Genomic DNA, 72,089 nt, shown 5'->3' with positions numbered 1-72,089 from the left:
CCTTTAAACCTTAATCTAAAAAAAAGATAATAAATCACATATTACAATTTACATTTTTGCATAATTTCTAAAAATATCAGGAAGTATTTTCCATTTTAAAACACAATGTTTTGTTAAAAACATAACACAAAAATTCATTCTCAATCATTTTTTTCTCTTAAACAACATAGTATGTATTCCATTTTTCTGGTTCTGCCTCTGTTGTTTTGTGCTATTACATGAAGATCCTTTCTGATTTCTTTGCGTTCCTCATACTTATCAGTCTTAATTGCATTATAATATTCTATTACATTAATTAGAGTGTTGTTGTTGAGTTGTTTTTCTGTCATGTCCAACTCCTCATGATCCCATTTGGGGTTTTCTTGAAAGAAATACCAGAGTGGTTTGCCATTTCTTTCTCCAGTCCATTTTATAGATAAGGAACTGAGGCCAATGGGGTTAAGTGATTTGCCCAGGGTCACACAACTTAGGAAGTATCTGCAGGCAAATTTGAACTCACAAAGATGAGTCTTCCTGATTCTAAGCCCAATGCTCCATCCACTGTACCAGTCACAATTGATTTAACCATTCCCCTAATGATGGGCATTTAAGTTTCTTTCGATCTTTGCAATTATGTTATAATGCTGCTATGAAAATCAATAAACAGGCAGGTCTTTTTGTTTGTTTATTTGTTTTTTATTTTAAGAGCATGTTACAAGGACTATTCTTCAATCACCCCCTAAAAATGGGAATTGTTCCAATAGTTATCCTTGAGGTGAAAAGGCAACTCTGATCTACACTTTTTATTACCTAATTTGATGAGCACTTAAGGATCCACAGGCTAACCAACTCTCCAGTGAAATGACAGCAGTCATTACTGATTTTTTTTGACTATATGAACTATAGGTGTACCAGCCAGCAACTCAGATCAATCGTGGACATAAGCACTAGGATGTCACCTCCTCTTGGAATTCTTCTCTGATGCCCCCCAGCTCTTGCTTGATCCTCATATATCTCATCACATTTTGCCTAACCTGCCTCCTGCAATTATCACAGTCTCCCTGTGTCATTTACATAGCAGAGTAGAATGAGTTTGAATGGGCCATCCTGGGGGAACAGGTTTGTAGCTACCATTTCTGGTTCCAATCCAAGGGTTCTCTATGGGTCAATTCATCATAAAGGGGCAGCTAGGTGGTAAAATGGATAGAGCACTGGGTTTGGAGTTAAGAAAGACCTGAGTTCAAATTCAGACTCACAAACTTACTCTGACATCGAGCAAGTTACTTAACCTCTATTTGCCTTCATCTCCTCAAGTATAAATTGAGGATAATAATAGCACCTACCTTTTTCAGGGCTGTTGTATTTTTTAAGCATTTGGCATGTAGTAGGTGCCATATAAATGTTAGCTATTATCACTATTATTAACCTCGCTATATTTCTATACATGTATTTACTTCCCCATAGCCTACAATGGACCATATCTTCACTCATGCATAGGTTAAGATAACAGAAAATTCTCTAATAGATATAATTTCAGGGCTAATCAGAGGATCCCTGAATAAAGTTGCCAGTATCAAGTGAAGCATAATTCAGGAGGATGCATGCATATAAGGGTTTTTTGTTTTTATTTTTTGTCCAGTAGAGTTTATTGGAAGAAAACAGGAACAGGAGAGTTGCAATAATAGCCTCAGCTGTGCAGCCTCTGTGGACTCTGGGGTTCACAGTAGGTTCGATCAAATGCCAAACCCTTGATGTCACTTAGGACAAAGACATAAAGCTGGTTGACCTACTCACCCTCTCCCCTTCCAGTTAAAGATTTTCTATTTATGGTGGAAAAGGGTGGAATTTTCTAGCTAGAGTGGGCCAGGACACTTTCAAATGTTTTAATCCTTCCTCTGCCCAAATACAATCCCACTATAGGAACTTGCTAGAAGGTAGGGAGAAAATGGAAACCGCAGACACATGGCACATACTTGCCACATGAACAGTCATGGAGTTAGCTAGCCCCCAAATGCCCAAAAAAAGGCTTGAGACAACACCAATAGCTACAAACCCACATGCTTACTTTCTCATCCTTATACAATTATAATGATTTACATGCATATTGAAGATATTTGCAATTAAAATGTAACAAACAGTCTTTCACAAAAAAATTCTCTACATTAGACAACATCCTTAGTTACACAACATAGTCAGGGAGGATGTCTAGCTCAAAGACCAAATGGAAGAAGGGAAATGCACTCTCCATGGAGAGATTTCTCCTATCTGAGGATTACATTGTGTCAGTTGCATCAAGCCCTAGATATTATGGAGATTCATGACCACTCAAAAGTCCCAGAAATCTTCTAAAGACAAGTCATATGTATAAAGGACCTGTTGCCCAGTCTGTGACATGAAGTTCATTTTGCTTTCAATTACTACACTGTCTTTTATCTCTTCAATGTGGTGCTCTTTTTGAGATAGCAAAAAAATCTATCTTTTCGAAATGAATGTTCTCCCAATCAATGATTCATGGCTATGCATCTTTGAATATTACAGACTACAAAGAATTAAATTTGGAGGTGACCCAAAGGTTTAAAGTAAATATAAGTCAGCTACAACATATTAAGAGTAGGGGCCTGCCCACAATGTCTGAGAGATAGTATTAGCAAGAAAAGGGAGTAGATGGTCTTGTCATGAGATGAAGACATAATAAATGTACTTCTTGAACTACCTGAACTGTACTGGTACACAGGGAATGTTAAAAACAAGAGAATGGCATCCGGTGCATTAAGTTGATGCACTTTTGAGGAGCTTTTTTTTTTACTTTTTTAATTTAAAAACAATTTTATTAATATCTTTGTTTTCATATCATCAACATTCCCCAACATCCTCTTCCCTTCTCCCTCAGAAAGACATAACATATAATAAAGAACTTTAAAATGGGAGAAAAAAATAGTCCAGCAAAACTAACCAAGACATTATTCAAGCTCAATGTTGTGGGAAGTGTTCTATTCCCATAGTCCCCCACCTCTACTAAGCAAGAAGGGCACGGCAGTCTCATGTCTCTTCTTTGGGGCCAAGTTTGCATAATTTTCATTTACTCACTCATTTTCAATTCATCATAATGCAAATGCTTCTGTTGTTCTGAATCATACACATAATTTGAATTACTTCCTACAACTTCCTTGTAAGATTTATGTTTTAGATCTCGTTCATCTTTTTGTGTTTCACTTGAATTTTGTGTTTGAAAGTCAAATTTTCTATTCAGCTCTGGTTTTTTCATCAGGAATGTTTGAAAATCCTCTATTTCATTAAATGTTCAGTTTTGCTGGGTAGATTAATCTTGGTTGTAATCCTAATTCTTTTGCCTTCTACAATATCATATTCCAAACCCTCCACCCTTTTAACATGGAAGAGCTAAGTCTTCTGTGATCCTGATTGTGCATTTGAGTTATTTATTTTTGGCTGCTTGAAGTACCTGGGAGCTCTGTAATTTGGCTGTAGTATTCCTGGAGTTTTCATTTGGGGGTGTCTTTCAGGAGGTGATCAGTAGGGTCTTTCAATTTCTATTTTACCATCAGGATCTAAGATATCAGGGCAATTTTCCTTGATAATTTCTTGAAATATGATTTCTAGGCTTTTTCTTTGATCATAGCTTTCAGATAGTCCAATAAGTCTTAAATTATCTCCTTGATCTATTTTCCAGGTCAATCATTTTTCTTTTCTTTTCTTTTTTTTTTTTTTGCCTTTTGGAGGGCAATTGGGGTTAAGTAACTTGCCCAAGGTTACGCAGCTAGTTTTTTTGTGTGGGTGTTAAGTGTCTCAGGCCGGAACCGAACTCGGGTCCTCCCGACTCGAGGGCCGGTGCTTTACTCACTGCGCCACCTAGCCGCCCCTCAATCATTTTTCCAATAAGATATTTCACATTTTTTATTTTTTCATTCTTTGTTTTATTGTTTCTTTATGTCTCATGGAGTACTTACCTTCCACTTGCCTGATTCTAGTTTTTAAGAAATTTTTCCTTCATTGATATTTTGTACTTCTTTTTCTCTTTAGACAATTCTTATTTTTTTTTTTTTGCATTTTGGAGGGGAGAAGGCAGGGCCATTGGGGTTAAGTGACTTGCCCAAGGTCACATGGCTAGTAAGTGTTAAGTGTCTGAGGCCGGATTTGAACTCAAGTCCTCCTGATTCCATGGCCAGTGCTCTATTCACTGTGCCAACTAGCCACCCCCAATTCTATTTTTTAAGTGTTATTTTCTTCAGTGTTTTTTGTGCCTCTTTTACCAAGCTTTTAATTCTATTTTCATAATTTTCTCATATCACTGTTATTTCTTTTCCCAATTTTTCCCCTACTACTCTTTATCTCTTTCTTTAACTCTTCCAGGAATTCTTGTTGGGCTTAGGTATAATTAGCATTTTTCTTTAAGACTTTGGTAATAACTGTTTTCACATTGTTGTCTTCTTCTGAGTTTATGTCTTAGTCTTCCCTGCCACCACAGTAACTTCTTATGATCAAAATCTATTTTTTTTATTTGCTCATTTTTCCAGACTATTTCTTGACTTTGAACTTTATGTTAAAGTTGGGCTCTGGTCACCAGGGAGTGGGGAGGCACTGTCCCAAGCTTTAGGTTTTTCATGCTGCTATTTTCAGAGCTAGTTCTGGAGGTCTGCAAGTTTTTGGTATTTCCAAGGAGATGTATGGTCACTGCTCTCCTGCTGTCCTCTGGGGTCTTTACCCAGGTAGGCTTTGTGTTCCTCATAACCACACATGATAGCATTCTCTTTGCCTTGGAATTGTAACCAGGGCCCCTGCTTGTGTCCAACTCCCAGTATTTCTCTCTGCCCTAGAACTACAACCCAGAATTGCATATGGGCAATAGAGTTGCCAATCAGTGCCAGGAGAACCCAGTGCCAAGAAAGGATCCCCTATAACCTCTTTTGGACTAGTGTCCAACCCTCTTGCCATCTGTGGGCTGAGAGTTTCTGAAGATGCTACTGCTACTCTGGATGTTATTGTTACCACCATGTGTGGCCTCCAGACCCACAGACCTCTTCTGCAGATCACCTAAATTTTGTTAGGCCAGTAAAATGTCTCACACTGACCTTGTGTTGGTTTGACTGCTCCAAAATTTGATTTGGGGTATTATTTTAAAGTTGTTTGGGGACAAATATTGATACAGTTCCACTGAGACGTCTCCAAATCTGCCATTTTGTCACCTTCTTTCATCTTCTAGGATCTTTTTTTTTTTGCTTTTTTTGGAGGGGGGCAGGTAGGGCAATTGGGGTTAAGTGACTTGCCCAGTCACACAGCTAGTTTTTGTATTAAGTGTCTGAGGCCGGATTTGAACTCAGGTCCTCCTGACTCCAGGGCTGCTACACTATTCACTGTACCACCTAGCTGCCCCATCTTCTAGGAACTTTAAGAAATCATGGCCAAAAGTTGAACAGGATGAGAAAGAATGTATAGTTTGTAATTTTTATCAATGGGAAACACCCACATCAATGACACACTGGAGGTGGAGTTCAGGTAGACCCTGGTTCAAATCCTACCTTAGCTGCTTGCTAATTGTGTGGCCCTCAGCAAGTCACATAGCATTTATATTCCACAGTTGCCTTATCTTTAAAATGAGGAAGTTGGATTTGATACCTTCTATGGGCCTCTCTAACCCTAAATCTGTAATCTCATGTTCTTATGAAGTATTAAGGACATTTTAATCATATTCAATTGTATACTCCTTGAAAACAGGGCCAGTATGCCAGATATCTGAATTATTTGGGCCTGGCACAGTGCCTTCCACATAGTAGGCATTTAATAAGTATTTGTTGAATTGAATTAAAGTCTCTTGAATCTTTAAAATGCCACATGTATTATTTCTCTTTATTTTAAAATTCACCCAAATTTTCCAGAAAAGTTAATGTGCTTCAACTTGTCATCTAATGGGAACTTGGTTGGGGCAGGGGAGATCCTCAATTATTAAAAAAATGTTTTTAGGGCTTGAGAAAATTGTTTTGACCTATACCACATGAGAAAATTTCCTCATAAGCTTAGCAATGTCATAATGATTATAAATCTGACACCCAGAGAAGTGCCTAAAGAATAGATCCAGTGCCATAAATTATAGTTTCAATATTTGTGTTTTGAAAAATTATTTTCCCAGAGCCCCACAGACCTACAGAAAATTTATAGGAATGAATCCTCTGCATTGTCTTCATCATTTTTGACATTATGTTAATAAATCATAATTTGTTCATCCGTTCCCCACCTAGTGAGCACCCACTTTGTTTCCAATTCTTTGCCATGATTCTGAAGTGGTGATAAAAACCAATTTGGTCATTAAAGCAACATAAGACTGAAAAATGGAAAGAAAAAAAGATCAACAACTATACATACATAATGGGGAATTCTGCAAGGACACATTCATAAAACTGCTATATGGACAGCTTCTTTGTATTAAGAACATCAGCTTAACAAGAAAATTAATGCAAACATGTCATGGTGAAAAGAATTCTGAATATGGAGTCAGGAGAGTCCTTGGTCCCCATATAACTTAAATACATTAAAATGCTTTGATATAGCTGGTGACCATATGTAATTTAGCAATTATGCCTGCTCTGTTCTTGCTGACCAGACAAATCCATTCACCCTCCTCATGATGTTGGTGGAATATTATAAATGTGCTAGACTCAGCTACACTCAGCATTCCCAGATCTGTGCAAAAGCATCAGAGATGCATGAAGACTAAATTCAAAGCAAATATTGGCAACAGTGTGAAAACAGTGAAAGCTTGTAAAAAAAAAAAAAAGAAACAAACTACATTGATGAAATCCTAGGCTTAGATGTAAAGCAACACAAAGTAAATGATAACCTGATAACTCTTGTACTTTTCATGTTTAAATTCAAATTTAAATAATCTTGAATCTTCATATCTTCAAAGTGAGATTTTGGGTTCCATGCAATAACAGATTAGAAATGGCCTCCATTTGTTTTGCTGTGGGCTGGAACTGCTTAGCTTCATGTGGCTAGCCAGACCAACAAACTGAGCTCCTCTTCAAAATGATTGGGAGGGGCAGGGCAGCTACGCAGAGAGCTGGACTTGGAGTCAGGAAAACCTTAGTTCCTATCCTGCTTTTCACACATACCAGCTGGGTGATCCTTGTCAAGGTATAGCTTCTCAGTGTCCCTGGCCACTTCCAAGGCTATAGATTGCCCATGTATACCAGTAGAAGAATTGTCATGCAGAGAGTTCCTGACACTGATGAAATCCCAGATCCAGCCTTAAAAAAAAAGTGTATGGAGGGGAGGCTAGGTAGTGCAGTGAATAGAGCACTGGCCCTGTAGTCAGGAGGGCCTGAGTTCAAATCCAGCCTCAGACACTTGACACTCACAAACTGTGTGACCTTGGGCAAGTCACTTAATCCCAACCGCCCTCCAAAAGAGCAATAAATAAATAAATAAATAAAGTATGGATAAGTATCACACTTATCTAGTATTTTAACATTCCAAAAGCACTTTATCATCACATGCCTTTAAGGTAGTGCAATTATCTTCTTCATTTTATATGCCAGGATTGAATACATGTGAAGTCATGTAAAACATGTTTCCACATTTAACTATGTTGCAAAAAAAATATACACACATTCACAAAATAAGAAAAATAAACTATGCTTCAATCTCCATTCAGAGTTCATTAGATTGCCCTCTGGAGATGGAGAGTATAGGTCCTTTGGAATTGTCTTGGATCATTGCCTTATCACAGTAGCTAAGTCTTTTACAATTGATGCCAGGATATGTATGGGGAGTTCAGGGAGGACACACTTCTGGTGTGAGGACTTGCCTAGCACTTTTCAGGGTTGGTCATCTACCTTTGGTGTCCATCTTCACCACAGCTCTCACCTATGGCTCTAAGATACGTAAACATGCACAACAGTCACACCTTGGCAAAACCATCTTCATAGATGGGCTAAACCAGGTTGAGGGTGACCAACAGGCACCAAACCTGTTGGTAAGTTAGGGAGATGTCTACCCCAAACATGTGAAGACATCCCCTAGCAGAATGGGCAGATGAGAACAATATGTTCCAAGGGCCGTGAAGGCAGCTAAAGCAGGCACTGTGGAGTGTGGAGCTTTGCTCAGACATTGAAAACACCAAGGTTGTCCGCTACATTCTGGGATATTACCAATTGTCTTGACTTTTGTCTTGCTGCTGGATTTCAGTTGACCCTGGAAAGAGAGTGAGGCCGATGACTTTATGCAACCCTGCCCCACTTAAATCCAATTTATGCACAAGTCAAGACAGACATCATCAACAATGTCATTGGTCCTTTTCAAAAATGAAGAATAAACAACAATATTTCAGGAAATCTGGACACAGAGTGGTAAAGTGAATTAGCAATGGTCATACAGTAAGTTTCAAAGCCAGGGTTTGAAACTGGATTTCCTAATGTCAAGTCTAGCTCTTTCTTGTACCTGCAGTTAATCAAGATGTGAACTTTCATTTGTTCATGCCACTGAAATGTGCTTCATTAAACCTGGCGAACCCATTTTTTATGATTTGGATCAATGGCTTCTCTTCCATTTGGATTCTATGAAATTTCTACATCAAACTCTTGTTGCTCATCTTTTGTTCTTGAAAAGGACCAATGACGTCAGGAGGTGATGTCTTGACTTGCAAATGAATTGTATTTAAGTGAGGCAGGGCTGTGCAGAATCACCAGCCTCACTCTCTCCTCCAGAGTCATTTTAGTCTAATGGCAAGACATAGGTCAAGATGACTGATGGCTCCAGATGCAGTGAGAGACCTTAGCTTTTCTAAGTTAAGGCCTTTTCCAAGTCTCAGTTTGTCTGAGGCAGTGGCCATTCAATAATCAAAGGCTAGGTAAGAATTGAGGCAAGAGATGGCCTGGTTTGCCCTCATAAAAGAATTAGTCTGGTAGGAGAAGACCCTCAGAATTTCCGGCCAGAACAGAAACAGTTACTATTTTACACTCATTCTTAGCCATCAAAACCCAAACAATGAGTAAGTGAGGCTTGGGTTGGGACATATTATTGGCCAATCAGTGAGAGCCAGAATGATTTGGGTTTAAAGACATAGTCAAGCAGCTCCATTTGAATCACAATGGGCTTTAACAAAGCCTAGTTTTTCAGAGTTATATTTCAAGAAATCATAAATTAAAACTACATGAAACAAGAGTTAATTGTCCCAGTTTGGGAGGGAACAACAATGACAGACTAAATAAATAGGGGAGAAAAAACCTAGCCCCCAAACCCCAAAATACCTTTCAAAGTATAATCAATCAAAATTTATATTCCTTTGACAGAGCACCCACATGTAAGGGTATGACTCCCCACATGGACAGAAAGAGAAGGGGGTAAGCAGTTAATGAATGAATGCTTTTTACATTTGGGGCAGTTTTTTTTTTCTTTTTATAGAGGGGAAGGCAGGACAATTGGGGTTAAGTGACTTGCCCAAGGTTACACAGTTAATACTTGTTAAGTGTCTGAGGCTGTATTTGAACTCAAGTCCTCCTGACTCCAGAGCTGGTGCTCTAATCACTGAGCCACCTCGATGCCCCCATTTTGGACATTTTACTTCCTATTTCTTGCACACAATGACTGGCTATTTGGAACGGTGAGACTTAATTTAGCCCATTTCAGTTTTTTTTTTTAAGTGTCATGGAGTCAGAGATGAATCAGAGCAAGGCAACAGGACTTTACTCTAGAGTACCTAAGTTCTGGGAAACATGACTCCAACCCTACAATTCTTCTACACTCCTCAGGCCTCCAAACATCCTGTATTATGGCCCTTCACATTCACAACACAACCATCTCACATGTTCACCTACCTCTGGGCTATCATCACCCCCATCTGTGGTCTCTCATATCCTTATGTTCCTCTCACAGGACCACTAACTAGCCTGCTATGCTTATTCTCTGTAAAGATATTCTTATAGCATCCCAAGGTTAAGGGAGTTGACCCCTGCCCCTTCTTCCTCCACCACTGTAGATCTCACCAATGACCATCAGCTAACTCCCCCTTCCTCCTGGAATTTTTGGAGAATGAAAGGGCTGCCCAGTGCTTTAGACCCTCTTAGACCCTCTGAGGACAGACCTTCTCCTTTCCCCACCCAGTGCAATTACACACAAACAGGGAAGATTGACCTCTAAGCCCTGACTACAATGAAAGTTCAAAAGGCCCTAGCTGACCCCAATCTTGGTCCCTCTAACTGGCTGAGAAATGACTGCTCAGAGATTAGCAATGACTCCAGGGTGTTCTGGGTGCTCTACTGAGCCCCACATACATAAGGACATGTTCCAGGGAATTTCCCTTCCAAGGTCTTATGTCCTAAGGCGTTCTCTCCTCTAATCTCTACACTTTCCCCAGAAATCAGAAATTCTAGTGATGATTTAATAAAGAAGGTGATTCAAACTACTGGTTAAAATCAGATTTTGATATCATCATTGAAAGTTTCAATTATCCATGATATAGGCAATCCCCACCAACTACAAATTGATTTCACCAAATCGCCACTCCACCCATTCCATACTGCCTAATTAAAACTCAAAGCTCATTTCTCATTACCTTCTTGCTATGAAAGACAAAGACAATAACGGATATACAGTTAGATTCAGTTGAAACCCAGTTTTAATAACTCACCTCAGTAAATGTTTATGAAGCAATTCCTATGTACCCAGCATTGTACTAGATACTGAGGACAGAGACAAAAAATGAACATGGAACCTGCCCTCGAGGACCTTACACATTCACAGGGATAAGTAGATTGAGATATAAATATATATATATATATATGCAAAGTAACTTTGGCTGAGAGAGATGGAAAAAGGCCTCCCATCAGAAGCTATACTTGAGCTAAGCCTTAACCATATCCAGGGATTCCTTGAGGCAAAGGTAAGGAGAAAGAACATTCCAGGCATGGGGGATAAACTTGGCAAAGACACAGATGTAAGAACAGAATGATGCGGTGAGGGGAATAATTTGTTACTGTTCTTAATCATCTTTTTTTTAATTCATGCTAATGAGCTGGTAGGGCAGCTAGGTTGACACAGATGATAAAATGCTGGGTCTAGAGTCAGAAAGACTCATCTTCATGAGTTCAAAACCAGCCTCAAACATTTATTAGCTATATGACCCTGGGCAAGTCACATAACCCTGTTGGCTTTAGTTTCTTCATCTGTAAAATGAGCTAGAGAAAGAAATGCAAACCTCTCCAGTATCTTTGCCAAGAAAACCACAACTGGAGTCACAAAGAGTCAGCCACAATTGGACAACAACAATGAGCTGGTAAGTGTTGTTTTGTTAAGAAGCTAGCACAAAATGGGTCCTTATTGAAGAGATAACTGTCCATCATCAAAGATAGCCCATCTAGGCTGAGACACCATTCAGTCCTGGGCCAGATAATCAAGAGAGGACTGATGGAGTTAAAGCAAATAGTGGCACCAAGCTAAGAAAAAAGAGGCCTTAAAATAATACAAGTATGGCTCAGTCCATTACTAGATGACTCTAATTGTTAGAAAGTTTTTGTTGTTGCTTTTTACATCCATGTAAAACCTACTTCTGTGCAGCTTCCAAACTCTTATCCTAGTTCAGCCCTCTGGGTATATATACACCACCTAATCCCTCTTGTACATCCCTTCGGATACATGAAAACAGGTTGTAAGGATGGCCTCTAGCATCCCTTCCAACTCTAAACCTACAGAAGGTCCTATGTCTACACTAAGTCTTCTCTTTTCCAGACCATACATCCCCACATCCTCTAGCCACAACTCCTCATATGGCATAGCCTCCAAGTCCTCTGCTGAGTTCACCCTCTTCTGAACACTCTCCAGCCTAATAGTCTACCTAAAATGTCACCCTCAGAACTAAACACAATGCTCCAGCATCTAACCAGAACAGAGGACAGAAGAGCTCTCACCATCTGTTTTGTGGACCCTATGCTTCTCCTCATGTATCCTCAAATAACGTTAACTCATTTTTTGGCTGCAAATGTTGCATATCAAGCTTGAAGTTCATGAAAAACATCTATATCGGGATGGCAGCACACTGGCCCTGGAGTCAGGAGGATCTGAGTTCAAATCTGACCTCAGAAACTTGACACACTTACTAGCAGTGTGACCTTGGGCAAGTCATCTAACCCCAATTGCCTGCCCTCCCCCCTCCAAAAAGAAAAAGAAAAACATCTATATCTTTTTCATATGAATTTTTGTCTAAACATGCCTCCCTGATACTGTAATTGTGAATCTGGGTCTTTTTTTTTCAAACTTAAGTATAGGGTTTTACATTTATCCCTGTTAGCTTTTATCTTGTGAGATTCAATTATGCCAATCTATCAAAATATAGATCCTATCATCCATTATGTTAGTTGTTCTTCCCAGCTTTATGTCATCTGCACATTTTATAAGCATGACATCTATCCCTTTGTCCAAATCATTAACAAAAATGTTGAACACAGGAACAAGGAGAGATCCCTGAGCACTCTAGAAGAGTTCTCTCTCCAAGTTGAAATAGATACATGATAACAACATTTATTGAATACATATTACTTTGAGTGAAATTCTAAAGTCAATGGAATATTTTTTAATATTTCAACTAGTTATGGAAAAGTCTACCCAAGAGTAAAAGAAGGCATCTTTTCAAACACCTCTGAACAACTGTTTAAAACCTGGGCTATCAATTCTAAGACAGTAAGCAAAATCATTGCCAATGAAGTTTACTTCTGCTTTACTATCTCCTCAAGTCAAATCTATGATATTATAGACTTGCATTTTATAATGTTAAATAACTTTTAAATATATCAGACCCCATCAAATAATCAATGTTAACTAAATTTATTTTTAAATCTATTTTATAAGACATAAATCATCACTGTACTATTTTCCATTATTATGTATACACACACGAGTTATTCGACACCGAGTCCTTGGTAAGTAATTCTACCTCCAATTATAACAATATTCCTAAGAGAAAATATGATATACCTTATAGCAATCTCCTTTACAACACAATTTTTGAGAAAGCACTGTGGGGAAAAAGCAGGAAAAGTGTAGATTCCTGTTTTCCATTACCACAGATGATTGAGTTGCCTGTATATGACTCATTATCAAGGTTTGGAAATTGCAGTGGCCAGGTCTCTACCAACACTATTCACTGGAGTATGCAATTACAGTGGAAGAATAGGGCGGGCACAGTGAAAGTGTATTCTACTTACTAGCATTCCAAGGACAGAGAAGAGGCCAGACAAAGGCAAGAGTACTCCCAGTTCAGGGATTCATTAAAAATGTTTTAAGTGTCTACTATGTACAGCACATTGTGCTATGTACTGCTAAGATGAAAAATTCTTACCTTAGAGCACCTAAGAGAAGATAAAGTTAGTATATAAATGACTATAATATTTTAAAAATGGGGGGGTGGTTCCTATGGATTTCTGATTTATCAATCATTATAATAGGTTGATAGTAATTGTAATCGTGAAAAAATTATTATCAGAATGGACCAGAAAAATCAGAATTAATCTGATTTTGTTGTTGAAAGGAACAAATAGGTAGAATCTTGATGAAGTCTGTGTGAATGCATTTGTATCTGTGTGTTGTATCATTTATACTTGTCAGTCTGTGGGAAACTGTCAAAATGACCCAAGAAAAGCCTTACTGAAGAGATAACAATCCATCATCAAAGATAGCCCATCTAGGCTGAGGCATCATTCAGTCCTGGGACAGATAATCATGAGGAGACTGATGGACTTAAGCCAAACTAAGGCACCAAGCTAAGACGAAAGAGGTCTTAAAATAATACAAGCATGGCTCATTGTATTGCACTTTGCAGATATTGCTTTTTTTTTTAACAAATTGAAGTTTTGTGGCAGCCTTACATCAAGCAAGTCTATTGGTACTATTTTTCCATGTTCTCATCATGTCTACATCACATTTTGGTAATTATTGTAATATTTCAAACTTTTTCATTGTTATTATTATTATTATAACTGCTATGGTGATCTGTGATAAGTGATCTTTGATGTTACTATTGTAATTTGTTCTGGGGTATCACAAACTGCGACCATGTAAGATGGCAAACTTAATTGATAAATTTTGTGTGTTCTGATTGCTCCACCAACCAACCATTCTGACTTGCTCTGTGTCCTCAGGCCTCTCTATTCCCTGAGACACAATAATATTGAAATTAAGCCAATTAATAACCCTTCAATGGTTTCTAAGTGTTCAAGTGAAAGGAAGAGTCAATTGATGCAGCAGACTTCATTGTTGTCTTATTTTAAGAAATTGCCATAGCCACCCCAACCTTCAGCAACCACTACCCTGTTCAGTCATCAGCTATCAACATCAAGAAAAGACCCTCCACCAGCACAAAGATGATAACTCACTGGCGGCTATATGCCATCACAATATTCACAGCACCTATGGTGGCTATGAATATGCCAGCATAATTCTGAATCACAAAATATAACAGACTCTCCACATGGAAGACAGAATCATAACATTTATTCAAACACCAAAAAGCCAAATCCCAACACCAGAAAGCCAAATCCATCATAGTAACAAAGAAATCTATACAATAACAATGCAGAGGGCACTGCCATCCCCAAGCCTTCCCCCTGATAGGGTCTTCCCACAAATGAATACACACAGCTCTGACTGCCTGCTTCCTCTCTCACCCTTAGCTTTAACTGCCTGACCAACTTCCTTTCAGCTCTCCTCCACCCTTCCTGTTCCACCCTTCCTGCTCCAACTGTTCAGCAAACTCGTCCCACCACAAACTCATGTAACTCAGGGTTCCATGTGACCTAAGCAGGTCACATGGGCCTATTAATGGATGGGAAAGATCTTCCCATTTACATTACCAGTACAAAGGCTCAGATAATGGTTAGATTTTTAGTAATAAAGTATTTTAAGAAAGATAAATAAATCATTTTCTTAGAGATAATATTATTATACACTTTATAGACTATAGTATAGTGTAAACGTAACTTTTATATGTACTGGGAAACCAAAAATTTCATGTGAATTGCTTTCTTGTGATACTCGCTTTATTCTTTTGGTCTGGAACTGAACTCACAATATCTCCAAGGTATGCCTGTATATAAAATGTTCAGCTCAAAGGGGCTATGCATATCCCTTTTGAATTTCTGTAAGAAAGCAAAGAAATAAGAGGCATTACATAAAAACTGCAATAACTCCTCTTCTTTGTGATGCTATCAGGAACTTGGCTACCCCCTGCATGTGTCAGCTAATTATAGGCAAATATGGATTGTGAGAGAATGTACAGAAACATGAGGAGAGAGAGAAGAGGAAGAGTGAATTGGGGAGTGAGAGACAGAGTATATATGTGTGAGTTTTAGGATAGATCAGATTTTATGATCAATAAATCTTTGAACAGCAGAACTCTGTGTTTGTTGTTTTGTCCTAAATCTGCTCTCCATGGTTGTCACACTCCATACTTGGTAGCATTACATGAAAGTCTGTCTATCTTTCAAGACAGAATTTCAACAGGGGAAGATGGTCACACCCCAATCCTATTCCCACATACTGAGAGCAGAACCATTGCATGGACTCAAAGGACATCATCTGGTTCCTTTAAGTGGGTGACTAATGTTTGGTTCTGGAAAATAACTTTAAAATTTTTTGTTGCTTTTTTTTCCTCTTGCTTATACAAGCAAAAAAAAATCTATACTGGCAAATCGATTGGACTATAGAACAGCATAAAAGTTGAAATAAATTAAAATCATACTAAATGAAAGTGATGCCAGCAAATCATATTATTAAACAGCTGATTTCTTTTTTAGGGCATCATTTCTAATTGTTTAGTGATGTGGTTTACTGTAAAAGTTACTGTAAAAGATTCCTGATGAAATTACTGGATGAAGTAATTAGTTTATGACAAGCCCACTACCAGAAGAGAAGGAAGAAGAAGAGGAGGAGGAGGAGGAACAAAAAGTATAACATTTCTCAGGTGGCACTTTAATCAACAATTACTACCTGACTGAGGAAAGTAGGGGTTCTCTAAAAATTTTAGTAAATAACATCAGAAAATTCAGAGATAATGGCAAGAAAGGAGCATTGTGTTATTTTGGCTAAGTCTTTAACAAAGCCAGCTGCTCAGCTATTGACTAATGATGTTGCTTGACATTAACATGACATTTTCATTGACAAACAAGTTATTTTAATTCCTTTAATACCCCCGGGAAGAAGACAAGATTTATTATCTCCAGTTTATGAGGCAAAGGACTAAACTTGGGAAACAGAAAGGTTAATTGACTTATGCCAAACTGTTATGGTAGAATTAGTGAACAACAAAACAAGAGCCCAGAAATATCTACCCTGAATCAAATATTTGGGCCATTTTCATTCATTCATTCATTCATTCATTTATCAAATAAATATTTGCTGTCTTAGAGCAGTGCTCCGTGTTGATGGAAAGGGGTAAAATGTAAGGTTTAAGTAAAATATATTTCCTACTTTATAGTAGGTAGATAAGACACAAAGATTAATATATGATGTTATGAGATTCATTACAAAGAGGCAAAACACAATGGTATGTAAGGTACAAAGAAGAGGGTCTTACTGATAGAAGTTGGGGATAGAGGCAGGGACTATATCTGAGTTGAGTTTCACAGTATGGGCAGACATTTAAGAGGTAAAGACCAACCTTTTCAATCATTGAGCATAGCAAGGGCCAAGACAGAGAGACAGCTACAATGTTAGGATTGTTTGGATCACAGAGAGTAATTGAATTTTGCTGTAGCATAGAGTGCCTAGAAAGAATGTGAGATAAGGATACATGAGTAGGGTTGGCATCAGATTGTTAAGAGCCTTGAATGCCAGTTAATGGAATTTGAACTTTACTCAATAGGTAATAGAAAGCTGCTGAAGATTTCTTGGTATAAAGACAGAACCAGATCTATTTTGGTATTATTGTGAAGGATGAACTAGAAAGGAAAGAGATATGAATACTTGCTAAAAGGAAAGTATAATAATTCATGCAGGTGATGATGAGAATGGTGGAAGTGGGAATAGAAAGAGGGGACAGTACTAAAATTCTACCTTCTAAAGGAGACTTTCCCCCTCCCCTCTTGAGGTCAGTGTCTTCCCTCTGTTAATTATTTCCTATTTATTCTATATATAACTTGCTTTATATATTTGTTTACATATTGCCTCTCCCACTAGATTGCAAGCTCCTTGAAGGCAAAAACTGTCATTTGCCTCTTCTTGTATACCCAGCCCTTAGCACAGTGCCTGGCAACATAGTAGGCACTTTCAAAATGTTGAATGATTGATATGAAAAATAAGACATAGAGAAGAATCAAAAAAGTCTTGAGTATTGGAGACTGAAAGGGGACCCTAATAGGTATAGTGAAATCAGAAGAAAGACTAGATTTAGAGGTAAAGATTATAACCTCTCCTTAGAGACACTGAGTTGGATGTGCTAGTGAGAGATCTAAGCAGATTTCTATAGGCAGCTGGAGATACGGTCCTGGAAGTCAGAACATGAGATATAGAATTAGGAGTCATTTACATCATGGATGCTATGAGAATAACTAAGATTGCCAGATGTGAGATTAGAGAAGACAAACAGATAAGGTGGTTGACAAACAACTGTATTAACTGATTGGCAAGAAGATGAGACAGAGAAGGGTCTATTAAAGGAGAGGAAGAAGAACCCTAAGCATGTTGTCTCCAAAGCCAAGAGAGGAGAGGGTATTGATTAGGTAGAACAGCAGCTTCCTGACCCAGACACTTAGCCTACATCCAGCCCCAACCCAGAGACCACCATCTGGGAAGTCAGCCATTCCTAGATGGGACCTGGCAACTGCCTCTGAATGGGGCTGCAGCCCTGTCTCCTCAGTTCCTATGAAGAAACAAAACACTTCTTACCACCAAAGTCCTTCACATTGTTAAATAGATAAAACACCAGAAAAAGATATGGTTTTAGTCATGGAAATGACAAGAAAGAAGATGCACTACCATCCATCTGCCTCACCCCTGAAACCTGAGGGTCCCCAGGTCATCTGATTAATAGCTGAAACCTACTGTCTATCTCCCCCATTATAAGGTGAGCTCCTTGAGAGCAGAAACTGTATTCTGTTTGCATCCACCAGCATATGTAATATATAATGGTTTGTTTTGTGTTTTTTTATTCATGTCATTACAAGGAGAGAAGACAGTGAATAGTGAAGACATGAAGGCATCAAGTAAAGAAATTTCAAGAAATTTAGCAATGGGTCAAGATGGTGGAGTAGAAACAGGACTTCTGCAGGGCTCCAGCTTCCACCTCCTCCAATTCATGTAAAAGGTGACTCTGAAGAAACTTTAGAGCTACAGAACCCACGAAATGACACAGAGAAGCAAACCTTCCACTGAGGACAGCCCAGCACACTGGCAGGAAGTGGCCAGATCAGTGCTCTGGGAGCCGAGCCCAGCCCCACGTGAGCCTGAGGTTTTAGCTTCAGGGCAACCACAACCAGCTGCCAGCTGGAGGGACTTCAGATCAACAGCGGCTGTGGTGGTTTACAGAATTATCAACACATAGATGCCAAGGACAAAGTGAGAGTTCAGTGCAGTGTGGATTTGGGGATCCAGTAGTTTGTGAGGTCAGCCTTTGCCCCCAAGTGGAGAAGTGGCTGAGGCACTGTAACCATGCAGCCACAGCCACGTGGCAGCTTCAGCTCCTGGCCTTCAGATTGTAGGGGGAGCAAGCAACCAGTCTGAGGGGTAATTGCTCTTGCTTTAACCTGCTTGGATCTGGATTGCGGTCTAGGGTGGAGGTCCTGGGGTGTGTGACCAGTTTGCCAGAGTATGTGGAGGCTTCAGAGAGGGCCTAACTAATACCTTCAGCAGCTGAGAAAACCCCAGCAATTTGGATGAAGCTCCCCTGTCTGGTAGCAGAGTCCTACTGTGGCATAAAGCCCAAAAGTCAAGTAATTGAGTGGCAACATGAGCAAACTAGGGAAGAAAAGCAAACAGAGCAACTCAACTTAACACTCCTATTTTGGGGACAAAAAGGATCAAAGCATGGAACAGGAGGAAGACAATGAAGTCAGAACTCCTGCACCAAAAGCTTCCAAGAAAAATACGAACTGGTTACAGGCCATAAGAGGAGCTTAAAAAGGATTTTGAAAATCAAATAAGAGAAGTAGAGGAACAATGGGAAAGAGAAATGAGAACAATGCAAGAAAATTATGAAATGAGAGTCAACAACCTGACTGAAGAAAATCACCCCTTAAAAAATAGACTAACTCAAATGGCAAAAGAGGCTCAAAAAGGCAATGAGGAGAAGAATGCCTTAAAAATCTGAATTTGCCAGATGGAAAAAGAATCTTAAAAGCTCACTAAAGAGAATCATTCCTTCAGAATTAGATTGGAGCAAATGGAAGCTAGTGACTTTATAAGAAATCAAGATGCTGTTAAACAGATCCAAACAAATAAAAGAATAGAAGGCAATGTGAAATATCTCATGGGAAAAACCACTGACCTAGAAAATAGATACAGGAGAGATAATTTTAAAATTATTGGACTACCTGAAAGCCATGATCAAAAAAAGAACCTAGAAATCATCCTTCAAGAAATTCTCAAGGAAAATTGCCCTGATGTTTTAGAACCAGAGGGCAAAATAGAGGTTGAAAGAATCTACCAACCACCTCCTGAAAAAGATCCCAAAAAGAAAACTCCTAGGAATATTATAGCCAGGTTCTGGAATTCCCGGATCAAGGAGAAAATATTACAAGCAGCCAGGAAGAAATAATTTGCATATTGTGGAAACAAAATCAGGATAACACAGGATCTGTCAGCTTCTACACTGAGATCAAAGGGCTTGGAATATGATATTGTGGAGGTCAAAGGAGCTGGGATTAAAACTAAGAATCACCTACTCAGCAAAACTGAATATCATGTTTCAGGGGAAAATATGGTCATTCAGTGGAATAGAGGACTTTGAAGTATTGTTGATGAAAAAATCAGAGTTGAATAGAAAATTTGACATTCAGATACAAGAAGCATTAGAAGGTAAACAGGGAAAAGAAATCATAAGAAACTTATCAAAGTTGAACTATTTACATTCCTACATAGAAAAACGATAATTGTAACTTATGAAACTTTTCTCAGTATGAGAATAGTTGAAGGGAATAGAAATGTATGTGTGTATATATATATATGTATGTATGTATGTCTATATAGGAGGAATATGGGTGTCTGAATACATATGTGAATGTGTGTATATATGTTTACAGGTATACATAGATAGAGGGCACAGGACCAATTGGATAGGAAGGAATGATATTTAAAAGGTGATATTAAGAGGTGAGAGAGGAATATAATGAGAGGAGATGGGGAGAGACAGAATGGGGTAAACTATTTCATATAGAAGAGGCAAGGGAAAATGGTTACAATGGAGGGGAAGAATAGGAAGGGAAAAGGGAATGGGTCAACCTTATTCTCATTGAATTTGGCTTAGGGGGGGAATGGCATACACACTAAATAGGGTATCTCACCCTATAGGAGAGTAGGGGGGAAGGGGATGAGAGGGAGGATGATGGAAGGGAGGGCAGGCTGGAGGGGAGGGAAGTTGGAAGCACCTACTTTTGAAAAGGGACAAGATCTAAGTACAGAATAGAACAAGTGGGAGGTGGGATAGGAGGGAGGGAAATAGTTAGTCTTTTACAATATATCCACTATGGAAATGTTTTTCATAGCTACCTACACATGTACAACCTATACTGAATTGCTTATCTTCCCAGTAAGGGTGGGTGACAAGGGAGGAAGGGAATGAATCTGGAATTCAAAGTTTTAAAATCAAATGTTTAAATATATATATATACTATTATTAATATTATTTTACATGTAACTGTGAAATAAGATATACAGGCACTGGGGCATAGAGATCCACTGTGCCCTACTGGAAAGTTGGAGGATGTATGGGAGAAGATATGGGAGAGAGAAGATTGGAGGAGGGGATATCCAGTGGGATCGCTATTTTGGAGTGGTGGGTAGGGGAAAAACGGGGAGAAAATTTGTAAAAATCTTGTGGAAATGAATGATGTAAACTTGAAGTTAATAAAGCATTTGATTAAAAAAAAGAAATTTAGCAGTGATGGAAATGAAAGGGATGAGCTAGTATCAGAGTGTAGGAATGGAGGGGGTGATCAAAGAGGAAGAAAATTAATTTCTGCAAAAGAGATGACTGCTAGAGCAAGGAAAGTCGCTAGGTTCTGCATTCCCTGGGATAGTGCATCTCCCTCTTCTTTACCCTACTCCCTCCTTTTCTGTCTCCTGCTCTGTAATCAAATTAATACCACCATTGCCCCTGGAAAGGGTGTGCCAACAAGATGCCATATTGTTCCTTTCATCATTTTCAGTGATTGCCTGACTATAAGTCTCCTAGCCATCATTCCCCTATATATACCATCTCCCCTATTGGAATGTAAGCTCTCTGAGGCCAGGGACCATCATGCTTTTGCATTTGTAGCCCCAACACTTAGTATAGTGCTTGCAAGGCACATGGTGCTTATTCTCATTCATTCACACAAAGAAATGGGATCAACAACATAGGAAGAGGAATTCACTTTAGTGTGGGATAGGAACATCTCTCCTGGGACCAGAAGGAAGGAAATAAGAGGCTTGATGCTTCTCCCAGATTTGCTTTATCTGCAGATATGATAAGCGTGTCATCGACAACCTAGTCTAAATCACTGACAATAATGTTGACCTGAGGAAAAGTAGGCACCAGATAGAGTTCAACATATAGGAGGGTAAGCAGGAATCCTTTGATAAATCTTACAACATGAGCTCCATGAGAACAGAAATTTGCCAGAAGACGTAGTATATAATTTTTTTAAATTCATGTAACTGCAAGAAGAATTTTATTTCACATGCACATTTTAAACTAGAAATCTTTGTAGAAAATAAGTCATTGTTTTATGATAAGTCCCATGGATTATGGAGAAAAGATTCGACCTTTCTCAGCTAGGTGGTCCAGGGGTTGGTGCTGGACCTGGAGTCAGAAAGAAGTGAGTTCAAATCCAGTCTTAGATATTTACTAATTGTGTAGCTGTAGGCAAGTAACTGAACCTCTTTCTGTTTCAGTTTCCTCATCTGTAAAATGGGGATAATAATAGCAACTATTTCACAGGGTTGTTGAGGATAAAATGAGATATTTGTAAAGCTCTTTGCAAATCTCAGTGTCATATAAATGCTATTATTATTGTCATTATTAGTAGTAAAAGGAGAAATAGAAGACCAATTCTCAAGTCAAGCCTAAGGTGCCTTATCCTAACTCTGGACTTGATCAGGCTCTCCTACAGAATTCCCTCCATTTTGTCTGCAAGAGTATCCTAAGAAACTTCGTCAGATCTCTTGCTGAAATCCAGTCCAGTGAGAAGCAGATGAGGTTAACCTACACTAGCCTGGATGTTGTCATACGTTTTCTAGGAGCTTACAAACCATTCTAGAATTCTGCATGTAGAGAGATTTGCCGTGCAGCTTTCTAATACCTTTGTTTGCCATGATTCCTCAAAGATTATCAATCCTGCCTTACTGATCACATCTTCAGATTCTTTCAGCACCTCAGTTTAATTCATTTGGGCCAGAAGGTGAAGCTCCTAGAGCTATTTATTTTAACCTATTTTCTAAGCACTGCTATGTAGTGAGACATACTTGCTAAGCACCAAGAAGAAAGTCCTCAAGGAACTTTTATTTGACAATTCTATTGTTATTAGGGAGCAGTTAGGTACCACCGTTGATAGAGTAGGTGGCCTAGAGTCAGGAGGACCTGAGTTCAAATCTGCCTTCTGACTTACTAGCTATGTGAACCTGTGCAAGGTATGTAACCCTGTTTGCCACAGTTTCCTCATCTGTAGAGAGGAGAGGGGAGCAGAGGGAAGAGGGGAGAGGAGAGAGATAGGGAGAGGCAGAGAAGGAGAGAGAGACAGGGAGAGGGAGGGTAAGGGAGGGAGAGAGGGGAAGAGAGACAGAGACAGAGACAGAGAGGGAGAGGAGGAAAGGAGAGGGAGAGAGAGACAGGGAGAGACAGGGAGAGGGAGGGAGAGGGGGTGAGAGAGGGAGGTAGAGGAAGAGAGAGGGGATGAGGGAAAGGGAGATGGAGAGGGGGAGAGGAGAGGAAGAGCAAGACAGGGAAAGGGAGGGAGAGGGAGAGGGAGGCGAAGAGGGAGAGGGGGGGAGGAGCATTCTTCACAAACCTTACTGAAAGCTGAAATTCAGGCCTTTTCTCTCCCACAAGCTCTCCCTGATTCTTAGTCTTAAAATGGTGGTTTGAATAAGGGTTTCCATTAACACTTAAGAGTTTACTGTCATTTATCACCCTAGCACTTTAAAAACAATTAAAAGTAACGCAATTAACTGACTCTTTGCTACTTTCATGCCAAGAAATATGATATTACTGTCACCATTTGTAATAATTAGGCATTGATTAGCATATGTTCCTAGTTCAATTTAAAGAGTACACTAATTATATGTTCCCTAGTTTTCTATTTTCTCTGTGTATGATCCTATTTTGCTGAATGAGGATTTTAGCACTGCCCTGCACCCCAGCTGAGACAGATTCTGTGCTGTCTGGCATCTCAGCAAAGTCGGGCAAATTAACTAAACAACAAAATAACCATTTTTTCTGTCCCCTCTTCTTTGGTTTCCTTCCAGGAGAGAACTAGAACCTTCTAACAAATCACTGATCCAACAAATTCTAACTTATACTAGGACTTGATGTTCTGAAAATACACCTGTTTGAATCAATCTAACATTTTGTACAGTGTCAAAATAAACATAGGACTCCATCTCTGAATCACAGAAAACAAACATCCAATTTGGGAATAATAATGATTTAATGACAAAACAAAACTATATCACAGTGATCATAATATTGAAGCATTGTCCTTTCTTTTTCATGTAACAACATAGAGAAGTTATTATTGTTATCCATTTAGTAGGTTTTAAAGGTATTGGTAAAATTTACTTCTGAACCAAAGTTAATTCACTGGTAACTTAAAAAAAGACCACCATTTTGCTTGAGGATACATAAATTGAGCACTGCAGACACATTATTTACACAAAGACGCTAAACAGATAGTTCAAATTTCCCAAACTTCCTAGAATCTCATTAATGTATATAACTCCACCTATCTACTTACTAGATGTTACACTTCAGACCAAATAAACATTTTTTTAAAACCCTTATAACTATGCAAACTCCAACATAACATCTTCTAAACATGACATTTACTTCAGGAACAAATAGTTTTCTGGGAGTTGCACTCACGTTGAACTCTTATCTAAACTAGATTTTTATGGATTCATAAATTTATTTAGCTATATATATATATATATATATATATACCTCATGATAAATTCACTAGGCCAGATTCCACATGTTCTTTCTGGCCAAATTGACCTTGGCATAAATAGTCTGAAAGTTAACAATTATATAATTAAATGATAACAACTATTCTGGAAATAACCATTCATTTTAGCTGACTAAAGAAATTGGAATAGGGTCCACTGTAGCTACCACCTCACAACAAATATTTCATCACAAACTAGAGTAAGTAGTATCTTAGTAATACTCCTTCAAAAAAATGCAAATATGGTAATGCTAATAGTCATCAAGGGGGTATTAAAAAGGTTTCTTTTTTCCACTGGGTATGGATGCCTAGTTCTGGCTGACGGAGTGCATTTTAAAACCTAAAATCTGCTGAACAATTCTTCTCAGAAGTATATAGTCAACTTCCTCTACCTCAAGAAAAATGGTCCCTTCACTCAGGTCACATTAACCCATGGCTTTCACTGAAATAAATTGATCCCACTTTGTAATTAGACTGCTCTGACTTTAGAACATCAGGGATAGCAACCAATGTGGTCACAGATGGCTGCCTCCAGTTCTATGACCGTTATTTGAGTTCTTTTGGGTATATCCCTAGCAAAGCCTTCTTGCACCTTGCTTGCTCCTTCCCCCATGCCCACTCATAGATGACATACAGCAGTCATGTACATAAACCTAAAGTCTTCATACTTTATTGCTACTCAGTATAGCAAAACAGAACATGTATGTTCTCAACTCTACAAACAATGAATTAGAGCATTTCATTCTGCATCTCCAAAAACTAAAGATTAAATAAATTAGTCTGTGTCCTTTGAAATTAAAGTGGCAGGACAAAGGGGTAGGAAGGCAAGGGGGTCCAAATTTTGTTTAGTAAATCACCCTTTCTCCTCCCCTTATAGGAATTAATGGAAAAGGAGACCTATTTTCTCATGATAGGGAATGAAGACTGAAGGAATAACAGAGTGACGGATCAGATATACTTAAGCAAAAACACAGAAGGTCTCTGGTACTTCTCACAGAAGGGTAGAGGGTTCAAAAAAATCTGTCTTGAGAACAAATGGCCAAATTCTCATATGGTCCAAATTTGTCATTGTTTTCAAAGAGAACTCTGCAGTGGAAGAGATTGGTTCAGCAGAATGAGTCTGAGGAGGAGGTGGGGAGCCTGCAGCCTTGAAGCCACATGTGGCTCGCTAGGTCCTCAAGTGTGGCCCTTTAACTGAGACCAAGTTTTACAGATAATAAATTTTTTATTAAGGATTTTTATTTTATTAATTTTTAAATTTTAATTTAAATTAATGTTAATTTAATTTAATTTTAAATTAAATTTTAAATTTTATTTTATATTAAGGGAATTTGTTTTGTGAAGTTTGGATTTAGTCAAAGGTCTGCACTTGAGGACCTAAAGAGACCACAAGTGGCCTTGAGGCTGCAGGCTACCCACCCCTGGTGTGGGGGCTTTAGGATCAGGAAGATTGTACAGAAGAGACAGATGTCTTGAATTGCACATTAAATGATAGAGGGTGATATCAAGAGAAAAGAAAGAAAAGCAGGGTGGATGAATTGAGGGAAGGTAGCAACAGAAATATCAAAGGTGAATGCACACTTTGAAAGCCTTTGACATGGAGAAACTTATGCCCTCCTTTCATAAATGTAACGGTGATGATTATGCAAAGAGAAGCCAGTTCATTATTAACTTATGGCAAAAATCTCTGCTACTACACAAGGTAGGAGCACCATTACTCCCATTAGGGTGTCTGTGTGACAACACTGCCTGAAATTCTCTGTTTTTTTCCTTTGGGTAGACACTATTCCCTTTGAAATCCAAGAAGGCTTAACTTGGGCATATCTGTTTCTTTCCTAAAGCCTAACCCCCAAGTTGAAGTAACAAATTTTACTATCAGTATTAAGAAAAAATAATAAATAAACCAAAGGATACAGATTGATGAGGAAAATAGACCATTAAAATGTAATTCATGTGTCTGTTAACATTAGAGACACAAATCATAAATAAGAACACTAAAAAAAATTAAATGAACTAAGCTACGAACATGGCAAAGCATATTAAATTTCTCATTTTTGTAGCATCTATTATGAAGGCGATGACATACAGTCTAAAAATTCATGGCATACACACTGGCAAAAACCGTACACCATAAGAATAACAAGGCTCGAAGGGACAAGGCTAACAAAGACAACCCCAAGGGTAACTTTCTTAGAGACCAGTAAATAGATTCCTAAGGGTAGAGAACTGAAATACAGCAACCCTAGCAACCAAACTAACACTCGGATCGATGTCTGGAAGAGCAGAGAGGTACAATTCCACACTGTCCAGTTGTGGGACACAGTAGCAACAGAGTCAAAGCTGGTGGGCCGGTAAAACTCCACCACGGGGGTGGAGCTCAGAGACGGAGGGCTCTCTCTTTGTACTTCCATGATGGTGATCACCAGGCAGTTGGAGGAAGTGTGGGAAGGACTGACCAGGGAGGCCAGCCTTTTGGGGGTCAGCAACAGCTCTGTGGGATTGTCTGGCAAGCATTTCTTCCCCTTTCCTCCACAAGTCAAGTTCACAAGGATGTTGTTGTCATCGGGGAGGCTGCTAACCTCATCATCGGGCAGGCAGGTCTCAAACCTACAGAAAGGACACACGATGACACCCTGAGGGGAATCTCCAAAGTCAATGATCTTGTAAAGGCATTTGGCACACACACGGTGACAGCATTCTAGTACTTTGGGCTTCCTCTGCCTCAGGTTGTAACGGTTATAGCAGATCTTACACTCGAGCTCATCAGAGACAGGGGACTCGGCTGTATCCTCTGGAGGTTGGCTGGTCATCTTTGGGCTGTCTTCTGTGGGCTCCTCTACCAGCAGGGGGGTTCTAAGGGATGTCTAGGCAATCCCGGAGAGCCTCATACCATTCAAATCAAGCAGGATGCCCACGTTCATTCTCAGCTTCTGCAGGTAACTTTGTTGCCCAGACTTATGTAGAAAAAGGCAACATGAAGATTCTGTGAAGAAAAGAAAGATTCTGACAAAATTAACAAATAAGTTTTGGGTTTTTTTTTCAAGTTTATATATAAAGTATAGGTACTTCAATTTATTAAATTTATTTACTTAACGGGACAACTAGGTGCCACAATGGATAGAGTGCTGGACCTGAAATCAAGAAGATTCATCCTCCTGAGGTCAAATCTGGCTTCAGATATTTACCAACTGTATGACCCTGGTCAAGTCACTTAACCCTGTTTGCCTCAGTTTCCTCACCTGTAAAATGAGCTGGAGAAGGAACTAGTAAACCAGTCCAGTATCTTTGCCAAGAATAACCCAAAAGGGGTGAGGAGGAATTGTACGTGACTAAAAAACAACTGGATAACAACAAAATGCTTTCTAAATTGAAATTAGAATTAGAAGATGCTTTCTAAATTGGGAAAGAATTTTTACAACCAGTGTCTCTAATAAAGACCTCATTTCTAAAATATACAGAGAACTGAGTCAAATTTATAATAATACAAGTCACTCACTCCCCAATTGATAAATGGTTAAAGGATACGAATAGGCAGTTTTCAGAGGAGGAAATTAAAGATATCTATAAGCATATAAAAAATGCTCCAAATCACTACTGATTAGAGAAATGCAAATCAAAAAGACTCTGAGGTACCACATCTCACTGGTCAGATTGGCTAAGATGACAAAACAGAAAAATGATAAATGCTGGAGAGGATGTGGAAAAATTGGAACACTGATGCACTGTTGGTGGAGTTGTGAACTGATTCAACCATTATGGAGACCAGTATGGAACTATGCCCAAAGGGCTATAAATAAGTGTATACCCTTTGACTCAGCAATACCACTTCTAGGGTTATATCCCAAAGAGATCAGAGAAGTGGGAGGAGGACCCATATGTACAAAAATATTTATAGCATCTCTTTTTGTGGTGGAAAAGAATTGGAAATCAAAGGGATGTCCATCAATTGGGGAATGGTAATGGAATACTATTGTGCTATAAGAAATGAGGAGTAAATGGACTTCATAATAACCTGGAGAGACTTATATAAACTGATGTTGAGTGAGGAGAGCAGAACCAGGAGAACTTTGTTCACAATTACAGACACATTGTATGCATGACAACTAACTTGGATAGACTGGGCTCCTCTCAGCAATACAAGGTTATAAGATAACTCCAAAAGACTCATGATGGAAAGAGATATCCTCACCCAGAGAAAGAACTAGAGTCTGAATGCAGATTGAAGCAAACTGCTTGCTCTTTTTTTCTTTTTTCTTTTGTTTTGTTTCCTCTTTCTCACTGTTCACTCCAAGGGTTATAATCCTTCTTTACAACTTGACTAATGTTTAATGTGAAGGTATTTGTAGATCCTGTATTTGATTTCATGCCGCCACGGGAGTGGGGGTGGGAGAGGAGGAGAGAAAGGGGAGAAAATTTGAAACTCAAAGGATTGTGGAACTGAATGTTGTAAACCAAAAGCAAATAAATAATTTTTTAAGTCCACATTTTTTTTAAAGATGCTTTCTAGATTTTGATATATAGAAGCAATTTTCTTCAAATACTAAACTTCTTCAGTGTGCAATACATCCTTGGCCCCAGGACAGCAAAGATTCTACATTTGAAAAGCTCTCTTTGATGGAGCTCATATGCCTTCCAGTCAAGGACAACATGCTAGTGGATGAATTGTTAAATGCCATACAGCAATGAAAAGAGAAGAGACAAGAGAGAAAACTGTTCCAGAAAGTTTAAAAAAAAAAAAACTGACCATTTAAAAATACCAAGGGACCTGAACAAAAGACATAATTTACTTATTATGATGTCAATAACTCAAGAGCCAGAGGTACACACAGTAGGAGTTTAAATTAAATGTTGATTGACTGACTGATTGATTGTGGTCCAAATAGTCTCTTGCAGGGCTTGACAGCCCATAGAAGAAAGGGCTCTTTCAGGTAATGCTTGGAGAAAACTAGAGGGTGCTAGGATGAAAAGGAGAATCAGTGAAGGGGCCCAGTGCACAGAACACTGGGCCTGGAGACAGGAAAACATGAGTTAAAATCTGGCCTCAGACACTTATTAGCTATGTGACCCTGGGCAAGTCACTTCATCCTGTTTGCCTCAGTTTCCTCATCTGCAAGATGAACTAGAGAAGGAAATGGCAAAATACTCCAGTATCTTTGCCAAGAAAACCCCAAATGGGGCCACAAAGAGTTGGACATGACTGAAAATGGCTGAGCAACAACAACAAGATGGAATGGAGGTGAAAACCAATGACCAGAAAACGTACAGAACAGATTGTTCTTTCCATATCAATGCAAAGTAACTGGCCATTCAGTTGGCAATCTTTTTTTCTTTTTGCTCTGACACTCCACGGAATATCCTTAAATACTTAACCGGCTGCATACCTATTCACCTAGTCAAGAATGGAACAAGATGTCCCTATTATAAACAAGGAGAGCCTAAGCCTTGAGATACCCCTAGTAGTTTCATTTTTTTAAGAAGGGAAAAAATACACACACAAACACATATGCGCGCGCACACACACACACACACACACACACACACACACACGCCCTGTGTATAAGGGTGGAGTGGTAGCTACAGACTTGACCTCAGAATCAGGAAGACCTGAATTCTAGCGTTGCCTCTTGTCACTGACCAACCCCAGAAAAAGTTCCTTAAGCTCTCACTGTACCAGGCAACTCTCCGTGATCATAAATTACAGAGAAGGTGCTGACCTGAATTGACAGAAAAAAACTTCTCCTCCCAATACAAAACATACTTTTTCTTGTTGTTCAGTCATATCCAACTCTTCATGACCCTGTGGACCAACTGGCCCAGAGGTTTTCTTGGCAAAGTTACTGGAGTGGTTTGCCATTATCTTCTTCAGTCTTATGCAAGTTGGTTAGTTAAGGGACTGGGCCAGGGTCACACAGTAAGTGCCTAAGGTCACATTTGAACTCTGGCTTTTCTGACTCCAGGTCCAGCTGCACTGCACCACCTAGATGCCCCAATAAAACATATAAGGAATAAGAAATAAATATACATTTATAATAATAAAAAATAGGAAAATCAAGTTTTCCTATTCCAATGAAATCACAAGTCTATCCTTATCCTCTCCTAAGTAGTCACAGCTTAGCCATGCACAGAAGATAGGTAGCATGTCATAGTTGAAGGAACACGAGCCTATATGGGAGCCCTGGTACCTCCACTTCCTACCTGTGGGACAGTAGTAAAATTATTGAATCTTTCTGGTTCTTAGTTTCATTTTCTACTAAAAAAGAGGTGGTTGTAGCAGAAAAAAAAAAACTTAGGGGGCGGCTAGGTGGCACAGTGAATAGAGCACCAGCCCTGGAGTCAGGAGGACCTAAATTCAAATCCGGCCTCAGACACTTAACACTTACTAGGCATGTGACCTTGGGCAAGTCACTTAAGCCCAATTGCCCTGCCTTCCCCCCACCAAAAAAAAAAACAGGTGGCTGAACTTGGTGATACCCAAGGATCTTAAGATCTTCTCCTCGTTAGGTAGCCTTATACTATACATATAAAAAAATGAATAAAATAAAAATTTTTCCTATTGGTCCCCCATTATCATTACTGACCTTGGATAGATGGTTATGTGCACAAGTTCAAACAGATAGTCAACTCCCAATTATCTTTAGTAATAGAAGGTGAGATGGAGGGGGTGGAACAAAGCAATTTCTATCTGGCCTTGGGGTAGTCAATTTATTTTAGTAGCAGATTTAGCCTTTTAATGATTTGCTGCTTAGGCAAATATAACAATGCATTTGTATTTCTGAGTATACACCAAGAGATAATAGTGAAGGGCTGCCAGAACCCTGCTGGACGGCAGTGGGCAGTCAGCATGGAATCAAAAGCTTTCCATGGATCATTAGGGAGGAAGAAAAGTTCAGTGAAAGGAATTTTGGCTCTGGAGTCAGTGGGCCTGGCTTCAAATCCTTTGTCTAGTATCTACACGACCTTGACCAAGTCACTCATCCCCTCCAGGCCTTCCTTTCCTTGTCTGTAAAATGATGGGGCTGGACTAAGATGGCCCTTTTGAGTTCTACCTCAACAATCCCCACATATGCATTAATGGAAAGCCGCTGATTCAAAACAACCTTATAATCCAAAAATCATGAATGTTTGGCTCAGCAATCTATGACTATTTTTATAGAACCTGCTTATTTACTGTTGTCTTGGGCTGACATTAAAATAGAGATTGTATTTGCTAAGCATGTAACAGATGGCTGGCTGGAGATGTGCTCAGGAGAACAAAGTCACTACGAAATTTTTAAATTTTCTGCTCATTAAAAGAAAAAGACACATGCAACCTGCAAACAAAGAAAACTGAGGAATGACAGTGTGTGTGTATTTATATGAGGGTGTATATAAGCATATATACATTTATTTATAAATATATATATATAATTTACTTCCATGCAAATAATAACCATCCATGAATAATCACTGACCATAGCTGACTGATGACACCCCCTCCCTTGATCTAGTGGATCACCATCAATTCCATCCTTCCATATACTCTGTTCATGAGCTGGCCTCCTGATCCTGGGTCTGTACCTTTCCTACATGACATGAGCATCTGGTAGACGGATGCCAAATACCAGTGTCCATTTTCCACTGCATTCTCAGGAAAGAAGGTTTCCTAGAACTCATGGGTAGGGGACAGAAAGAAGCAGTCCCTCCCCATCACCACTCTCAGCCATGATACATTAGTAATACACACTGTGATTTAAGTGTGGGATATCTCCCCTACCGATGGCTGAGCACATCCCATCTCCCTTCTCTCCTCTGACACTGTCACCACTCTGGTACAGGTCCTCATCACCACACACCCTGATAACTGCAATAGCCTGATGGTGGGTCTGTCTGTCTTAAGTCACTCACCACTCCAATCCATCCTCCATTCAGCCACCAAAGTGATTTTCTAAAGTGCAGATCTAACCATGTCACTCCCATCCTCAATAAACGACAGTGGCTCCCTATCTCCCTCAGGATCAAATACAAAATCCTCCATTTCATGCTCAAAGCCCTTCATATCATATTCCCTTCCTACTTTTCCAATCTCTTTACATCTTATTTCTTTCCATGCCCTTCGATCTAGTGACACTGGCCTCCTGCTTTTCCACAAACAGGACACTCCATCTGTCTCAAACTCTGACTTTTTCTCTGGCTGTCCTATATGCCCAGAATGCTCTCCCTCATCTCCACCTCCTGGTTTCCTTTAAGTCCCAAATGAAATCTCACTCTCTACAAGATGGCTTTCCTAATCCCTCTTAATTCTGATGCCTTTCCTCTGTTAATTATTTCCTATGTATCCCGCACATGGCTTGTTTTTGCATAATTTTCATTTGTTGTCTCCCTCATTAGATTGTGAGATCACCCACCAGAGGCAGGGACTATCTTTTGCCTTTTTTTGTATACCCCATGCTTACTTAGTACAATGCCAGGCACACGGTAGGCACTTAATAAATGGTTTCTGTCTTCTCCAAAGAGCATTAACACAGATCCTAATCCACCAAGTGATCTTACTACTTCTGACCCAACTTCCCCTTTTCAAAAGCTTCAATTCCCTCCCACATCAGACCTAGGGTAGCAGAATTCACAATAGCAGCAGTTTCCAGTGTTATCAGTAAGACTGAGTGAGTCAGAAGAGAGGTCAGGCTTTGTGGGAGAAAGAATGACAAAAAAAAAAAAAAACGTGTAGACGTGTGGGTATAAAGAAGCATGAGAAAATGTGCCTCAGTGTGTATTCAACAGAATGTGTGTCAAACAGACAGACAGAGAGGGTGAGAGAGAGAGAGAGAGAGAGAGAGAGAGAGAGAGAGAGAGAGAGAGAAGATATACAAGTAGATATATAGGGCGTACCTAAAAGTCTTAGTGCAATTACAAAATATATAACAGGAAGATCTTTAAGACTTTGGAGGATATCCTGTATAGACAGACAGATGGACAGACATGCAAACATATAGCCTACATATTTGTATGTGAAATATGTGGATCCCAGCATATTCATAATTGTCTTAATGGTATTATACAGCTAACTTTTCTATAGAGCTCTAAAGTTTGCTAGGTGCTTTACAAGTATCATTTCATTCTCTCCTAACAATAACCCTGAGAAGTAGGTGCTATTATTATGCCCATTTTACAGATGAGAAAACTGAGGTAGAAAGTGGTTGACTGACTTGCCCAGTGTCACACAACTAGTAAGTGTCTGACACTAGATTTGAACTCCAGTCTTCCTTAACTCTAGGCGCAAAGCTCTACCTACTGTCCCACCACCTAGATCCTACTGGGGATATCTCTACTTTTGTGTTAAACTCTCTACCACAAAAAAAGGTTTAAACTCAGCTTAGTGGCACTGGTAATATCTTGGATTAGATTATCCTTATCTCTTTGCCTAAAGAGCTGTTACCATTAGTGACTAGCTTTGTTTTGAGGAAGCCTATCCATTTTTTCTTACTGAAATACTATAAATACCATATTGCTATGGTCTAGGGTGGTTATATTTGTTATGATTTTATGTATCCAAAACATTCCAGAGAGGGGACTGCTAATAAAATGGAAAGACGTTTTACAATATTCACATACCCAACAAGAAATTAACTCATTCAGTTAACAGATCAATGCCTATCATACTCACTTTGTTATTTTGAAACACCCCATGGAGAAGGGTCTCTGAGAGTGCTACTTCCAGCAGTGAATGACCAAGGGCCTTGTTTGGCCAGTGCTTCAATGGCATGCCCGAAAATGTAGCGATTTACAAGCAACACCTCCTGGAATGACACAAAAACTTAGAATCAGGACATCTCTGAGTTGGAAGGAACCTAAGGGAGCAAGGAGGCTGACTGATGACTAATTCAGAATTCCCTCTCCCCAGTAAGTTATCATCCTGCCTTTCCTTCACAACCTCTAATGAGGGGGGAAGCAAGGCATTATTCCCATTCTACTTTTTAAAAGCTTTACTTGGTAGGAAGCTCTTCCTTCAATCATTCAAAATCTGCCTCTTTACAACTTCAAAACGCTGAAAGAATAGCTTGATTTTTGAATGTGGAATCAGGAAGGTATGGGGTCAAATCCTTCCTCTGATACTTTCTGTGTGGCCATTGACAAGTCACTTGACTTATCTGTGCCTCGGTTTACTCATTTATAAAATGAGGATAATGGTATCTGTAACACCTACCACCCAGGGTTGTTGTGAGGCTTACAGGAGATAATAATTACAGAGAGTTCTATAAATGTCAGTTATAATTACAACTGCTCTGAATTCTGCCTTCTGTGGCAAACAGAATATTCTTACACATAGAAACCCTTCAGATAGCAAAGACAGCTATTATTTCCCCACCTAAGTCTCCCCTTCTCCAGTCTAAACATTCCCAGTTTCTTCAACTGATTCTCATTCAGTGATCTCAAAATCCATCACAAATCTGACTGTCTTCCTCCTTAAAATGTGGCATCCACAAACTAAACAAAACACACTGGTTGGCCTAACCAGCACAGAGGGAAAGCGGGATATTTCCTTTGCGAAGTTTAGCCAAGCAGATGGATTCCTTCAAAAATAGATAGTTCCAAAGAATTAGAAAGGTGGAGGGGGGAGGCGCCCAAAAATTGAGGAATGGTTGAAGGAACTGTGGTGTGTAAATGTGATAGGTTACTGTTGGGATGTAAGAAATGATCAAAGGAATGGTTTCAGAGAAACCTGGAAAGACTTGGATGAACTGATAGACTTAAGTAAGCAAAACCAGAACACTTAATAATACAGTAGCATCCATATTGTAAAGACAAACAGCTCTGAAGTTTTAAGAACTCTGATCAATGCAATGACATGCTACAATTGTAGAGGACTGAATATTAAGCCTGATACTTCCTTGACAGAGAAGGGATAAACTCAAGGTTCAAAGTGAGATACCTAAATATATGTGTGTGTATATGTATGTCTATGTATATATACACATATGTATGTATACACATATACGTATATGTGTGTATATACATGACATGGCCAATGTTGGAATATGTTTTGCTTAACTATGCATATTTGTCAAAGCAGTTTTGTGGGGGTTTTTTCCCTTTTTTGTAATTGAGAGGAGGATAAAGTAAAATTTTGTTAATTTAAAAATAACAAAATAAATTTTTCATGTCCCCACATTTATTTCACCAGGGACAGGTATAGTCAGAATGTTGATTTAAGCCTACAAAATTTATTGATTTTAGACTTCCACGGGCAGGGCCAAGATGGCGGAGTAGAAGCGGCTGAGCTCTCCCAACATTCCCCCTCTAAATAACTTTAAAATAATTCCTCAAATAGAATTCTGGAGTGGGTAAGCCAATAAAAGGTCAGGGTTTGTCATTCCTCCAGCCCAAGACAACTTAGGAGGTTGGAAAGGGAAAATCTGTAACACAAGGAGTGGAGAGCCTGGTCCAATTCCCACATGGATGAAACACCAGTATGGAACTAGGTGGCAGCAACAGAAGAAGCAGCAGCTTTGGGAGTTCTCCAGCCAGAGATGGTCAAAGGACCTGGTAACTGGTCAGAATGATCACAGGGGCCCTTTGTGCTAGCACTGGACGCAGACTAGGACGCTGCTTGGCAAATTCATTTCCTATACCCACTTCTGGGTCACGGTTCAAGGGTGAAGAGGACCATTTTCAGTCAAGAGGGAGCAAGGGCTATTAGAAGCAGTATCACTTCTGACCCCAAGGGAGCAGGGGTCTTTCCTGAGTAAAGATCAGGACACAGGCCAGGATAGCAGTGACCATACCTCTCCCCTGATCACATCACTTTGGAAATACCAAAACCTCCAGTACCAGCTTTGAAAGCAGAATGTGCAAAAAGGTCTGAAACTTAGAATAGTGCCCCTCCCCTTGTCCCATGCTGGGAACAGAAACCAATTTTAACATAAACTTTAAAACCCAAAAATAGGGTTGAAAATGAGCAGAAAAAAAGAGATTGACCATAAAAAGCTACTATGGTGACAGGGATGATCAAGACTTAAATTCAGAAGAAGACAATGAAGTCAAAACAGCTAAGCCTCAAAGGAAAATGTGCATTAGACACAAGCTGAACAAAAATTCTTAGAAAGCAAAAAAAAAAAAGTATTTTCAACATCAATTAAAAGTGGTAGAAAAATTAGTTAAAGAAATGAAAGGAAGAAAATTATGAAAAAAAAAACAATTAACTGCTTGGTAAAAGAGGCACAAAAAATACCAATAATACCCTTAAAAAAAGAATCAACCAAATGGAAAAAGAGTTATAAAAATTTACTGAAAAAAAAAATTTCTTAAAAATTAGAATTTGAGGGGCAGCTAGGTGGCACCGTGAATAGAGCACCAACCCTGGAGTCAGGAGGACCTGAGTTCAAATCCAGCTTCTGATACTTAACACTTACTAGCCATGTGATCATGGGCAAGTCACTTAACCCCAATTACCCTGCCTTCCCGCCTCCAAAAAGCAAAATAAAAAATAGAATTTGGAAAGTGGGAGCTAATAACCCTATAAGACATCGAGAAATAATGAAACAAAGTCAAAAGAATGAAAAAATAGAAAAAATGTCAACTATCCCACTGGAAAAACTGACTTGCTGACTTGGAAAATAGATCAAGGAAGGAACTTAAGAACTGATAAGACTACCTGAAAGCCATGACCAAAGAAAGAGCCTAGACATTGTATTTCAAGAAATTATAAAGGAAAACTGTCCATATATCCTGGAACCAGAGGGTAAAATAGAAATTAAAAGAATCCCCTGATCACATCTTGAAATAGGTCCCAAAATGAAGACTCCCAGGAATATCATAATCAAATTCCATACACATACATAATTCTACGTACATATAAGCTACCACCCCCTCCCCCCCCCTGCTTTTTCTATCTCTTTGGGATACAGACCTAGTAGTAGTATTGCTGGATCAAAAGAGAACATCATATGAAGTAACAGCAATATTGTACAATGTTCAACTGTGACTGACTTAGCTATTCTGATCAATGCAATGATCTAAGATAATTCTGAAGAATTTATGATGAAAAATGGGGATAGGTGGCACAGTGGATAGAGTATGCCATGACTCAGGAAGTCATGAAGACTCATCTTCCTGAGTTCAACTCTGGCCTCAGATACTTAGTAGCTATGTGACCCTGGACGAGTAACTTAATCCAGTTTGTCTCAATTATTTCATCTATAAAGTGAACTAGAGGAAGAAATGGCAAACCACTCTAGCATCTCTGCCAAGAAAACCCCAAATGGAGTCACAAAAAATCAGACACAACTGAAAAATGACTCAACAATTACTACTATGATAAAAAAAATTATCCACCTCCAGAGAAAGAACTGATGAAGCTGAATGTAGATCAAAGTATACTATTTTTTACTTTATTTTTCTTGTGGGGGTTTTTTGTCTGTGTTTTCTTTTGCAACGTGGCTAATGTGGAAATATGTTTTGCATGGCTTCACAAGTATAATTTATATTAAGTTGTTTGCCTTCTCAAGTTGGGGCGAGAAGCAGGAAGGAGGGATAGAATCTGGAATTCAATTTTTTTTTAAAAAAGAATTTTTAAAAATTACACGTAATTGAGAATAAAATAAAATAAGAGAAAAAAGGAATATTAGTTTTAGCAATAAGACAAGAAAAATAATTGGAAGAACAAAAATAGGCAATGAGGAAACAAAACTATCATTCTTTACAGTAATGGTATACTTAGAGAGCCCTAGAGAATCAACTAAAAAACTTGTTGAAACAATTAACAACTTTAGCAAAGTTGTAGGATATAAAATAAATCTTCATAAATCATTAGTATGTCTTTATATTACCAACACAACCCAGAAGCAAGAGGTAGAAAGATAAAATCCATTTAAAATAACTGCAGATGTTATAAAATACTTGGGTATTTTATAAAATACCTAACAAGATAAATTCAAAAATTCATATAATTCATATAAATGAATACATTCATATATGAATATGAATTCATATAAATGAATACAATTATAAAACACACTTTACACAAAGAGCTAAACAACTAGAGAAATATTAATTGTTCATAGGTAAGCTAAGCAAAAGGAATAAAAATGACAATTCTACCTAAGTTAATTTACTTATTTGATGTCAATACCAATCAAACTTCCCAAGAATTATTTTATAGAGCTAGAAAAAATAGTAACAAAATTCATCTGGAAGAACAAAAGGTCAAGAATATCAAAGGAATCAATGAAAAACATGTGAAGAAAGGCAGTCTAGTAGTCCCACATTTCAAACTTCATTACAAAGTGCTAATCATCAAAACAATCTGGTACTGGCTAAGAAACAGAGTGGTAGATCAGTGAAACAGAGTAGGTACCCAATACACAGTAGTAAATAAATGTGGTAATCTAGTGTTTGATAAACTCAAAGATTCAAGTTTGGGGGTAAGAATTCACCATCTGAGAAAAATTGTTGGGAAAACTAGAAAGAAGTTTGGAAGAAACTAGCCACAGATCAATATCTCATACCATATATCAAGATAAGGTCAAAATAGATAAATGATTTGGACCTAACAGATGATAGCATAAGTAAATTGAAAAAGCATGGGAAAATGTCAGATCTATGGATAAGGGAAAGAGTTTATGACCAAGAGATACAGAGAATCATGGGAAGTAAAATGGATAATTCTGATTACCAGAAATTAAAAAGATTTTATACAACAAAACTAAAATGCAGTCAAAATTAGAAGGAAAAGAGGAAACTAGGAAAATTTATAGCAAATTTCTCTGTTAAAGGCCTTAATTCTCAAATATATAGTAAATTGAGTCAAATTTATATAAATGTAAACCATTCCTCAATTGATAAATGGTTAAAGGATATGAACAGGCATACTAACAAATCAGAGGTATCATAGTCACATGAGGAAATATTCTAAATCACTACTGATTAAAGAAAGGTAAATTAGAACACCTCACACCTATCAGGTTGGCTAACATAATAGAAAAATGAAAATGATACATGCTAGATTGAATGTGCAAAAATTGGAATATTAATGAACTGTTTGGTGGAGTTGTGAACTCAATTCAATCATTCTGGAGAATAATTTGAAACTTTGCCCAAGGAACTATAAAACTGTGCATACCTTTTGACCCAACAATATCATTACTAGATCTATATCCCTAAGAGATCAAAGAAAAGGAGAAAAGGTCTATTTGTTCAAAAGTATTTATAGCAGTTCTTTTTGTGGTAGTAAAGAATCGGAATCTGAGGGGATGGCTCAGCATGGGAATCAGGTGGGGAATGGTTGAACACATGAAAGTATATGACTGTGATGAAACACTATTGTGCTATAAGACATGATGAGCAGGATGGTTTCAGAAAAACCTGAGTAGACTGATATTAACTGAAGTAAAGTAAGCATAACCAGGAGTAATGTTGTAATGATCAACTATAAAAGACTTAGCTACTGTGATAAGGCAATGATCCAAGACAATTCCAAAGGACCTATGCTGAAAAATGCTATCCATTTCCAGAGGGCAATCTGATAAATTCTGAATGCAGATTGAAGCATACTTCATTTTTCTTATTTTGTGAGTGTGTATATTTTTTGTAACATAGTTAAATATGGAAACATGTTTTATATGACTTCACATGTATAATCAGTATCAAATTGCTTGCCTTCTTAATGGGTGGAGGAGGGAAAGGAAGGGGGGAGAGAATTTAGAATTCAAATTTTTATTAAAAAACATTAAATAGTATTTCATTTTTTTCCAATTACATGTAAAGGTAATTTTCAACATTCATTTTTGCAAGATTTTGAGTTCCAAATTTTTCTCCCTCTCTCTTCCACAAGACAGAAAGCAATCTGATATAAGTTATACATGTACAATCGTGTTAAACATATTTCCACATTAGCCATGTTGTGAAAGAAGAATCAGAACAGAAGGGAAAAACCACAAGAAAGAAAAAACAGTGAAAATAGTATGCTTTGAGCTGCATTCAGACTTTATAGATCTTTCTCTGGATGTGGATAGCATTTTCCATTATGAGTCTTTTGGAATTGTCTTAGATCATTGTATTGCTAAGAAAAGATAAGTCTATCATAATGGATCATCACACAATGCTGCTTTTACTATGTACAGTGTTCTCCTTGTTCTGTTCATTTCACTTTACATCAGTTCAAGTCTTTCCAGGTTTTTCTGAAATCCACCTGCTCATCATTTCTTATAATACAATAGTATTCCCTTACATTCTTACAACACAAATTGTTCAACCATTCCCCAATTAATGAATATTCCCTCAATCTCCAATTCTTTGCCACCACAAAAAGAGCTGCTGTAAATATTTTTGTACATGTGGGTCCTTTTCCCTTTTTATGACCTCTTTGGGATACAGACCCAGTAGTGATACTGCTGGATCAGAGGGTATACACAGTTTTATAGACCTTTAGATGTAGTGAAACTCAAATTTTTTAAAATAAATGTGAAATAATTACATGTAATTGGGAAACAGCAAAATAAATTAAAGTTTATTTTATATACAAATTCACATATACATATATGTGTATATATATACATATGTACATACACACATATGTATCTATTTCTTTCTCCTCTCTCTTGCCAAATACTATAAGCAAGTATCTCTACTATTTTCCTAAACCTCCCCCAGATCATCACTAAACATTCTGAAGCAATGTCATCAATTTTTTTCTCTCTTATCTAACTAATTTGTTTTTCAACATTCAACTATAGCTCCTTTATTTGCTCATCAATAATCCTAGTATTACTGCAAATCGATTTTTAAGTTAGATGGAATACCTCCAAATCTCTCATCTGGTGACTTGATGATTACAAGGAATACTGAAAGTGTTTCTATGCTTCGCATGACAGAGGAAGAATTCACTATTTAAAAAACAAAGAACACCAAGCAATTAAAGTCACCCCACAAACAAACACAAAAAGTTGACCATCCCACAAAAAGATTTTAAGCTTCAAAGCATAGTGAAACATCTAAGTAAGCTATGTTACTACGAATCACTTGCCAAAAATTATTCTCTTGGTCAACTGGCAAAGTAGTCATTCTCTTTGCCCTGTATTGTTCCTTACATTCACTTTTTGATTGCAAATCTAGCAGCTAATTTTAAGATGTCATTCTAAACATTTTTAACTAGTTTTAAAAACTCAAATCTGCTTTAACTACTGTTTTGCATTACTTCATGCCTCCATTCCACTCCCCATATGATCAAAAGATCTGTTGCATTTATTGACAGTCATGATTCCTTATTTCTGTAAGTGCTGTCATTTTCAATTATTATAAAAGAGTTCAACTGTCCAGGAAAAAGTAATTCTCTAAATTTCTTAATGTTCATCCAGGAGGAAAAGGTAGAAATTTGTAATAACTTTAAAACATGGAGGAGGCTAGTGGTGTAGGACCACTTAATGGTCCCAAATATGTTCAGTTGCTATTATGTAAATAAAATATGCTTCAATTGGATATACAGCTAAATTCATAGTGTTTCTTCAAAAAAGTCAAGTCAATTGACCTTTTCCCTTATTCTTCTATTTGTTTCAGGAGCAAAGAATGTGAGGATAAAATAAGATAATATTTGTAAAGCACTTACCACCGTGCTTGACACTTAATAGGAGCTTAATAAATGTTTATACCCACCCCCCACGGAAATCAATATGCATTTCAAATACAATAGTATTCCATCAGAATCATATACCATGTTCAGCCACTCCCTACTTGATTCCCATGTTGAGCCATCCCCTTAATTTCTAAATCTTTGCTACCACAAAAAGAACTGCTATAGTTTTGAACAAATAGATCTTTTTCCCTTTTCTTTGATCACTTAAGGATATAGATATAGACCTAGTAGTGGTATTGTTGGGTCAAAGGGTAGGCACAAATTTCAAAGTCACAATCTTTATCTCTGGTTATTCCTCCCAAATAGTTAAAAAAAATCTTTCTTTTCTTCAGTTGGAAGAATCACTTCTGGATCAATAATCAGCCAATCAATACACGTCAGTTATTCCAACCATGTCATCAAGTAAGAATTATCCAATAACTTCCTTAATGAATAACAAGAATTGCTTTAAAAGAAAAAAAAAGATCCCAAACCTAAGATAACAGAAGAATTCACTGTTTAAATACTCTTTACCCATCTTTATCTCAAAGAATCAATCTACAGCACAATTTTTATAATCTTTGAGTGGGTTATTTGTTTGGGTTTGGTTTTTTTGTGGGGGGGGGGGGGTTTTTTGTTTTTAAAGTTCTGTTTTCACGGGGGGGTAGGTGGTGCAGTGAGTAAAGCGCCGGCCCTGGAGTCAGGAGGACCCGAGTTCGGTTCTGGCCTCAGACACTTAACACCCACACACACACACAAAAAAAAAAAAAAACTAGCCGTGTAACCTTGGGCAAGTTACTTAACCCCAATTGTCTGCCAAAAGGCAAATAATAATAATAATAATTCTGTTTCCAAAAGGAAATTTATGAGAGCACTTGCCATATGCAACTCCAACCTTCTTTATGAACATCAAAGCAGAACAATCTTGATCGTAATATCCTGGATTTTAAAAGATCTTCATAAAATCGCTCAGCCTAGCATCTTTTATTGTGGCTCCAACCATACTACTTTAAGCTGTCCTTATGGATAAATCACTCTGTACCCAAAGATTCTTTCCCTTAATTTTTCACAGGAAAATCATCCCTAGTCAGCAGGCTTTCGTAGATATTTCCAAGTTTTCTGCACGTGTGGTCCTTGAGAGGCATATAATCATATATTCCAATTCAATATAGAGCTGGTGGGTGCATTCAGCTTAACCTCCATCTCCTAAAATGTGAATGTTTTGTTTTCTGTATAAATTTCAGTGCTTTCTACTGCTTAGAAAGAGACTCTCTCAATAGAGCTCAAAGCACATTGGAAGACACTGCGTAATCTCCACAAGAGTGACGTAAAGGTAGCTGTTACTCCAATTCACCAATGAAAAAACTGACATGGATAAAGTGTCCCACTGGAGATTATACAGTGAGCTGGTGAGAACCGGATCAAGGACCTTGGCGGGGCTATAAAATTCCCACTGTCATCATGAATCTTGGATATTCAGTCTAGTGCTCCATTCTCCAAACTAGATCACTCATTGCTTTATGACTTCACGTCTAAATGTCTTTTGAGGATTTTACTTTCTGAGAAATTCTTCAAAGCAGCTAGTGTGTAGACTTCAATTATCCCAAGTCACAGTAATACAGTCCATCAGCTGTTTTAATTTCATGAATATGAGAGGTAATTTTTCTTACTAATGTGGCCCAACAGTGACTGTCAAGCTCCAACCTATCCTCTTATTTCATAGATTCCTCCTAAGTTCTCACTCTGAAAAATGGCCATTATATCAACTGTCCTCTAGTACATTTATTAGTGGTGCCTATTTTTAAAGAGATTACCTAAGATTCACTTCCCTCCCCCTTTCCTCCTCCTCCTCTCTCTCTCTCTCTCTCTCTCTCTCTCTCTCTCTCTCTCTCTTTTTGTGCAAACCTGAAGGTCCAGTCTTCAAACATTTTCATTTCTTGTGACATTCTAATTCCTTGATTAATAATTCTGTCTCCAAAAGGAAATTTGTAAGAGCTGTTGCCATTTGTAATCCCATCTTTCTTTGTGAACATCAAGGCAGAACAATCTCTCCTTTCCAGCCATCCACCCTTGCTATCCATAAATTACAACCATTCACCATCTCTCAGATACCCTACCATCCCTTTTATGGATTTTGTACTGTTCATGTCCTTGCATTTTTAAAATTTATGGAATTTGGGTCTTAAACAAAGGTACAATGAAAGATATGGCATTTTTCTCCAGGGGAGGTCCTATTTTCCCAAGAGAGATTCACAAAAGGGATGTGAAAGTGTAAAGAGGGCTTGAGAGGTCACCAAGTCATCAATAATATGCTGATCACCATGCGGATCACATAAATCAGATGAAAAACTCTATTAGGAATTATTAGCAATAATTGAACTTCAACATATTGTTAAGACGTGGTCCCAGGACCAAGGTTTCTGCTGTGACTTCTCATTAAAGCAGATGCTTAGTATCATAGCAGCAGGTCTCAGCTTAGTAACAAAGATGAGAATAAGCTCAACAGGATGCCAAGCATTTGTCCTTAAGAGATCAACAGCAGACTCTAAAGGAATTCATCCTGCATCACCAATCAAATCGACCGGTTGCCTGGCAGCAGACGGACCAATTCCAAGACAGCTTCCCTCAGAGACACACTCTTATAAACACCCCTGCACTTGGCCAATCAATCCAATTTGGTGGAAAATCATAATCTAGTCATTCGGCTATGGCCAAGGAAATACCCTAAAGGTTTAGCTTGTTAAATCTGGATATGAAGCCAGGAACAATTACTGTTAGATTTTTTGCCAAAAGTCTCCAACTGATTAACTTAAGATATGGAGCTACAACTCAGTATTAAAGAAATACTGAGGGGGTCAAGTAGATCTGGTCCTAGAGTTGGTTGCTGGGATTGTACAATCTATATATCAATACCCTATACACACTCTTCCTTCAGACACAGAACATGTCATAGTTTAGGATCAAAGCAGCCAGAAATATCGAAACAAAATCTTAGCACTCTATACCATAAGAGTATAAATAGCTACAGACACAAGAAGATTTTGAGTTGCATTTGATCAGAATAAAGCATATAGTAAGTTGTGGTCTTCTATCAATTAAAGCAGAATCTAAAAATACCGCTTTATTTCTGACACAAGGAACTAATTTCTTGAACACTGAAGGGAAAACTATAGCTTTCCTCTAACTCAAGGGTCAGTAACCTTCTTTGTGTAATGGGACCCCTCTGGCAGTCTGGGAAGCCTAACCCTTCTCAGAATAATGTTTCTAAATGCATAAAATACACAAAGTTAAAAAGAAAATCATTTATATTGAAACATTTATCAAAATATATTTTTTAAAAGAAACCAAATTCATAGACTTCAGATAAGGCACCCTAAATTTAATTCATCTCATTTAGATAAGAAATAATGCACAACATGCAAGTGGTTCTTGGGCTGTTTGTTTCAGAACCCTTCTTTGCCTCCACCATGAAAACAATATTCAGAATGAGATGTAAGTTATGAAAGGTTAACAGATTAGGATATAAGTGGAAGATAGACAGTGATGACTTTATTTCTTAAAATTCATCCATTTTCTTTTGATTCATCATACAAAACTCCAACATTCAATTGTATCAAGGAGAAACCTGGCATTATACAAAATATTTTTTTTAATTTACAATTTCTAGATGGCACAGTGGATAGAGTACAGGGCCTAGAGTCAGGAGGACCTGACCTGGGTAATGCATTTAACCCAGTTTATCTCAGTCCCTCATCTGTGAAATGAACTAGAGGAGGAAATGGCAATATTCCAGTATCTCTGCCATGATATCCCCAAATATGGTCATGAAAAGTTGGACATGTCTGAAACAATGAATAACAACATACAATTTCCAAAATGACAATCTACTTTCCTCCTCCTGTTCAATTCTAGGCCCAGCTCATTGTCCATATGCATTTGTCTATCAAGGTACAGATATAGATATGTATGTGTATATATTTGTACAATACATATATATGCATAAATACATGCATGGACCATTTCTATGGGTTCTCTCCAACTGCATATCATACTTCAGACAAGATGTAATCTTTGTATAGTTGGTTTTTCCAGTTTGGGCAGTTAAGCCAAACTCTTTTGAATGATTATGAACTTTATTTTAAAAGTTCTGCAATGTTCTAGGGCTTGTTGGCAAGAGATTTGGACCTTGTGAGCTGCTCTGAAAGTATAAACCTAAAGTGAATGTGAAATATCTGTTCGGCAGTTCTACCAAGTTGTCTTTACCTGCCAGGAGAGTATAAGAGATGCTATAAGCTATTTTTAATATATCGTGCATTTGTTAATGCGTACTTATGAGTTCTCGTGTTTTGCATTTCTTTTATGGTAGAAGAAATAAACATCTGTCCTAGGCCTGATACTTACTTTGTACATTGACTAGCTTTTCTACAACAGACTATGTGAATCACTTTCAGAAAAAACCCTAGACATGAACCATACCAAAGTTTTGTTTCATTATTTTACATGTTTTGCTCAGAACCCTGAAATATGATCAATAAGTTGAGGAGCATGAAAAAATCTCTTCTTTTGAGGGTTAAGTTCCCCTAAGATTGCACACAGGTCGACTTGTGCCCAAAATTGGAGCCCTTTGTAGGAAAAAGCCCCCTTATGCATGGGTGAGGCATATATATATATATACATATATATATACATATATATATTCATTTTTTACAGACTTAAATGAGCATAGGTTTTCTTCCTTATAGAAATTTATCTTCTTGAGGTCTTTATTTAATTTTTCTCTTAGTATCCCTAATATCTAGCACTGATACTTAATAAGTGCTTATGGAATGATGCAAACAATACAACGTCATCTATAAATATAATCATCTATAGGGAACTACTCTTCCATTTGGATTCTGTACCAGTCATGATATGTGGTCCATGATAGTGACAAATGTATGTCTCCCTGTTTTATGCCTTGCTTGATATTAATAATCTGAAGGTCATTAAACAAAATTGTCTCTGTTTTATTATATATTTTAGAATCTTGGGTGTCTCTGATGTGGATAGGAGACATGTTGTTGAAGAAGAGCCTAAATGGTAATGTTTTGCTCTACCAAATGAAATATTTGTATAGTCAACAAACGGTAAGCACCATGGGCTCTTGTAGTCTTTACCTCTTAGTAAATTTTCTGTTACTAAGGTGTGGTGTGCTATAGAAAGTCATTTGAGAATAACTATCTGTTCCTTTCTCACATTTTCATTAAAGAAATCTTCAACAATTTGTAGGCAAATCTCATTAAAAATTCTGTAGAAATGGAAAAGTAGGTGCAGTAAGTTGTGCCTGATCAAAACAATGTGAACAGAAAGCCAAATCAATAAGGCATGAGATCACCAGGAGAGTATGGAGCCTTAGCCACATGAGCCAATCAAGTCTTAGGAAGAGCTTCCCTGGCTTTTAGGGAAAGAATTAGCTTAACCTACGTGGAAGGGGCAGAAAAGCAGGGGACCCTCGCTTCACATAATAGCTGAATACGTTTACAGTTACTGATATTTTCTTTGCAACTTTTTTAAACAAGATTTTTATTTTATTATTAATGTATATAGTTGTAACAATTATGTATAACATATATTCCAATTATTTTTTCTCATTGCATCACCTCATGCAAGTCTTCTGATATTTAAAAAATATTCTTCCTGTCCACAATTCATTATGGCATACCTTCATACACTACAATTTGTTCAGCCTTTCATCAAACAGGAACAGGTTTCTATTCCAACTTTTGGCTATTACAAATAGTTATGAATATTTATATAAACAGGTCTTTTCTTTTTGTCAAAAGGTTTCACTGGATCAAAGGGTATGAACAATTAATTTTGTAACTTTTCTCACATAATTCCAAACTATTTTCCAAATTGGTTAGACTGATTCATATCTCTACTAGCAGAGTATTCATATGCCTGTTTTTTGCATCTCTATCCAACACTGAATTTTTTCCTTTTTTTTTCTTTGGCAATTTTATGGAAGCTGTTAGTTGATAATTTTTGTAATTTGTATTTCTTTGATTATTAGCAATTTTGAGAACTTTCATGATTGTTGTTAATTTCACTTTTTTAAAAAAGATTTTTCATACCATTTAATCATTCTTTATAGAAAGGCAGGCCTTAATATTACAGACCTGTGTCTGTTCCTCGTATATGTTTATGTTGTCTTTTTATCAGATTCATTTCATGCAGTTTTTTTTCCTGGTCTGTATCTTTTTCTTCTTATTCTTGTTGCATCTATTTCATTTGGGTAAAAACTTTATTTTTGTAATACTGAAATAATATATTTTTAAATTTTATGACATTCTATATTTTATGACTGATTAAAAAATCATATCCTATATACAGTTTGTGTGAGACATTAATTTTTTTCTATAACTTTTATAGTGAAACTTTTTATATTTAGTTCATTTATTGTGGCATGTTATATAAATGCTGGCCTTACCCTATTTCCCATTAAACTGATGCACATATTTACCATAAATTGTTACTGAATAGAGAGGTTTTTTAAGGCTCTTTGTATGTTTGAGTTTACTGAAAAATAGACTGCTGTGCATACACATTTCACCCTACATGTATCTATTCTATTACACTGATGAACTTTTCTTTTTACAAATCTAGTCTCCAATAGTTTTGATAAGTAGTGTTTTTACAAGTTAATGAACTTTTATTCAGCACTTAACTATATGTCAGGTACCGTATTAAGCATTGAGAACACAGAAAACACAGTCCCTGTCCTTAAGGAGCTTACATTCTAAGGAGAGAAAAGAACACATAAAAGTTCAAGAGTAAGGGAGGTACAAGTGACTTGGGAGAGAAAGTCTGGAGAGTCAGGAGTAGAAGCCAGAGAGGAAAATATAATTTGGCAACGCCACGTACTTCATTCCTACTTTTTTTCTCATTGTTTTCTTAGATATATATCTATTTGACCATTTCATCCTTCCATATGAATTTTAGTGGCAGAAGAGGTGGGTATTAGTGTAATTCTTTAAACTACATCTTTGGCCATTTGTCTGGAATAGTATCAAATCTATCAATTAATCGAGGTAAGATTATCCTTTTTACTATATTGGCATGGCCTTTCCATAAACAATGAACACCTCTCTACTTCTTTAGGTCTTCCTTTAATGTTATGAAAATTGTTTTGTAATCATATTTATAACTTAATTTATAATATTAATTTATAATTTAAGTTGTGTGTGTGTGATTTAGTAGGTCAACTCCTAGATATTTAGTGCTATTTAAAATTATCTTTATCTCTTCTTCCTGAGTTTTGCTAATAACATATAGACATGCTAATGCTTTTCGTGTATTTATTTTATTTTTTGCCATCTTGTTGAAGCAATTAATAGTCTCAATTTTTTCTCACTCAAGTGTTCTATGTAAGCCAATTCCTTTGAAACCATTAAAACTCAAGTGGATCTGTTATCTCATTAATGAAGGTACTTTTCCCAGTGATGTCAATTACATCCTATCTGTGCCTTCCCATGCTATATAGCACTTAGCTACATCCTCTTGTAAATTTGTCCCAAAGTCTGCCTCTCTCACTTTCTTTTGAAATAGTCAGTAAACCAATGGAGCATATGGACTACACAAGGGTTATGCTTCTCTCTTAGCACATGCCTAAGCCACCTTCTTTTTTATTCATACTATTTTAAGATAGCATCTTTTACACCTAGTCTTTGTAATTCTTTGTAAAGGGCTCCAATGCCCTTTGGATGACTCTCAATTTGAATTTTTCTCAGACTGTAGTATTCCATAAGTCACAGTTATACAACAATGCTGGAAGCATGCTGAGATTAAAAAGATGGACTTTTCTTTCATGGAGAAGCTTGGGGTCACTTGCAGTTTCCCAAAGACAATTCACTTCCTCCTATTTAATTATGGATCTAATTCATTGCCCATTTGGAGTGCCTATCTAAGCCATATACACTGCTGGACAAGTTCTAGAGGTCATCTATTCAACTATAAATTCAAAGTAGATCTTTCCAGCTTTATTATATACTATATCCCTTTATATACTTTACAGCCCAGTCAGTCAGTCAGTCAGTCAATAAATAAGCTAGTCAATAAGTATTTATTAAGAACCTCTGTGTGCCAGGCACTGTGTTGTATTCTGGAAGGACTTTACTATTCTCAATGAGCTCAGTTATTGGAGGAGACAACATGAAAATAACTATATGTAAACAAGATATATAGACAATAAATTGGAGATAATCAACAGAGGGAAGGAGCTAACATTAAAAAGGATTAGTAAAGGTTTCTCCTGATAGAAGGTAGGATTTTATGTAGAACCTGAAGGAAGCCAGGAGGTAGAGGTGAGAAGGGAAAGCATTCCAGGTAGGTGGGAAAGTCAGGGAAAATGTTCAGAGTTGGAAGATGGAATGTCTTGTTCTATGAACATTAAGGAAGCTAGTATCACTGACTTACAGAGCACTGGGTTGGGGTTGGAAGAGAATTTAAGGTGTAAGATGACTGGGGACCAGGCTGTAAATGGCTTTGAATGTCCAACAGATAATTTTATATTTGACCCTGGCTGTAAAAGGGCAAGAAATAATGGAGTAATAATACTGGAGTTCACAGGGAAATTACATGGTCAGATCTGCTCTTTAGGAAGATTAATTTGACAATTGAGTGAATGATGGACTGGAGTTAGGAGAGATCTGAAGCAAGAAAACCAATCAGCAAGCTACTGCAACTGTCCAGGCTTGCAGCAATAAAAGAACCTACACCAGGGTGATGGCAACTGTCAGAAGAAAGAAGCAAGCATATGCAAGAGATATTAAGAGGGTAAAATAGATAGGACTTGACAGCAGATTAGATATGAGGTATTAGAGAGAGTAAGGAATCAAGAGTTGCATCTAGGTTTTGACCAGGAAGATGGTGGAATCCATGATGGTAAGAGGGAAGTTTGGAAGGAGAGAGGGTTTGGGGAGAAATATGTTTGGTTTTAGATATGATGATTTTATGACCTCAACTGGATATCCAGTTTCAGAGAGGCCAAAGACATTTGGATATACAAGTCTGGACATTAGAAGAGATGTTTGAGCTAGATCTGGAGATCTGAAAATTAGCAGCATGGAGATGGCAATTTAATCCATGGGAGTTGATAAGATCACCAAGTGATATAGTCTAGAGAGAGAAGAGAACCAAGGACAGAACCCTTAGAACATTCACACTCTTAGTGTACATGACCTGGATGAAGATCCAAGAAAGGAGATAGAGAAGGAGTAGCAGATACGTAGGAGGCGAACCAGGAGAAAGTGGGGTCTTGAAAACCTGGAGAAGAGATTATTGCGTAGAAGAGGTTGATGGATAGTGTCAAAGGCTGCTGAAAGGTCAAGAAGAATAAGGATAAAGAAGAAGCCATTGGATTTACCTTGTTACTGCTCCTCCTTGCAAAGGCTGTCTCACATAGCCTGGAATGCAGTCTCCTCTACCTCTGCTTTCTGGATTCCCCAGTTTCCTTTGGGGTTCAGTTTAGACATCACTTCCTATGTGAGGATTTTCTTGATGCACATTTTCTCCTCAAAGATGTTAATGATGCTCCCCCAAAAAATTACTTTACATTTATTTTTAATATTTTGCATATATTTATCTGTCTATCCTGATGAGATATCTACTTTGTATCTTCAACGCAACTAAGTGGTACAGTGGATAGACCAGGCCTAGAGTCAAAAAGACCTGAGTTCAAATCCTGCCTCAAACACTGACTTTGAGCAAGTAATTTCTGTCTAACTCAGTTTCCTCATCTGTAAAATGGGAATAATGATATCTACCTCCCAGTGTGGTTGTGAAAATCAAATAAGATAATTATAAAATGCTTAATACAGTACATAGTAAGCACTATATAAATGTTACCTACTATTATTATCATCACCATCATCATTACTATACAGAAGATGTTGAGAAAATACTTATTGATTGAGATATCTTACCTACTCCTGACATATTCACTGGAGGCACCTTGTTGGAGAAAAGTCTTTTAAGGAATATTTTGTTCTGCTGATTCAAATACTTTAACAAACAATAAGCATAGGGGAACCTTATATTTTCTATGTCTTTCACACAATTATGTGATGGTAAAGAAAGGTCTATCTGAACCATCATATCCACATATAATGATAATTTTAGCTTATTTTGCCAATGCTTATCCAATTTCTTTTTCTTGTCTTACTGCTATAGCTATCTCTTTTACTGTGCTAAATAATGACCATAACAGTGGTCATCTTTATTCCATTCCTTATCTTATGAAAACTTTCAGCATTTCTTAATTATGAATAATTCTAGGTTGTGGCTTTATATAAGGTCATTTGATCACACTAATGGTCCTTCCATCACAACATCTTTTAATGTTTTTAAGATAAGTGAGTAATGTATTTTAGCAAAAGTTTTCTTGTATCTATTAATATAATTGTATGGTCTTTCTTGTTTTTCTTATTAGCATAAATCAATTATCCTAATTGTTGTTTAATATTGAACCATTTTGGATATAAATCCAACATTTTTCACAATGAATAATTTTAAGGTATACAGCTGTAATTCCATTGCCAATATTTTATGTAATATTACTGGGTTAACATTCATTAAGTGATAACGGTCTGTAGTTTTCTTTCTCTACTTTATCCTTACCCCATTTTAAAATCAGGATCATATTTATCTCAAGAAAAGAGTTCCAAAGTTGAAGTAGTTTCAGTCTTGTTTTTTCTTTTTTTTTTTAATTTTTTTTTTTAAAGCAATCGGGGTTAAGTAACTTGTGTCTGAGCCCGGGATTCGATCTCCAGGTCGTCCCAACACTGGAGCCGGTGGCCTTACTCGCTGAGCCACCTGGCTGCCCCTAAGCAATTGGGGTTAAGTAACTTGCTCAAGGTTACACGGCCAGGTGTTTCTGGGTGGGTGCTAAGTGTCCGAGCCCAGGATTCGATCTCCAGGTCGTCCCAACACTGGAGCCGGTGGTCTTACTCGCTGAGCCACCTGGCTGCCCCTAAGCAATTGGGGTTAAGTAACTTGCTCAAGGTTACACGGCTAGGTGTTTCTGGGTGGGTGCTAAGTGTCCGAGCCCAGGATTCGATCTCCAGGTCTTCTCAACACTGGAGCCGGTGCTCCTACCTGCTGTGCTACCTGGCCGCCCCTTGTTTTTTCTTTTTAAAGATTTTTCCTTGCTTTTTTCTTAATTACATAGTGCATATTTATCAAATTGGAGTCGCTCTTTTGTTTATTCTTTTCTTAAGTCTTTCTATTACTCTGTTTTGGCAGGGTAGTTACTGTCAGGGTTTCTTTACTTTGCCCTTTGTGGTTGTTGTTATTTGATAATGTTCTGAGGTGGCAGGTAGGAAACATGGTATAGTCACAATCCGTCATTCAATTATCTGGTCAAAACTCCAGTAATTTCACTATTGAAATGACCATCCAACTACTCTCATGTTAATTTAACTCTTTCTATTTTTCTTTTCATACTGTTCTCTTTGATTTCCATTTAACAAAATTCTCCAACCATATAAATAAAGTTTCCAAGGAAACTAATGATACAATCTAAGAGAATGATTTCTAAATTTTAGGTGTAAAAATGAAGATAATTAACTTACATTACATTACTTATATTAACCTATTACAAAAATAAGAACAAACAACAGTACATGCTTTCCTCAAAAGCAATATGAGAGTCTCTACTTTGGCAGATAGAGGCTACCTTCTGGTCACAAATGAACACGGTTATATTCTAAAACCCATGGCTAAAAGTAACTTTCTATCATAGTTTTAATGACTGATATACCACAATGTACTGCCAAACTAGTTTAAAAGTATACAACTGGTATTTTGCTTCTTATGGTAATAGTAACTCAGCTCATTTATCACTACTTTACCAGGAATTATCTAAGTTGGGGTTAGATGAAGGCCTTTTTTGAATGTTGTAGAAGGGGAAAGAAGCACTGTATATTAAGAGTATACACTAATGTAAAGAAATTCCAAAAATCAGACAGGGAGAGGAAGGAGGAGGGCGATGAGAAGGCACTAAGCTAAGCACTGAGAATACATACACAAGAAGCTTATGTTGTAATAGGGGAAGGCAGCCCATAAAAGCTGAAAAGGGGAATGGGTATAAGTCTGCTGGGGCAGAACAATCTTCTAGCGGAAGAAGGTTGCTGGATCATGGTGGAGAATGAAGTTCAGGATCAGGAGTGGAGCCCAGAGAGGAATGAAGTGAATATGGATGGCCTGGATACTTTCATTAAAATGGAATTTCTGTAAAGAACTGACAAAACTAAAGAAGGGCCTCCTTGCCAGAATGCTAGATCGTGGTGGAGGAAAAAAAACAATCTGGAGATTAGAATCTGAGCCCAGAGAATAATGAAGGAGTGCACTGATTGCAATATCATTCTAATCATGTAAGAAGAATTTATGGGACCACTGAAGGAAAAGGGCCACTCCAACTTAGATTCCAACAGAGAAGAAAAGGAAAGTTGGACACAGTCTGAGATGCCTTCTAGATTTTGGAAGAGCAGATTTCAGAGGGTGAAAAAAGGGATAGGTGGTAGAAGCAGGAAATTCTGTGAGCTCCCCCCAACAGCCACAACAAACACCTATAAAATAGGACTCTAACCAAATTTTAGAGCTACAGAACCCACAAAGTGACAGAGAGAAACAAATCTCCCACTGAAGGCAGTCTGGCAGGCCTACAGGAAGGGCCCATCACAGCACACTGGGAGCAGAGTACAGTCCTGCGTGAGCCATGTGATTTTGTCCTCAGAGCAGCCCCAACCAGTGGCTGCCGTAGCAGACTTCAGGACAGTGGATCACCAGCAGCTGTGGCAGTTTCCAGACTCCTCAACCTGTAACGCCAAAGAGCAAGTAAAAGGTTAGTTAGGAACTCTGTTGGAAAGAAAGGGCACGGTCCAGCCCTTGCCCACAGGGCAAGAGGTGGCGGAGTCACCAGGGTTGCAGCTGCTGCCTAGGTATGGCTGCCTCCAGAGCTCCTGTCCTGCTAATTGTAGGGAGACCAAGGGACCATTCAGAGGATAATCACGCTTGCTTTAATCTGCTTGGATCTGAATTGCTGTCCTGGGTGGAGGTCCTAGGGTGTGTGGCCAGGGGGCAGAGTTTGTGGGGGCTATAGAGAAGGTGCCCAACTAATAGCTCTGGCAGCTGCAAAAACCCCAGCAATTTGGGACAAAGCTCTTCCCTCTGGAAGCAGAGTTCTACCATGGCAAAGAGCTCAAGAGTCAAATAATTGACTGGCAACATGAGCAAGCAGAGGAAGCAAAGCAAGCACAGATTCCTTTTTGGGGAACGAAAAGGATCAAAGCATGGAATGGGGGGAAGACAGTGAAGTCAGAACTCCTGCATCAAAAGCTTCCAAGAAAAATATGAATTGGTTACAGGCCCTGGAGGAGTTCAAGAAGTATTTTGAAAATCAGGTAAGAGAAGTGGAGGAAAAACTGGGAAGAGAAATGAGAATGATGCAAAAAATCATGAAAAGAGAGTCAACAACCTGACTGAAAAAAATAACACCTTAAAACTAGACTAACTCAAATGGCAAAAGAGGTCCAAAAAGCCAATGAGGAGAAGAATGCCTTAAAAGAGGAGAAGAATGCCTTAAAAAGCTGAATTAGTCAGATGGAAAAGGAATTTCAAAAGCTCACTGAATAAAATAATTCCTTCAGAATCAGATTGGACCAAATGCAAGCTAGTGACTTTATGAGAAATCAAGATACTATAAAACAGATTCAAACAAAAAAAAGAACCTAGAAATCATCCTTCAAGAAATTTTCAAGGAAAACTGCCCTGATGTTTTAGAACCAGAGAGCAAAACAGAGGTTGAAAGAATCCACTGATCACCTCCTGAAAAAGATCCCAAAAAGAAAACTCCTAGGAATATCACAAGCAGCTGAGAAGGAACAATTTGAATATTGTGGAAACACAATCAGGAAAACACAAGATCTAGCAGCTTCTACATTAAGGGATCAAAGGGCTTGGCATATGATATTCCAGAGGTCAAAGGAGCTAGGATTAAAACCAAAAATCACAGCAATATTCAAATTGTTCCTTCTCGGCTGCTTGTAATATTTTCTTTTTGACCTGGGAACTCTGGAATATGGCTATAATATTCCTAGGAGTTTTCTTGAAGGATGATTTCTAGGCTCTTTTTTTGATCATGGCTTTCAGATCGTCCAATAATTTTTAAATTTTCTCTCCCTGGATCTATTTTCCAGGTTAGTTGTTTTCCCAATGAGATATTTCACATTGCTTTCTATTTTTTCATTTGTTTGGATCTGGGGGGATGGGGGAGGATATAGGAGAGAGCAGATTAGGGGAGGGGGTATTCAGTGGGATGGCTGTTTTGGGGTGGTGGGTAGGGGAAAGACAGAGAGAAAATTTGTAACTCACAATCTTGTGGAAACGAATGTTGTAAACTAAAAATAAACAAAAATTTTTTATAAAGATTGTGGCAAGGATCAAAGGAAATAATAATAATGAGGAGGATGAGGCTGACAATGAGGATGTATACAACGCATTGTTTGATATGTAGTAAGTGATATATATATAATATATATACATATCACACACACACACACACACACACACACACATGTAAATGCTTATTCCTTTCCCCTTCCTTTACTGCCACTTCCACTTTCCCTTCAATTCTACACTGTCCTCTACCTTTAATTCCCTTGGTTCCTTATCATATTGCCACTCTTTTCTTGCCAAACCTCAGGTCTAGATTAGCTACCACTCACTTCCTCCCCTTTGATTCATGAGGCTGGAAGAAATCTGACAACTTTGCTGATATATTATATAGATATATTACACACTCATGTTAGACAATCTCAACTGGGTTCTCACTGTGGCAAGGCATTCCTTTGATTTGTCCCTAATTGGGTCCCATGGGGTTGGAAAGGGAAGAAAGGGAAATCTAAGCAGGAGTACAAACTCGAAAAAGTACTGTGGTGTAGAGGGAATGGAGGTCACAGAAGAGGGTAAAGAACAGGTTAGAAGGAGTAAAGGATAGGGAGAGGTGGAATGAATAATAGAATATGGTTAGGTATGAGAAGACCAGTTTCTCATTAGGAAAGTAGAACACTTATGGACAAGGACTAGATCCACCATGTGACCATCCCTGTATCTGGCTGAGTAGGAGTGAAGGAGTAGGTCACTGGATTTAAGGAAGATGAGGAAACATTTCCAGTTCCTTATATAAGGACCATGTTCTTATATTATTGAACAAACTGAGGCCCTTTGACATAAGCTTCCTCTCCTTCCATTTTCTTAATCCTAAAACCCTCCTGACATCATCATCTCTCACTCTCTCCTCTTTAATCCCCATCTCTGTCTGACAAAGGGGGTGGACTTTCTTCTTGCCAAGCCTGATCCCTCTACACGTATACTTGATCTCATGACCTCCCATCTTCTCCAGCAGACTCTATCTTCAATCATCCTTTCCTCTCTCAAATTTTCAGTGTTTCCTTATTGGCTCCTTCCCCACAACTTCAAATTTGTTCAAGTTTCCCTTATTCTCAAAAAGCTTTATCTAGACCCTACCATACCCTCAAGTTATCAGCCAGTCTTTCTTCTCTCTTTCTCAGGCAAACTCCTTTAAAAAAAAACTGTCTACTCAGTTCCAAAGTATTCATGATGAAAAATGTTATCCACATCCAGAGAAAAAACTAAAGGAATCTGAATGCAGAATGAAGCATACTATTTTCACTTTCTTTATCTTTTTCATGGCTTTTTTCTTTTGATCTGTTTCTTTTTTCACAACACGACTAACATGGAAATATGTTTTACATGATTGTACATATGTAACCTATTTTAAAATTCTTACCTTTTTTGGGAGGGTTAGAGAGTGAGGAAGAAAACTTGGAACTCAAAATTTTTTAAAATGAATGTTAAAAATCGTCTTTATGTGCAACTAGAAAAAATAAAATACTATTAAAAATAATTGTCTACACACTCTGCTTCCACTTCCTGCTCTATTATTCATTCCTCTACACTTCACAATCTGACTTGCAACATCACCAACTAAATGTCAACTAAAACTACTCTAATTGCCCATCTCTCCTTTGAGCTTCAGTCTACATCACCAATTGCCTATTTGACATTTCAGACCAGATGACCTTAAAATCAACATGTCCAAAAATTAACTCATTCTTTTTCCCCAAAGCATGTTACTCTTTTAAACTTCTGTTTCTGTCCATAGTACCACCATCTTTCCAAGTCCTCCAAGTTTGTAATCTTGGAATCATCTTGGACTCCTCATTGTCTCTCATCCCCAACATACCCACCTGGTTGCCAAATCTTGCAATTTCCACCTTCATGATGTATCTTGCATCTGACCCCTTCTCTCCACTCACATAACTTACTTCAGGCCTTCATTACCTCTTGCCTAGATTATTGCAACAGCCTCCTAATTAGTTTCTCAAGTCTTTCCTCATTCCATTCTCTCCTCCATGCTTCTGCCAAAGTAATTTTCTTTAAGTGCAGACCTGACCATGTGACTCTCCTATTTCCAGAAGTACCTATTGCCTCTAGGATAAAATATTAACTCTCCTTTTTAGCTTTTAAAGCCCTACACAGACTGGCCCTAATCTATCTCTCCAGACTCATTGGATATTCTTCCCCTCCCACACTCTGGGATTTAGCCAAATTAAGCTTCTCTCTAATCCTCATGCATAATGCTACATCTCCCTTCTCTGCCCCTTGCCCGAAATATGCTCCCTCTTTACCTCCACCTCATACAGTCAGTCTCTCTTCTGTTAAGATTCGGTACAGATGACATTCTCTTCATGAATGTTTTCCTGATTCTCCGTAAATCTAGTGACCCTCCCAACCTACCTTATATTTAGTGACTTTGTGTGTGTGTATATATATAATCTTTATATTTATGCTGTACACACACACACACACACACACACACACACACACACACACACACACGCAGATGTCTACCATTAGAATATAAGCTTAATAAAGTCCAGTAGGGATTGTCTCCTTCTTTGTTTGCCTGGAACATATTAGGCACTTAATAAGTACTTGTTGATTGACTGATTGAATAAAGTGGGTGCTCATCCAATGAAGAAGAGATGAGGAAGCCGTAGCATATGAATGTGTAACAGAGGGCTGTGGAGCAGGCATCAGCATTCTAGGCTAATGCAATCCCCAACATCAAGAGGCATGATCATGTCTAATGGAAGAATATTGATCCCTGAGCTGGCTTAGACATTCTGTAACTGATTCTGGTCTGTTAACAATGATGGGAAACTGAGTGGCTGCTGGACAGAACTGGGAAGCGTTCCGCAGGTGCTCATCAGTCAGGGGCCAGTCACTTGGTCTGATTCCTTCCTGCTCACCTCCATTCAGGTGAGATACAGTTAAGAGGACAGAGCTTGGGCCTCAGTTCTTTGCCTCTGTTTTTTCGTTTTAGGTTTTAGGTTTTAGCTATGACCTGGTAAGCTTTGAAAGGTCAGGAAAGAAAGCTACCAGGAGGTGAAAAAATTTAGAAGCTAGCCAGTTCAGCACCAAGGCCCTGAGGAATGACTATCAGGATCCAGTAGTATCTGATACACAGACTCATCATGCTACTACGGTGCATATAACATGAGTTTGGTAGGACCAACAATATGTGGACATTGCATTAAGCCTCAGCCCTATCTCCCCAGAGACCAAGGTAGTACCTATAAGAGTGTTACCAAAGGTGTTGAAAGAAAATATCTGTACATCTGTTCTTGCAAAACAGTAAATGCCCTTTTATAAAAGTTAATCGATGTGACTTAACCAAATGGAACTGGGAAATTAAACAATGTCAGTTAACAGTAAGTGTTGGGGAGCATGCCAGAATGGGGACTCAAGCCAACAGAATCAGAGAAGGACACACTCAGATCCTCAAAGGTGCCCATAGAACCCTGAGGTGTACATCTAGACAACCTTGGTCAAAGAGAGTGAATCCAGAACCATTCTCTGTACATAAAATGCTTTTGCCCAATAACCAATAAAGAATTCAGAGGAACACAAAAAGTTTTATGTGAAATTGAGGCAGAATGAAATAAATGGAAACAAAAGAATACTACATACAATGACCACAATAATATATATGAAAAGATCACTAAAAGAAAGCCAAATTGAACAAATGGAAAACCAATGATGTATCGGAATATTATATATGTTGAGATATATACATATACACCCAACAAGTTGTTTTTTGCTTCATTACCTTTCTCTGTTATTACATGTCAAAGTTCGATTTGAAGGTGGGCAAACGAAAGGAATAAGGGTTTCTTTCTCCTCGTTGAAATGACTGATATATCCTCAATTGATAAGTGGTCAAAGGATATGAATAGGCAGTTTTCAAAGGATTAAAGCTCTCTATAGTCATATGAAAAAAATGCTCTAAATCACTATTTATTAGAGAAATTCAAACCAAAAAAAATTCTGAGGTACCATCTCATACCTCTCAGATTGGCTAATATAACAGAAAAGAAAATTGGTAAAAGTTGGAGATGTGGGAAAATTGGGAAACTAATGCATTGGGTGGAGTTGTGAACTGATTCAACCATTCTGGAGAACTATTTGGAACTATGCCCAAAGGGTTATAAAACTGTGCATACCCTTTAATCCAGCAATATCACTACTAGTTCTGTATCCCAAAAAGACTCAAAAAAAGGGGGAAAGGGCCCACATGTACAAAAATATTTACAGCAACTCTTTTTGTGGTGGCAAAGAAATGGATACTGAGGGGATGCCCATCAGTTAGGGAATGGCTAAACAAGTTGTGGTATATGAATGTAATGGAATACTATTTTTCCAAATAATAGGATTTTTTTCAATTCTTTTATAAGATTTTAAGTTCCAAATTTTTTTTCTCCCTTCCTCCTCTTCCTTCCCTTCCCCCCCGCCCAAGATACAAGGAATCTGATATAGGCTATCTGTACTATCATATTAAACATATTTCTACAGTAGGCATGTTGTGAAAGAAGAATAAGAACAAAAGTGAAAAACCATTAGAAAGGAAAAAAAAAAGAGAAAATAGTTTGCTTTAATCTGCATTCAGACACCATAGTTCTTTCTCTGGATGTGGCTTAGCATTTTCCATCATGAGTCTTTTGGAATTATCTTAGATCACTATATTGCTGAGAAAAACTAAGTCTATCAAAGTTGGTCACCGTACAATGTTGTTACTATGTACATAATGGAATACTATTGTGCTATAAGAAATGATAAGCAGAAGGGATGAGAGAGAAATACATTGGGAGAAGGAGAAAGGGAGAGATAGAATGGGGTAAATTATCCCACATAAAAGAGGTAAGAAAAAGGTTTCACAATGGAAGGAAAGAGGGGGGAGGTGAGAAGGAATGAGTGAACCTTACTCTCATCAGATTTGGCTTAAGGAGGGAATAACATACACACTCAATTGGGTATCTTACCCTACAGGAAAGTAAGTGGGGGAAAGAGACAAAGTGGGGGCAGAGAATGATAAAAGGGAGGGCAGATTGGGGGAGGGGATAGCCAGAAGCAAACACTTTTTTGAAAAGGGACAAGATCAAAGGAGAAAATAGAATAAGTAGGGGCAGCTAGGTGGCACAGTGAATAGAGCACTGGCCCTGGAGTCAAGAGGACCTGAGTTCAAATCCGGCCTCAGACACTTACACACAAAAAAAAAAAAACTAGCCATGTGACCTTGGGCAACTCACTTAACCCCAATTGCCCTCCAAAAAGCAAAAAACTAAAAATAAAAACAAATGGAAAATTTTTTTAAAAAAGAAAGAAAACAGAATAAGTAGGGGATTAGATAGGATGGAGGGAAATACAGTTAATTTTTCACAATATGATTTTATGGAAGTAAACTGCACATTATAAACTATACTGAATTGTTTGCCTTCTCAATGACCATAGGTGGGGAAGGAAGAAGGGAGAGAATTTATAACTCAAAGTTTTAAAAAACAAATGTAAGGGTGGCTAAGTGGCATAGTGAATAGAGCACTGGCCCTAGAATCAGGAGGACCTGAGTTCAAATCTGGCCTCAGACACTTAACACTTGCTAGCTGTGTGACCTTGGGCAAGTCACAACCCCAATTGCCCTGCCTTCCCCATCCAAAAAGCCAAAAAAAATGTAAAAAAATTGTTTTTACATGCAACTGGGAAATAATATATACAAGCAATGGGGTAGAGAAATCTATCTTTCCCTACAAGAAAATAAGGAGGAAAAGGATAAAGGGGGGGGGTGGCATGATAGAAGGGAGGGAAGACTAGGGGAAGATGCAATTAGAATGCACTCCATCTTGGGGTGGGGGAAAGGGGAGAGATGGGGAGAAAATTCAGAACTCAAAATCTTGTGGAAATGAATGTTGAAAACCAAAAATTCATTAATTATTAAAAAAAAAAAGAAATGACAAGCACGTAGATTTCAGAAAAACCTGAAGACATAAATGTACTGAAGTAAAGTGAGCAGAACCAGGAGAACATTGTACACAGTAAAAGCAACACTGTGTAATGATCAACTTTGACAGACTTAGTTCTTCTCAGCAATACAATTATCCAAGACAATTCCAAAAGACTCATGATGGAAAATGCTATTCACATCCAGAGAAAGATCTATAAAGTCTGAATGTAGATCAAAGCAGACTATTTTCACATTTTTTTGTTTTTGTTTTTTTTTTCCTTTCTTGTGGTTTTTCCCTTTCGTTCTGATTCTTCTTTCACAACATGCCTAATGTGGAAATATGTTTAACATAATTGTACACATATAACCCATAATAGATTGCTGGCTGTCTTGGGGAGGGGGGAAGGAGAAAAAATTGGAACTCAAAATTTTATAAAAACAAATGTTGAAAACTATCATTACATGTAATTGGAAAGAATAATATACTATTAAATGGAAGAAAAGAAATGACTGATACAATGATAAAAGGAACAAATAGAACTTTAAAAAAAATAACAAGTCATATAATCTTTTTCTGGCAGGATTACCATATTAGTAGATAAGAGGAATAGTGTAGACATAGTTTAACTAAGTCTCTTATGGTATTCTTGTGGATAAGCTGGTGAGATACAGACAATATTATTATATACTTAGGTAGATTTGGAACTGTGTTTGGAGTCTAATTCAAAGAGTAGCAATCAGTATATCAGTAATCTAATCTTGGCCCAATTCTGCTCAACATTTGTCAATAAATTAAATGAAAGCATAAATAACATGCTTATCAAAGCTGTGAGTGGCACAAAATTAGGGAGGTTTCCTACCAAACTTTATGACCCAATCCAGATTCAAAAGGATGCTATAAGGCTTGAACAATGGGCTGAATTAACAAAAGTGAAACTTAAAAAATAACCAAGTCCATCCTTTTGGTTTAAAAAACCAATTACCTAGAACTAGAATGGGAAGCAATGGTTAGATAAGAATTTATGGAGAAAACATGTAGGATTTTTTAGGGACTGCAGGATCACTACATTAATAATATAACTTGGCAGCCAAAAGAGCTAACGTAGTCTAGGTTAAATTAAGAGAGAAGAGACCCATAATGACAGAGTCCCATGGTACTCATCCCATCTGGAACATTTTGTTCAGGACTGGGCAGCACAATCATTGGAGGGTAAACAGGATAGGACTGAAAAATATATGGGGTAAGCCCTAGTTAAAGAACTAGGAGATGTATCATCTGGATAAAAGAATCCTTAGACTTAGATATGATATTTTCAAGTTTCAAAAGAGCAATTATAAGGAAAAGGGATTCGATTTTTCTGCTCGGTCCCAGAAAGCAGAACAGCTACTTAAACTGAAATGAGGAAGATTGTAGTTCAAAGTAGGGGAAAATTTCCTACCATCAGATCTATCCAAAAAATACCTGAAGTATCAGTGAGTTTTCTATCACTGGATGTCTTCAAATGGAAACTGTATGGCTACTTGTTATGGATGTTAAAGAGAATATTCCCTGTTGAGCTACAGTTACTAGAGAACCACTGAAGTGCCCTCCAACTTAGAGAGTTTTTGAAGACTGGATAAAGTGAGCTATAAAAACATTTTCAACTCTAAGACTCAGATTCCATTATTTTCCTCTATGCACTCCATAGTCTTTCACATGTAATGAAAACCATGTTTTGATATTCTTGAATATCAGTTTCATAAACCTGCATTTGAAAATCACAATTCATACCATCTAAAACAATGATACATGCAGTTGTACTTTGCAAGAGTCTTTAGTAAAGAAAAGACATATCAAAAAAGACACAAATTACATTATTGTCTTTACCGTTTAATGTACCTAACTCTACCACATACTTGTCTAGAATAAGTAACAGATACTTACTTCTTAATACTTAATTCTAAGTAAAAGACAGAATTCTCAGAACTCACTTATAACTGTCTCTCTTTAAAAATTTCTATACCTTAATCTGAAATGACATACTTTGTCCTTAGAACTTTTATAATTCTCTAGTGTCCCTTAAGTATTATGTAAAATAACTATCAACATTATCTCTCAGTGCTTCTACTAACTCCTTCAGAATGACAAATAACTCTTTTTAAAGAAGAGAGAAAAACATAAATTATTCATCAAGGTAGCTGCCTAAAACAAAGGCAAAAAGAAATCAAAATATTCGTATTTCAAACATTTAGTAAAATGTTTTGGTTAATTTTCACTTTCTTAAAATATATGTATGTATACATACATACTCATATGTGTATATCTAGATGTGTATATATGTATGTGTCTGTGGATATACCTATATGGTATATACACATGTGTATATATATGCACTATGTACGTAGATGTATATGCATATATATACATATATACATAAAATGTTATTCCTCAAAGTTGCTCTGAAACAATGGTAGATTTTACTCACCAAAATACAACTGTGCTCTGTTTTGTCAGGTAATAATCAATCTTGCTAATGAATTGTTCCAGTTAGTAGCATATAGATCTGGGGACAGAGAGAACACAATAAGAAATAAATTTTTTGTGCTAAGTCTTTCAAATATATATACAAATGTCCAAACTTCAGAAAAAAGAGATACTTGTCTACCATATTTATTGGCTCTGGGAAGCTTTTCTTAATGGGCATACTGACGTCAATTTTTAATCTCTTTTTCATTCTGTAGCAAAGCTCCGGGATGTGATATATTGACTGGCATATATTCAATTGTGTGGGCTAGAACTGAAGTAAAAATTCCCAGTATATTCTCAATGTGATAAAAATGACACTTGTTACGAAGGAAGGATACTAAATGTTAGAGAGGACAGATGCAAGTTATTCTTCAAGGTTTTCTGTGGTTATCTAATAAGCACTGCACACAAAAGAAACTCAATCTACACTGCTTCTAAAATGTATAGACTAGTTGCTTAATGCTGAGGTGAAAAAAGTATATAGTTAGGAACATTTTTAAAAGTCACTTTTTAAGATTCAGACCCCCTAGGTTCCAAGTTTAGACAGGAAAAAGTTCTTCTTGCCTAAAGAAAGCAGAAACATAATAAGAAGTGGGATTAGATAAAATACTTAGAAATCAGTTGGAAAGAGGGCATTAAGATTCATTTCACTCTATTTTCAGCAAGTTTTGTTTTAGGAAACAACAATATCTTCAGGAAAAGGTTTTCTTGCAGGTAATGAGAAATATGGAACTGAAGAAGTTGGGGGTGTGGTTCTAGAAATCTTCTCCATAGAGTCAATAATTAAAGCCAATGTAAATAAAACAGGAAAGTCCTGAGCTCCTCAAGACAAGAATGCAGAGAGAAATACCAGGTGCCTAGAATGAAGACCTGGGGTATGGCAAGCAAAGTAGTACTTTGCTGCTTGTTTCAACTATTCAAGAGCCTTTGAGCCTCACCTCCGATTGTGTTAAGTCTTTGTTGGAAACAGTCAGTATACATTGTGTTGTCCTTAATAGGTCTAAGGGAGCTTGGAGACCTTCCCTGCCCTTAATAGGTCTAATGTCACCACATGGAGCCCACAGTGGGAGTAACTTGCTGAAAGAGCAGAACAGGAAGGAGAAGAGAAGATGAAAGCTCCAGCACAAGCTGGAGAACTCAGAGAGAGAATGTTTGTGATGGTGGCACACTCTGTCTGTCTGTTCTGTCTAAATTGATTTTACTTTGTCAGAACAAAGCATTCTGTCTGTTGAAAGGGGACTTCACTGCTGATTTGTGTTTGATTTCTTAGACAGAAGCCTTGTCTGTTGAATTGTGTTACTTTGTCAAACAGAAAGTGAATTGAGATGATAGTGCCAGCACTGTGTGTAAATATTATTGTGGCTCTGTTAAGTTATATCTTCTTAGAAACAGAAACTTTGAAAAGCTGTCCCCATAAGCTGAGGCATGAAACAGGAGTGAAAATCTGCTTATGTGTGAGTCCAGGCAAGAGCTGGGAGAGCTACCTACTTGTGAATCCAGGCAAGAGTTGTGTGAATCCAAGCAAGAGCTGGAAGCGGCCAGCCCTGGAAGAGGAGCTATGGGGTTTGGTAATCAGCCTCTAGTAAGATGAAAAAAGACTTTTCTTGGGTACTCAGTGTTGACTGATTATATTGTAACTTACTGTGACCTAGGGGTAGATGGTGTTTGTGCTTTCTGCTACCCCTTAGGGATGATTGGCTTAAGGAAGATGATTGCAAACCAGCCTCAAGTCAAGATGAAAGAAGACTTTACTTGAGTACTCTATATTGATTGAGGAGATTGTGACTTACTGAATGATATGTTTTGTTTAAGACTATGTGGCTACCTTGGTAATAAATTGCTATGTTATATTGTTGTGAATATTATGCTTTAGTTTCTTGAATGTTTTGCTTTAGTTTATCGCTGAATAAGTAGAGAGTTCACTATACTATACAATTAGGTCCTTATAGTTATTCATAGCAGCAGTCCTCAGGAGAGCTGCTTGTGATTAGCTTTACGGGTAGGGGGTGGGGAGGGAGGGCAGGATGCAGAGATGTTAAGTTAGGTTAAGACATAACTTAACAGAGAATAAAAAAATACCCCCCTGGTAAGTAATTTAAGGGATGTGAAGGGGAAGGGGGATAAAAGAAGTCAGCATGAGAAAAGTAATCTAAGAAATAGGAAGAAAATAAGGAGAGTAAATTGAATATCTCTGAAACCAAGATCAGAAGAAAAAATCTCAGAGGAAAAGATGGTCAACACTTTCCAAAGCAGCAGGCAGTTCAAGAAGGATAAAAATGATGGAGAGTTTCTAGATTTGGCCCAAAGGAACTCCTTGGTAAACATAATAGAAGCTATCATGAGGATATAAAGTAAATTGTAAAAGGTCAAGCTACGAACCAATCTAAAAGAAAAGGTGGCAATGAGAATACAGAGAGTATGATGGTTTAAATTCAGAAGGAAGGAAAAAGAAAGAGGAAGAAGATGAGGAGCTAGAAGGTCATTGAGCTCAAGGAACCACCATGATATTCACAGAGGGAGCTTTCAGTTCGGAATGCTCACTTTTAATTGGAGGCTCCGTAAATATTACTGATCATTTGTTTTAGGCAAACAGGACTGAACTGGACCTGTGATTTCATCCGTATTGAGTACTCTAGGAAGAGGGAGTGCCTTCTACCAATGCAGGTCAGCACCTTCTCTGCAGGTTTGGAGAGCTGCCTGGGCACTGGAACACAGAGCTACCATGTGTAAGCAGAGGACATCTTCCTGACTCTGAAGGTAGTGCCCCATCTACTCTGCCTCCCATTGTAGGAGGCAATGACACCCTTCCCTAACTAAATAGCCTGGGGATGTGGTAATTCAACCTCTCGGTTTTGCCTAACAAAACAATCTGTACCAAAGACACTGAACGAAAAGAAATGTTTAACAACAAAAATCCATAAAGACTTGCAAGAGAGAAAAAAAAAAATTTCTAGATTTGGTGATTCCGATTTTCTTTTCAAAAACATGAAGCAGGGGCAGCTAGGTGGTACAGTGAATAGAGTACCAGCCCAGGAGCCAGGAGGACCTGAGTTCGAATTTGACCTCAGACCAGACACTTGACACTTACTAGTTGTGTGACTGTGGGCAAATCATTTAATCTCAATTGCCTCACCACCACCACCACCCTTCAAAAAAAAATAATAATGACGCAACTAGAACTTTGGAACCATATAATCAGACACACGTTGGGGCAATGAAACAAAACTGTTATATGAGTAATGGGTACATAAATCACAGGACCACTCTAATATACTTTTCAACAAATAAACAGCCATGGATAACCTCCACCTCTATGAACAGATCCTGAGAGAACACCTAGAGACTTCCTGTTTTCTTATTGCTAATAAATGTGGGGGAAGAGAAATACCAAATTGCTGAAACTGCTAAAACGAGACTGGAAAGTTAACAATAATGGACATCCTTAGAGGACCTCTTTAAAATAACACTAGTCTGAAAAGTCAGAAAACTTGACTTTTAGTTCATCTTTGCTTTGCTACAAGCATCTTTGGCTATGTGGTCTTCAGCAAGCCACTTCCTTTGATTCAAGTACTGACTACATAGCTATTATATGTAAGGCAGTGTGGGGGATAGAGAAATCACTAAGTGCCATTGTTCTTAACAAGCTTATAGTCTCTAGGTGGTGAGGTGGATAGAGTGCTAAACCTAGAGTCAGGAGTCCCTGTGTGCGAATCTGCCATCAAAAACTTACTAGCTGTGTGACCCTGGGCAATTCACTCAACCCTATTTGCCTCAGTTCCCTCATCTGTAAAATGAGCTGGAGAATGGCAAACCACTCCAGTATCTTTGCCAAGAAAACCCTAAAATGATGTCATGAAGAGTCGGACAAGACTGAAACAAAACTGAACAACACCAAAAGCCTATAGTCTAAGAGGCAAGATGATTCATATACATAAATACCTAATGTGACAAATAACATGAGAGATAACAGAATCTGGAATTGAAGGGGACTTTGGAGGCCATCTGGTCCAACCAACGTCTAAACAAGAATCTTCCTTACAACATACCTGACAAGTGGTTGGACAATCCAGTCTTTTCTTACAGGTTTTATTATGAGAAACCACCATACTGGTTCTTTTGTATCATTTCTCTTTGCAGTTTTTCTTTAAAGAAAATCCAAATTTGGAATTCTTTTAATTTTACTCATTGTTCCTCTGTGGTAAACTGAAAGTCTTATCTCTCTTCAAATACTTAGTCAGCTATCATGTCCCCTTAAAGTCTTCTCTTCTACAGGGTAAATATCCAATTGATCCTTACACAGCGCAGACTCAAGGTCCATCTTCAATCTGGGCTGCCCTCCTCTGGATTATCTCAATTAACTCAAGATTATCAATGTCTTTCCTAAAATGTGGTGGCCAGGATTATTTTTAACCCAAGTGAAAGTCATTTGTTTATCCATTTTGAAGTTCATCTTATTAGTTTAGGTTCAATGATATATCCTGTCAAGGTCTCAGTCTGGCATCCAGTGTTTTAACTCTCCTCTTCCAGTTTTGTGTCAACTTCAAATTTAATAAGTATGCCACCTCTACCTTTATACAAGTCACTCATAAAAAATATATTAAATAGCACAGAGCTCTGGTGCACTCCTCTAGATCCCTCATCCAAATAAAATAAACCATTAATGAATACTCTTTGGATATAGTCATTCAATGAGACTTGAATCCACCTAATTGGTGGAGCCAATATCTCTTCATCTGGAACACAAGAATAGCATGAAACTTTGTCAAATACTTTGCTAAAATTTAGGTAAGCTTTATCTAGGAACATTCTCTTTATCTACCTTGATTAAAGGGAAAAAAATAATTAACTAGTATGACCAGTTTTTGATGAAGCCATGCTCATTCTTCGTCATTACGATTTTCTCTTTAATAATATGCTCTATATAATTTTATAAGGAAAGATAAGTTCATTGGTCTAAAAATTGGACTCCATTTTCTTTCCTTTTTTTGAAGATTGTGAAAACATTTGCCAGTTTTTAATTCTCTGATACTTCTCCCATTCTCCATTATAGGTCAAGGAGTAGCATAGCAACTAACCACACCAGTTCTACCTAAGGTTGCAGGTCATGGGGCCCAAATGACTTGATCTTATCAGGAATAAGTGGGCATTCTCTTAACTTCCTCTAATCTTTAGCATACTCCCTCAAATATTTTTGTTCTGTCTCTTCTAGGCCAAAGACCAAGAGAAAACAGAAGTGAAATAAGAGTTGAGCAGCTCTGGTCTATCTACATCAATCAATCAACCAATCAATAAGCATTTGTCAAATGATTTTTATGTACTAGGTATTAGAGATACAAAAGCAAAAATAAATCAGTCTCTGCAAACAGAGAAAATACACTCTACTTGGAGAATCAACATGCACATGGGCAAATATAAACATAATATATAGAAAACAATTACAAGATAATTTTGGGTAAGGAAGGCTCTAGCAGCTGGGAAAGGCTAAGGAAAGGCTTCTTATAAAAGATGGTATTTAAGATGAGCTTTGAAGGAAACTAGGTATTATTTGAGGCAGAGACAAGGAGAGTGTATTCCAAGCATGGGATATGGCACCAAGATAGGAGAGTGGGAGTGACACGGGTCAGACCTGTGCATTAGGAAAATGGGGGATGGATTGGAGTACAAAGGGACTTAAGGCAAGGAGACCAATTAAGGCTGTTGTATAGGCCATTGGTCATGAGGGTTTGAACTAGGGTGATGGCTATATGAGCAGAGAGAAGGACACAGATGTAAAGGGGAGAGGTGGCTACTAAATAATGGTGGCTAAGGGGGTGGGGAGAATCTAAAAGTAGCACTGGAGAGCAAGAAGAAAGCAAACTCCTCCATCTGGTCCTGAAGAGACAACACAGAGGCCCAAGAGAAGGCACAGCCAGCCTTGGAATCAGATGGTATGGACACGGAATTGTGAGTCGTTGACAACTGACTGTGTACAATGAGTTAGTGAGAATGAGAAGCGAAAGATGACACCAAGTGACTTTGGAATCTAAGAGACTGAAAAAATGATGGTGCCCTTGAGAGAAATGGTGAAGCCTGGAAGGTGTATTTGTAGGAAAAGATATTGGGCTCTGTTTTCTGGATGTATTGAGTTTGCAATGTCTATAAGATATCCAATTTGAAGTGTCCAATTGTTTGTTGTTCATCCTTCCTTCTCAAAATGACCAACAGACAGCTGATAAAGGACTGCAGCTCAGAAGAGAGACTAGGGCTGGATATGTTGATAGAGGAAATCATCTGCATAGAAATAATTAAACCCATGAGACCTGATGAGAACACCAAGAGAAAAAGTGTTAGGTAAAAGGATTAGTCAACAGTGAAAAATACTTCAAAGAGGTCAAGAAGTTTGAGGAATGAGTAAAAATGAGAGCTGACAATTAAGAGACTTAGTAAATGTGGAGAGAGTTATTATCAGTTATCAGCATCCCTTCCACTCTGAACAGCAGCCTTATCCCTTTTTTATCTTCCTCTTTTCCCCAATATAGGTTTTTAAAAAAAAAAAAGAATAAACTTTTTTGTCTTCCTGGCCAGCTTTGGTTAATTCTGATATTTAGCACTTCTGATACTATTCTTAATGGGACTATCTGTCACATTTTTTGTATTCATTCTGCATTGCTAGCCAGTCCTTAGCACCAATCTTCAGTACACACACACACACACACACACACACACACACACACACACACAGAGTACTGGACATAAAAAGCTATCAAACATTTGGTGAATAATCATATCTAAAAAGAGAGAAAAGATATCAAAAGAAGAATTATTTGAGGCATTAGCATTTGAGCTGGATCTTAATGGAAAGGTAGTATTTTAATAGGAAGAGTTGGAGAGACAGAAATGCAAACCAAAACAACTCTGAGATACACATCACACCTATAAGACTGGCTAACATGACAAAACAGGAAAATGATAGATGCTGGAGAGGATGTGGGAAAACTAGAACACTGATGCATTGCTGGTGGAGTACTGAACTGATCCAATCATTCTGGAGGGCAATTTGGAACTATGCCCAATGGGCTATAAAACTGTGCACACCCTTTGACCCAGCAATACCACTTTTAGAGCTATATCCTGAAGAAATCATAAAAATGAAAAAAGGACCCACATACACAAAAATATTCATAGCAATTTTTTTTATGGTGGCAAAGAACTGGAAATTGAGGGGCTGCCCATCAACTGGGGAATGGCTGAAGAAGTTGTGGTATGTGAATGTAATGGAATACTATTATTCCA

General features: G+C 37.8%; 1 protein-coding gene across 1 annotated transcript; it reads right to left on the bottom strand.

Annotated features, from left to right (window-relative positions):
- Window positions 1-23,808: 23,808 nt before the first annotated feature.
- Window positions 23,809-64,858, bottom strand: RNF182 (ring finger protein 182). Its single transcript, XM_069092438.1, has 3 exons — window positions 64,777-64,858; window positions 33,973-34,105; window positions 23,809-27,315 (listed from the first exon to the last, which is right to left on the bottom strand). The coding sequence occupies exon 3, from the start codon at window positions 27,140-27,142 to the stop codon at window positions 26,399-26,401; it is 744 nt and encodes a 247-aa protein (XP_068948539.1). The 5' UTR covers window positions 27,143-27,315; window positions 33,973-34,105; window positions 64,777-64,858; the 3' UTR covers window positions 23,809-26,398.
- Window positions 64,859-72,089: the final 7,231 nt, after the last annotated feature.

The sequence above is a fragment of the Petaurus breviceps genome, unplaced genomic scaffold (assembly GCF_028583685.1).
Source record: "Petaurus breviceps papuanus isolate PSGF00001 unplaced genomic scaffold, PetGlider_PUasm1.0 190, whole genome shotgun sequence".
Lineage (NCBI taxonomy): Eukaryota > Metazoa > Chordata > Mammalia > Diprotodontia > Petauridae > Petaurus > Petaurus breviceps.
This window is presented reverse-complemented; position numbering and strand designations above follow the sequence as displayed.

Coding starts and splice junctions, on each gene's coding strand:
- RNF182 (XM_069092438.1), bottom strand. CDS start 27,142: ATGACCAGCCAACCTCCAGAGGATACAGCCGAGTCCCCTGTCTCTGAT.